Consider the following 72,089-nt stretch of genomic DNA (forward strand, 5'->3'; position numbering starts at 1 on the left):
ATCAAAAATTATTATATAACCATGTTTATTTTTTGACATTAACCACTAGTAAGGGCGTTCAATAGTAACAGCCCTAATGAAAGAACAGGGGCTAAACTGCCCCCCACTAGAAACACTTCCATACTTCAAACCCCAAGAAAAAGTTACATATTTTGACTTATTATAAATCCTCAAGATCATAATATTGATGAGATAGGGATTATAGCACAAAAAACTGTTTGTTATACATAAGAAAGGAAGAGGGGTATATGTGCCATAAGACCTATTTGATGTGAAGAGGTATCAGAATAATTGAGTATATGTATATACGGGGGGAGGACGACCACGCCAAAACCAAGCCGACACCCTGACCTATATATCCCACAAAGGGCCATTATCGTAACCCGAGTATACTACTCGAGGTCAATTAGGTCTGTTGGCATTAGGTAAGCAAGGAAACCTTCACAGAAAGGGTTTGTACGACTGTGTTTCGTTTAACCCAGGTCTATAAGTGGCATTGAGACGTTCTATCCAGAGAGTTTCTCTCTGGAGAATTTTTTTGTCCCAGTTGCCACCCCGAGGATCTTGAGGAATAACCTCAAGCACATAAAATCTTGCCTTTTTGGGATTGAACCTGTGGTATAGGTCAAGGTGTCTGCTCACGGGCGTGATCATCCTTCCCCCTGCTGATACGTACACATGGTCATTTATCCTTTGGCGGAGCTCTCTTATAGTTTTACCTATATAGAACATGCCGCAGGTACAGTGCATCATGTATACCACTCCACGTGTGCTACAGTCGGCTCGAAATTTTGGAGCGAATGTCTCCCCATTAGGTAAAGTGTATTCAGTATTCTCCTCTATCCAAGGACATAAAGCGCATTTGCGACATTTATAAGTACCTCTACCTGTTGTTACTTTATTTCTAATGGGTTGATAGTGGCTTGTTGTTAGTTGATCTCTTAAAGATCTTGTTCTCCTGAAAACAATTTGGGGATGTTTGCCCACGTATTTGTTTATAACCGGATCATCACGAAGAAGATGCCAGTTCCGTTCAAGAATATCTCTCAATACTTTTTCATGAGCGGAGTATTTGGTTATTAGTTTAACTGTCGATTGTGTGTTTGGAGGTTTGGCTCTAAAGATGAGGCTGTTTCTATTTTGAGAAAACGCTTTGTTGAAAGCTGTTCTCAACAAACGCTTACTGTATCCACGAGCCATTAGGCGTTCTCGTAAAAGGTTAGCCTGTATTTTGAAATCGTTATCAGATGTGCAATTACACCGTAGGCGTATGTATTGGGCGTATGGAATACTACGTATAAGCGCCCCTGGGTGGGCGCTAGACGCATGTAATATTACATTCCCTGACGTCTCCTTTCTGTATAGGTTAGTCGTCAGGTGTCCATCCACATGTTTGAGTACCGTTAGGTCAAGGAAATTAACACTCGAGTCACTGATGGTAGATGTTAACTTCAAGTTGAAGTCGTTTATATTTAGTTGGGCAATGAACTCATCTAGCATTGATTTTGAACCTGTCCAGACAGCAAAAATGTCGTCTATATAACGAAACCAGATTGCAACAGATGAAAAAATGGAGTGACTACCCTCACTACTATGTCACTAGTTTTGTGTTGAATAAAAGAAATCTTTTTAACAAAACTCTTGTGCCCGAAATCTCTGTTTCCCAATCCTTCCAAATGTAATTGATCAATTGAGGATAGGGGCACACCCTAAATTGGATACGTCATGGCCAAGATGGCTGCTATCTGTGGACACATGACTTGTAAAATAATTCTGATATAAAGGTGGAAGCACCAGCCATCCTGGGAAGTGGCAAGCAGCAAAGTATATAGGTTTAAGTATTACTTACTACCTTTTATACATATTATATTTGAACAGTATCATATGGAAGGATCGTGAAACATCTTTTATGCAAAAAAACCCCGTAAAAAGTTGCTTATAATTTTCTAGTGCCAATTTCTGGCCTGCATCTGGCCTTTGAAGATAATTTTGTAGTTGTTTATTTAGTCAAGCCATAATTTATACACATTTCTTCAAAAAATAGAAACCTATATAGAAGAGACCATAAATCATTCCAACAACAACTGATAGAACTCATAGGACAACCATGGATTTCGTTGGAAATGCATGGACGGGTCTTATGACTGAAATTGAATCTACCTGTAACATCCCGGCCAAGGATGATATAAGCCTAAACCAATATATTAATACAGTAAAGAGACTTATTAAAAAAAAGTCAAATCTATATTGGCATATAGAATTTTTCTTGAAGTATATACAGGCAAATGTATGCCCTATGGGTTTGAGGATTCATCTATTCCCCTCCTTCGATAATGCTTCGAGCGAGTTTAGGACTCTGTGGGAACGTATTCTAACCAAATGCAGTACCGACTTGTGCCAGCTGTTGGTGTCCCAATACAAATTGGACCTAGCTACTTTGGATACTGAGTTATCATCTTTATATACTAAGAACGAGAATCTAAAAAAACATATACATTACGAGGCAAGATGGAAGGAGGTGAAGGAGTATGGAATCAAACTTAATAGGGATATCATTGGTAAAAAACAAACTAAATTTTTAAAAGATAAGATGGCCTTCACGGAAGGCTATGCTTACCGATGGCCGGGACCCAATAGTTCAAGGCGACCCCGCTATTCGCGAGGCCCCCGTGAACAGATGTTGAATACAGGTCCAAGGGAAACTGACTGGGAATCAGACTCGTCTTCGATCTCCGCACAATCTAATAGATCCAAAACATCGATTAGATCTAATCAAGATACTAGACCAAAAACAGACATGGCGACACGTAAACGAGGACAACAGGAAGGAGCCAATTACACACCACGCTCCAAAAAGCGACCCGATGAAACTTCCAAATTTCAACCATTAGGAACTGGGGGGACTCAAATTGGACAGACTGTTCGATCTGTCGAAGCACTCACACAAGATGGTTTGGAAGCACAGGACCCTTATTTGGGACCCCTGGCTCTCCAAGCGATACAAATGTTGCAACCTTTATCCACTAACACTAATCCAAGTAATCCATCCACACAGGATCTCACATCTAATTCTCAAACACATTCACTAGGTGCTGCGGCACCTGTTTTTTCTAACACACTACCTTTAAATATACCCAACACTACCTCTCTTAGACAAACCACTATTGATGGTCACTTCGCAGCTTCACAGGCCCAGGCCTCAAATTTTCCCCTGAGCACATCACTAAGCCTTCCCACCTAAAATTATCAATCATTAACTTAACCCCTTATCACTTCTCCCCCCAAGAACAAGAGGTCCTTGAACTTGGCCTCACGTTCTGCCCATCTACTCCTATGGATAGATATGAGACCATAAAGGACGTCTATATGTTCATAAGGAACTTGACGTATAAACACATCTACGACCCAGAAAGACAACGTAATACACAAGATAAAGAAATTTCAGAAAAAATAAAACATTATACAATGCAAGAATTCCGTGTTCTACGGGATTTAATCTTACTATTGGAGGAAGGCAGTCTTCCGGATTCCCAGTCCCCCGATCAACCTATACAAACAAAGACAGTAAATCCAAGACAGGTCCCCTTCAAACCAAAATCCAATAATTTCCCTGACTTGACTACAAATCCTAACCTTTTGGCTTTTCTGACTACAGTGGTAGGTGAGATTAAAAATTGTGAGCTAAAATCAACACAAAATAATCTTTCTAAACAACAACTACAGATGCTTAACAAATTAAGAAACCATACAGACTTGGTTATCAAACCCTCAGATAAGGGTGGTAACCTAGTATTGATGACTCGAGAGGGATACGAAAAAATGTGCCTTAATATCCTCTCAAATCGTACATGGTACAAAAAGATATCCCCATCGGTTACTACAGAATTTAAAGCAGAGTATTTGGATATAATCGGACGTGCATATCAATTGGCTCTTATAGACAAAGACTGTTCAAAAAATATATATAACAAAACACAGGACAAACAAAGACAAAACAGACAAAAAGACAAAGACAGTTGGGACTTTAAATGAGGCGGTGCCTGCCCAGGGCTAGCCGCCTCCATCCCTGTTCATTGTATAAGGGGGGAAGGGGAATATGAAGGATAAAATGGGGGATAAAAAGGATATTGCAGGGGATCGGCACGTTGGTAGAATGTATATAATGTGGTATAAATTATATATAAAATAAAAGTACATGACATAGCATCAATGTAAGATAGTTTATAGAAAGGCCGATGCCCTATATAGGTATTAATGAGGTAAAACGGGAAAGGGGGGGACAAAAGCGGGACTTTAAATGAGGTGTGCGGAGTCGGTGGTCACAATAAAGAATGCAATTTTATAAAATTGCATTCTTTATTGTGACCACCGACTCCGCACACCTCATTTAAAGTCCCGCTTTTGTCCCCCCCTTTCCCGTTTTACCTCATTAATACCTATATAGGGCATCGGCCTTTCTATAAACTATCTTACATTGATGCTATGTCATGTACTTTTATTTTATATATAATTTATACCACATTATATACATTCTACCAACGTGCCGATCCCCTGCAATATCCTTTTTATCCCCCATTTTATCCTTCATATTCCCCTTCCCCCCTTATACATAAGACAAAGACTGTTATAATTTTCTTAACAACAAATTTCCGAGACAGGCGACATTCTATTCACTCCCAAAAACCCATAAAAATGTAACTTCCCCACCCGGGAGGCCTATTGTATCGGGCATTGGAAGTTTAACTGAAAATGCGAGTCGTTTGATCGATTATTATTTACTACCACACGTAGTGCGGTTACCGTCATACGTCAAGGACACACTCGAGTTTTTAAAAATGATTGAAGATATGGTGGTTCCTCCCGACGCCCTGCTCGTGACTTTGGATGTGGAGGCATTATACTCCAGTATCCCTCACGAGCAGGGCGTCGGGATGATACGCACGTTCTTATATGAGCAAGATCATCACACTTGGCCATTTTGCGATTTTATTTTGGAACTCCTATTGTTTATTTTGAAACACAACTGGTTTACTTTTAACGGGTCCCACTACCTCCAGGTGCAGGGCGTGGCCATGGGCACTTGTTGTGCCCCGGCCTACGCCAACCTGTACCTGGGGGGGTGGGAGCGACAAATCACATCAGATGAAAATTTATCCCATTTTTTTTCATCTGTTGCAATCTGGTTTCGTTATATAGACGACATTTTTGCTGTCTGGACAGGTTCAAAATCAATGCTAGATGAGTTCATTGCCCAACTAAATATAAACGACTTCAACTTGAAGTTAACATCTACCATCAGTGACTCGAGTGTTAATTTCCTTGACCTAACGGTACTCAAACATGTGGATGGACACCTGACGACTAACCTATACAGAAAGGAGACGTCAGGGAATGTAATATTACATGCGTCTAGCGCCCACCCAGGGGCGCTTATACGTAGTATTCCATACGCCCAATACATACGCCTACGGTGTAATTGCACATCTGATAACGATTTCAAAATACAGGCTAACCTTTTACGAGAACGCCTAATGGCTCGTGGATACAGTAAGCGTTTGTTGAGAACAGCTTTCAACAAAGCGTTTTCTCAAAATAGAAACAGCCTCATCTTTAGAGCCAAACCTCCAAACACACAATCGACAGTTAAACTAATAACCAAATACTCCGCTCATGAAAAAGTATTGAGAGATATTCTTGAACGGAACTGGCATCTTCTTCGTGATGATCCGGTTATAAACAAATACGTGGGCAAACATCCCCAAATTGTTTTCAGGAGAACAAGATCTTTAAGAGATCAACTAACAACAAGCCACTATCAACCCATTAGAAATAAAGTAACAACAGGTAGAGGTACTTATAAATGTCGCAAATGCGCTTTATGTCCTTGGATAGAGGAGAATACTGAATACACTTTACCTAATGGGGAGACATTCGCTCCAAAATTTCGAGCCGACTGTAGCACACGTGGAGTGGTATACATGATGCACTGTACCTGCGGCATGTTCTATATAGGTAAAACTATAAGAGAGCTCCGCCAAAGGATAAATGACCATGTGTACGTATCAGCAGGGGGAAGGATGATCACGCCCGTGAGCAGACACCTTGACCTATACCACAGGTTCAATCCCAAAAAGGCAAGATTTTATGTGCTTGAGGTTATTCCTCAAGATCCTCGGGGTGGCAACTGGGACAAAAAAATTCTCCAGAGAGAAACTCTCTGGATAGAACGTCTCAATGCCACTTATAGACCTGGGTTAAACGAAACACAGTCGTACAAACCCTTTCTGTGAAGGTTTCCTTGCTTACCTAATGCCAACAGACCTAATTGACCTCGAGTAGTATACTCGGGTTACGATAATGGCCCTTTGTGGGATATATAGGTCAGGGTGTCGGCTTGGTTTTGGCGTGGTCGTCCTCCCCCCGTATATACATATACTCAATTATTCTGATACCTCTTCACATCAAATAGGTCTTATGGCACATATACCCCTCTTCCTTTCTTATGTATAACAAACAGTTTTTTGTGCTATAATCCCTATCTCATCAATATTATGATCTTGAGGATTTATAATAAGTCAAAATATGTAACTTTTTCTTGGGGTTTGAAGTATGGAAGTGTTTCTAGTGGGGGGCAGTTTAGCCCCTGTTCTTTCATTAGGGCTGTTACTATTGAACGCCCTTACTAGTGGTTAATGTCAAAAAATAAACATGGTTATATAATAATTTTTGATAAACAAATATGTTACCGATATATATCTCCTGGTTTCACCAGGAACATCTTTGTACCTTAGTGAAATATGCTTTTATATCTGTATTTTTTTAAATATATAATTTCTGTCTTTGTTGTGTTGTTTTTTCATTTCAGGCAATTAGAATTCTCATGTAATTGCGGACCGATCCTGTGGGGGCAGTGTGGGTAAGCATGGAGGTCGGCCTCATCAGTGAGATATGTGCGGCCAGATAGGCCGCAGGTCAGTCCCGCCCCTTCCGGGCGGAACTTCCTGTGGCACCTGAGCGGACTACGGAGGCACTTCCTGCCCCTGTATGGTCTGCATACACCCGTGACTAAGCCGAGAGCCTCGCCGGGGTGTCCCCGCGCTGGCTCTCGAGCGATGTCCGGTGGGAGTGGCCGGGGCGGTGACGTCCGTTTGACGAACCGCCCGGGATCCATGCTACTTAAGGGCGCCATTTACAAGCCCTGGTATGGTGGAGGTTCCCCATCCGGTGAGGACTGTGCGGAAGCTGGGAACAGCGTGGCAAGGGGGAAGCTTTATATGGCCAGTACTAATACTGTAACATTACACTTTTGTGATATCCGGGAATTCACCTTAATCTTACTGTGCTTAACAGCCGACATACAAGCAGAGGAGACACGCTCCCTACATTTAAGCTCTGGTCCTTCCTAAGTTTGGTGAGCATTGCTAAGGTGTCTGTGTATGTTTGGAACTTTTGTACTGCATAGGGATCTATCATTTTGGGTGGCACTCTATATATTTACCACTATGTTTATTACCTATGTTTATTCTAAGTACGTTTTGCATGTACTCATCTTGGACCCCATGTAGCAACTGCTTATCTATATATAACCCTGGTCACCCCCTACTATTATAGAGGAGGGTGGGCCGGATACTAAATTGATTACACACACATATTCACATATGTGTGTGAAAGCAAATCAATATATATGATACATATTTTACTATAGGGCTAGCCCATATACGAATGGGTAAACTCTGTATGTTGGTGTATAATCGTTTATAAACGCATGGCACCTGTCTACTCTTACGGTCCAGAATGACTATGTGTCTTTTCTGTTGCCCCCCCCCCCTTTTAGGGCAGATGGTCTATGGGCTCTATAAGTACTTACACACTCTTATAACAAGCAGGAGGCACACTGATTTTACCACTTTAAAACACTTGAGCTTATGGTTTAGCATTCCTATGGGCTTTCCCTTAAAGTGATATCATAGAATAAAAACGCTTACTACTCTGAGAAACATTGTTTTTCTGCTCTCATCCACCCAGATATGAGACATGGAGTGACTACCCTCACTACTATGTCACTATACATTGCCTTTTCTGAGCTTCCCAAAACGCACAGTCCTCCTCGTTAAAGAATTCTCTATGGAAATTGAGATATGTGCCTGATTACTATATGTACAGGTATGTATACATTTTTCTGTCCATTTACCAGGTATATAAATAGGATATATATGCTTATACTATAACTACAGCATGGATCCCCACATATACTCACTATTGGCAGCCTCCGTTCTTTCCCCTAAACTCCTCTAGTGTCTGAATGCAACTTAAGACCCAATGTTATATTGTGTTGATATTGCAAAAATAGAAGGACTTATCTGAGATATGTAAGACGATTATATGTAATTAAAAAGGAAAGATAAATGATATGCAATTGTAATTATAACATACTGAAAATAAGGTAACATATATATGTAATCTATCTAAATACTGTTATTTCTCACACAGACAAAAGAAATGATATGCTCCAGATGAAGCTTTTTTGTCTAAGAAAGCGAAACATGTCGAGCAAAGGTCATATATTACATGGTGAATGTTAACTTATATTTTCAGTCGACCCCGCTGACCGGCACCATACTGTTTGGGTGTCCGTGGGCGGTTCTTCTGATATCAAGCAATACGTTTCCAAGGATTATATGACTACTAATGATCTTGTACTTGGAACTGTATGTAAATCGACTTTTATAAGTTCTATGCACTGAGATATTGTACAACATAGACCATTGTTGTGTGGTCTCACTGTGTCCTTAATACACAATTATTTGCCTGTATTTTTCTATGATTTTAAAATATTTAGTTTTGTGTTGAATAAAAGAAATCTTTTTAACAAAACTCTTGTGCCTGAAATCTCTGTTTCCCAATCCTTCCAAATGTATCCAATAATCAATATCAATCAATCAATCAATCAATAATCAAAATCAATAATAATCAATGTACTTCCCCACCCGGGACGTCACAGAGTCAATACCGCTGACAATGGGATGCCCCAGGGGGGGAAGTCAAACTCTTGTGAATTTTTGGTAAACAATAAATAATAGGGGTACGGGGACATTTGGGCACCAAAAAGGACTTCTCCTTCTTATTCAGGACGTTAAGCTGGTAGCCCTTCTCTATAATAGTCTCCAACTCCTGTTTAAACTGACATTTAGGGTCTCTAGGGAGGAGAGTGTATGTCAAAGGATCATTGAGTATACGGTGCATCTCCTGCAAGTAGTCGTTTCTATCTAAAACAACAATAGCACCCCCCTTGTCTGCAGGCCTAACTATTAGTTGCTTGTTGTTACAAAGAGAATCAAGGCCTACCTGCAGATCCTTGTTGAGGCTACTCTTATGAACCTTCATTTGTTCGAGATCTCTAAGGACTACGTCTCTAAAAACTTTAATCGAAGGAGCCAAGGATCCAGGAGGATTGAATAAAGAGGCATTTGAGAGTCCCAAATGTTGAAAGTCTGTGGACACTATGCGATTATCCTTAATAGGGTTACTTGTGATGTAACGCTTGATGTTAACCTTTCTAATAAACTTATGGAAGTCCACATAAGTTTCAAATTTGTTCAAAGTTCTGGGAGGGGCATATTTAAGACCCTTATCTAGAATCCGCTTTTCGGATTCTGTAAGGGTCATTTTACTAAGATTAAATATGCCCACTCCTGCTACATTCTGACTTTTTTTTGTGTTGGATCCTTCTCCCTCCTCTGGTACCTCGCTTGGTTCTGCCAGCCTTTTGACTCCCTGATTTCCCCTGGGAAAACCCCAACCCAGGTTATTCTGATTGGTTAGCTGTGTACCAGAAGAAGAAGCCCCTACTTCAATTTCCCTACGGGATTGCATCGGTTGTGGATCGATGTTTTCAAAGTCATCCGGACATTCATTGTCCCTTAATGGAAAAAAAATATTTTTCACAGGCACATTGTACTGATGGTCAACTTGACGCTGCCTATTCATAAATGGACCTTCCTCATAACTTACATAACCATCAAGGCCATAATCTGCATCAGTCCATGGCTGATGTTGTCTAAAGGGTGGTGGCCCCTGTCTCGATTGAGGGGTCTGGTTATAACCAGATCCTGTTTGTTGATTTAAGGGTGGTCTCCACTGGGGTCCAAAATTGCGGTAAGGGCCCTGTTTATTGTTAGGGCCCATCCGCCATTGTGGTCCTACCCATGGAGCGTCTCGTGATCCCATATCGTTACTATTCCAGTTATTACCAGGGTTATAAGCAAAAGATGGTCCATTCTGCCTATAATTTGACTGGTTAGGTTGGGGTCTTCCTTTATTAGGATTTTGTCCCCTAAAAGGTGACTTATATGATGCTCGTCGTTTATTTTTCGGGGTTTTAGATACCGCAGGGCCTTTAGACTTAGTCTGTTGGCTAAATCAATTAGGGGTAGAGGCAGACATATTCGAATGTGTGACATCCATTGGGACATTATCCTCTTCAGTTGTGGATTCTAACAGCTTTTTTTGCCATTCAAAAACACAACTATTCTGATAATCTACCAGGTCCCTATTGTACTTTTTCCTCTTTTTCATTTTTTGATCTTTCTCCTCTTTTTCAAGGATTTTTAAAAGGTTGGCAGAAGCGGCCTTATAATCCTTGCTATCCATATAAGGGGAAAGCTTAGTTTTTACCAATTTAACTTCCTCATCCAACCTAGATAGTTTGGCTTTCTTCCTAACAATCAGAAATTTGAGAAATGATATCCCAGCTTCATTGAAGTATTTGTACCATTCCTCCAATTCAACTTCCCCTAGCTGGGGACAACCCTCCCAACGGAGGCTCCTGGGAACCATAGTGTTTTTTACATATGTCTCTAAGAATGCAATGTCCCACTGTGTATGGATTTCAGAGACCATTAAATTCTTGAGACGCATGAAAAGGCCACCCAGGTCATCATCCTTGGCTGTAAAAGCCTCAAAAACTCCATCGGTATTGACAACCTTAGCAGATCTATATTCAAAAATGTCTGTGACAGACATTATTGGTGTGCCGGCAGCAGTTAAATTAGTCAGTAAGATATATATTTCAAAAGGTGATAACCGCGCTAGGCTCCTAATTAATAGCAGCAACTCAAAGTGTGACAAACACAAAAACAAAAAGCAGATAAAGTAAGCTGCGCTGAGTTATGACTGTTCCATCCCCGGTACTCAATCAGTAGAAACCATATGAATAACAGCAAACGACAGTAAGTCCCAACACAACTCAATGTGTAGACAAATAATGTCTTAGGTGATAAATTCCTAGTGATATGTGAGAGTCAATACAGTCTTAGTAGAATCCGGGACAATCTACACTTCTTGAATGTAAGGTCAATAGGTGTATGAACTGCTTACCAGATCCTCATAAATTTGAAGCAAGATTCAAAAAAGATCTCCCGATTCCAAACCAAGACGACCATCTTGTTGGTATAGTCCTCAAACGATATAGAGATCGCGGACCAAGTGCATGTAAAAAATAATAATCCTCATAGTGTGATACTGTTTATGCACTCAAAGTATCTATTTCACCTTAAGTGCAATCATAAAGAAATTAAAAATAAACTAGAGGTGCTCGAAGGAAAGAACCTCCACTGGCAGTAAGGCTGCTTACCAGAGCAAAATGTGCAAAGCCAGAAATTGAAGTGAAGACCGTCACCCTAATGCCCAGTCTGCTTACCAGATGATAAAGGTATTGACGCAGAGAAAAAGGGGAAAGGATCCCAAATCCACTTCTAACAGAGGAGAACCGTCACCAATATCACAGCTGCTTGCCAGATGCAATAGGTCTAATGGCCAAACATCATATGATATGAATGGATTCCAAATGGGGATGCACTCCAAACGAAATCACCAACAGGCAGTCGATCACCACATTATATGGAAAAAATAAATTGCCCCATAGTGTAAAACCATCACAATTTATTGAAAATAAAAGAATGCAACTTACAAACAATGGACGAACAAAGGCAAAGATCAAGTGAGCCGCCGGCCGGTCGGCTCTTCTGCCCATCCTCAACCCTCGTAGTAGGTGACGTCAGCACGCCGCAACCGGCGTACGTTTCGTCAAATATGACGTTATCAAGGTACGGACGGCGTGCTGACGACACCGCTTAAATACACTGGACAGCAAGATGCCGCCCCATGTGACCTCCGGAAGCAGGCAAGCGGCCATATTTGAAAAGGTATCAGTGAAGTTTTCTTCAAAAAAAGGCATGGCTAAATAAACCATGCAGTAGGCAACGCTTTATAATACTTCCGGGGGCAAACAAGTGGCCATCTTTGAAAAGGTATCCACACAAAAATTCCCAAAGATCGAGTCACCATCTTAATGTTAGCATGCTACAAACTGCGCTACATCAAAATTGGGGCTACGTAATCTATGAAATTACCACCAATAAGATCATCAGACTGATAGTCAGACTTCAACAAACTATATGTCAGTCTCGGAATCAAAACCAAATATTGACAGATAGGCATACCTAAAAAGGGGCTTGTCAGCTAGTTTTACCTACAATCTACTGACACAATCCTTGAATACTATAGGATATTCTCTTAGATCAGTTTAGTATATTCATCTGGTATCTGACCGATTTCACAAAACACATAAATGTCAGCCCCAATAAATACATTGTTGATCTGTGAATAAATAAATAAATAAATAGGCCGGATATATACCATGACTATAGGTCTTGGCCACTTATAATAAATATAGCATATAAATATAATTAATCATACATTTTAGGTTGAGTTATTATAACATGATAAAAAGGGAATTTTAAAACAATACTAAAAGAGATTTAAAAGGAGCAAATCTAAAAAAGGGGCTTCATGAGTTGTCAATAAACGCATTGACATCAGTGTCTACATTGAGCCCATGAGGTGTGTAGGTTTTAACCCTGTGGATCCAGGCCATCTCCATTCTCGATAGACCGCGGACCAACGGTTCCCCCCGCCATTTAGGGGAGAATTTATCTATCCCCAAGAACATAACATTTTTAGGGTCCTTATTGTGTGCCAACAAAAAGTGTTTAGAGACCGAATGATTTTTAAACCCTTTTCTAATATTGGCAATATGTTCGTTCAAACGAACGAACATAGGTCGTTTAGTTCTTCCGATATATTGAAACCCGCACGAGCACTGGAGAAGATATACCACCCCAGTGCTCGTGCAGGAAATAAAAGGGTTAATTTTGAACGTTCTACCATTACTGGTAGAGACAAAGCTCTTGGTATTCTTTTGTTTAATGCAATTTAAACGACAAACCTGACACCTATTGCATCTGTAGAACCCTTTTAGCTGTTCAAGAAAAGTTGGTGGTTTTAAAGGGGGTTCAATTACATTTGGAGCTATTAAATCTCTCAAATTTGGAGTACTCTTAAAGATAACTCGAGGTTTATCTGTCAAAACCTTATTCAATACCACATCGTTATTTAAAATGTGCCAATGGCGTTGGATAATTTTCTTAATTCCCATATGTTGACTAGAGAAAGTAGTGATAAATGAGGGACAGGAGGTATGTTCCACTCCATTAGTCCAAGAACGAGGTGCCAGCAAGCTAGACCTGTCCATCCCCACCACCTGTTCCATCTGGTAAGCAGCCTTACTGCCGGTGGAGGTTCTTTCCTTTGAGCACCTCTAGTTTATTTTTAATTTCTTTATGATTGCACTTAAGGTGAAATAGATACTTTGAGTGCATAAACAGTATCACACTATGAGGATTATTATTTTTTACATGCACTTGGTCCGCGATCTCTATATCGTTTGAGGACTATACCAACAAGATGGTCGTCTTGGTTTGGAATCGGGAGATCTTTTTTGAATCTTCCTTCAAATTTATGAGGATCTGGTAAGCAGTTCATACACCTATTGACCTTACATTCAAGAAGTGGAGATTGTCCCGGATTCTACTAAGACTGTATTGACTCTCACATATCACTATTTATCACCTAAGACATTATTTGTCTACACATTGAGTTGTGTTAGGACTTACTGTCGTTTGCTGTTATTCATATGGTTTCTACTGATTGAGTAGCAGGGATGGAACAGTCATAACTCAGCGCAGCTTACTTTATCTGCTTTAGTGTTCAGGCACTACCAACAACAAGGCCCAATTTTTCTGCACCTGTATGACAAATACATGCGATTTGAATTTTGTATCAAATTTTTAACAGCAGGGCTCGTTCCTGGTTTTTTTTCATTTTTTTTATCTGTATTACTGGGAGCCAACAATATATTACAGCCACAAGCAAGTTTGAATTACATTTTTTACTTTCGAAATGTCAGCGTTGCTGCAGCAGGCTACATACATTGTACAAATGCGCCACTTTACAGGCACATTTAGGGGTCCCCCAAGCATGATACTGAAAGGAATTTTTTATTTCTATTGTTTCACTTTAGGCATTATTAAAATCACTTCTCCTGTAAAAAGGATAGTTTTAAAAAAAAATGTTTTGCATTGTTACATGTCCCCCAGGGCAGTTCCCGGACCCCCATATACTTTTTTTGGGCAATAACTTACATTTAGGCCTTTAAAATGAGGATTTTTTATTTTTCAGGTTCGAGTCCCATAGACTTCAATGGAGTTTGAATGTTGGAACAAAGTTTTCCCCCGTTCGCAGTGTTCTGGTGCGAACTGAACATGGGGGTGTTCAGCCCATCCCTAATGTTTAGGGTCATTGTCCTCTTGGAAGGTGAACCTCTGCCTGAGTATCCAGTCTTTTGTAGACTCTAACAGGTTTCCTTCTAAGATTGCCCTGTATTTTGCTCCATCTATGTTCCCATCAACTCTGACCCGCTTCCCTGTCCCTGCTGAAGAAAAGCATCCCCACAACATGATGCTGCTACCACCATATTTCACGGTGGGGGTGGTGTGTTCAGGCTGATGTACAGTGTTAGTTTCCTGCCACACATAGCATTTTGCTTTTAGGCTAAAAAGTTAAATTTTGGTCTCATTTGACCAGAGCACCTTCCACATGTTTGCTGTGTCCCCCACATAGCTTCTAGCAAACTGCAAACAGGATTTCTTATGGCTTACTTTTAACAATGGCTTTCTTCCTGCAACCCTTCCATAAAGGCCAGATTTGTGAAGTGCATGACTAATAGTTGTCCTGTGGACAAATTCTCCCACCTGAGCTGTGGATCTCTGCAGCTCCTCTACAGGCACCATGGCTGGTTCTCTAATTAATGCTCTCCTTGCCCGGCCTGTCAGTTTAGGTGGACAGCCATGTCTTGGTAGGTTTGCAGTTGTGCCATACTCTTTTCATTTTTGGATGATGGATTGAACAGTGCTCCGTGAGAAGTTCAAAGCTTGGGATATTTTTTTTATACCCTAACCCTGCTTTAAACTTCTCTGCAACTTTATCCCTGATCTGTCTGTTGTTGTTTCTTGACCTTTATGATGCTGTTTGTTTACCGAGGTTCTCTAACAAGCCTCTAAGGGCTTTACAGAACAGCTGTATTTATACTGTAATTAAATAACACAGGTGGACTCTATTTACTAATTAGGTGACTTCTCAAGGCAATTGGTTCCACTAGATTTTAGTCAGGGGTATCATTTATTATAAATAAATATCTGAAAAGTGGGACATACAAATGCACAGTGGATTTTCTCTGATTACCAGTTACTCTAATCAGCATTTTTCTATCAGAAATGTACTCAGGAAACATTGGGGTATTCTCAGGAATTACAAAGTACTTGGCCCTGTTCTTCCTGATCACCCTATTGTAGTATATAAGGGTACTCCAGCTTTGCGACATAGGATTGCGCCCAATGTCATTGATCCTCCAAAGATGTTTTTTTCCATGTAGAAAGTGTAACATCTGCCAAATTAACTTTTTGGGGAGAAGGTGCACATCCTTTCAGTCAATACAAACACAAAAAAAATTATGACATCAATACCTTTATTAGGTATACGTCAAAATTTGTTGTTTACATGATCCAATGTCTGTGTTCTAAACAGTACATTGGATGCACTAAACGGACGTTGCATGTAAGTTTATCTGAACATGTTGGTAATATCAATCAAGGTTTTAAGGGACACAATCTATCCAGACATTATGGGAGACATCATGATAGGATCCTAGTTAGGGATGATCGAACGGTTCGGGTCCACTATTGGTTTGACCCGAACATTGGGTGTTCGAGGTTCGGCCGAATTTAGAACTTTTTGCCCAAAAAATTCGGAATTCGGCAACCAGAACCGCCCAAAATGCAATGCTTCAGGAAATGGGCTTTAAAAGCCCGTGATTGGACCAGAACCATTCATTAGCAAAAGCCAATTGAGGGGGCAGGAGAATGCTAGGAATGTGATTGGAGTGACTAGGGGGTCCCTAGACCAATCATTAGTGAATACGCCCCCCCAGTATATAAGATCGCCCCCGCCATATTCCTAGCATTGTTATACTGGACATGGAAGAGAATGGAAGCAGTTCTGTTAATTTTACTTTAAAAGTGTAATTTAGCTATTTTTAGTGTGAGGAAAGGGATATCTAGTGTAGTTAGAGTGCTTCTTTACACTTAAGTTAGCTTCAAAAATTGAGTTTCTGTAGGGAAAGTGTTAAGTGTAAGGGGACCGTAGTGTAGTGTAGGGTTAACTGGCAGTGACTGCTATGGCAGGGTGACAAAACCCTTCCATAGCAGGGTGACTGCTATAGAGAAATGATCATTTCTCTGAATAGCTTCGTAACTGGAATATGGCTTCTCAACAGCCAAGCATTTTTTATGCTGCAGGGGCTGCCACTGCCAGTGCTTTTTTGAGGACATGTTTGATGTCAGACATGACATCTGAACATGTGTATAGGGGGTATATATACACATATATGTCTGAATATATACCCCTAGACATATATAGGTGTGATAGTAGCAGAAATAAATGCTTGCGCTAATGAAATCATTTACAGGAATATATTTCTGCTACTATCACACCTATATATGTCTAGGGGTATATATTCAGACATATATGTCTATATATACCCCCTATACATATGTTCAGATGTTTTGCCTGCCTCAAAAGAACCCAAAAAAATGCCAAAAAAACGCTAGCATCAAAAAAAAATGCCCAGGTGTGTTTTTGCTGGCATTTTTTGGGGGGTTTTGGAGGCAGGCAAAACATCAGAACTTGTGCACAGTACCACTATACACATGTTCAGATGTTTTTCCTGACTGCAAAGAACCCCAAAAAATGCCTGCTATTAAACCGGGAGAGAAGCTAACTACCTGTGTTTAAAGTGTTCTAATACAAACAATCCTTTTTTTTCTGGTTCTGGACATGCTACAGAGCTGAAACTTCACAGGTACACCTTTTAGACCCCCAGACACCAAATCACACAAAAAAAGTTCTTAAAAATTGTCATTTTTGATAAAAAAAAGCCAATTATTGAAAAAATTTAAAAAAAAAAGAGATTTTTTGATTTTTACTTTGGATTTAGTATCTGGGGGGTCTAAAAGGTGTACATGTGAAGTTTCAGCTCTGTAGCATGTCCAGAACCAGAAAAAAAAAAGATTGTTTGTATTAGAACACTTTCTTTCAGGACAGGTAGTTAGTTTCTCTCCCGGTTTAATAGCAGCCATTTTTTTGGGTTCTTTGCAGTCAGGAAAAACATCTCAACTTGTGTATAGTGGTACTGTGCACAAGTTCTGATGTTTTGCCTGCCTCCAAAAACCCCCAAAAAATGGCAGCAAAAACACACCTGGGCATTTTTTTTTTGGACGCTAGCGTTTTTTTGGCATTTTTTTGGGTTTTCACTTTGGATTTTTTGTGTGATTTGGTGTCTTGGGGGTCTAAAAGGTGTACCTGTGAAGTTTCAGCTCTGTAGCATGTCCAGAACCAGAAAAAAAGATCATATAGGTGTTAAAGTTAAAGGAGGGTCCCGACCCACATCCCTGTTCTACTGAAAAATTATCTTTTTTTTTCATGGTTCTGGACATGCTACAGAGCTGAAACTTCACATGCACACCTTTTAGACCCCCCAGATACTAAATCCAAAGTAAAAATAAAAAAATCTCTTTTTTTTTTTAATTTTTTCAATAATTGGCTTTTTTATCAAAAATTACAATTTTTAAGAACTTTTTTTTGTGTGATTAATAGTTAATGGGGCATGACCCAGAACCCTGGGCACTTTTTAGGGGCGTTTATTGGGTTTTAGGGCTTAAAAATTGTGTTTTTTGATTACCGAAGTTCGGGTTCCATTGATTTCAATGGGGTTCTGAAATCCGGGCCGAACTTTCGGGAAGTTCGGATGTTCTGGCCGAACCGAACTTTTCAAAAGTTCGATCATCCTTAATCCTAGTGGGCACTTCCTTTTTTGCTTTGGATAAGGTTGTGCCCCATTGGAGAGGTACCAATATGATTAGATCTATTTCTAAGTTGGAGACATTACATTTTATGTCTCTTTCGGCTTGAATGTCGATTAGGACACAAATAGTTTTATTAATATTGCTTGATTTTTTTCTTTTACTTTTAATATTCTTCATTCATTTATTTTTATGTGTTTTTATTTTTCTTTATTGATTTGAGACTTGAGACTGTACTGCGATGTTCTTGTGTTTTTTCGGTTTCCCTCTAGGTTTTTAAACTTATATTTATATACAGTGCCTTGCGAAAGTATTCGGCCCCCTTGAACTTTGCGACCTTTTGCCACATTTCAGGCTTCAAACATAAAGATATAAAATTGTAATTTTTTTGTGAAGAATCAACAAGTGGGACACAATCATGAAGTGGAACGAAATTTATTGGATATTTCAAACTTTGTCAACAAATAAAAAACGGAAAAATTGGACGTGCAAAATTATTCAGCCCCCTTAAGTTAATACTTTGTAGCGCCACCTTTTGCTGCGATTACAGCTGTAAGTCGCTTGGGGTATGTCTCTATCAGTTTTGCACATCGAGAGACTGAAATTTTTGCCCATTTCTCCTTGCAAAACAGCTCGAGCTCAGTGAGGTTGGATGGAGAGCGTTTGTGAACAGCAGTTTTCAGTTCTTTCCACAGATTCTTGATTGGATTCAGGTCTGGACTTTGACTTGGCCATTCTAACACCTGGATATGTTTATTTGTGAACCATTCCATTGAATATTTTGCTTTATGTTTTGGATCATTGTCATGATGTTGGAAGACAAATCTCCGTCCCAGTCTCAGGTCTTTTGCAGACTCCATCAGGTTTTCTTCCAGAATGGTCCTGTATTTGGCTCCATCCATCTTCCCATCAATTTTAACCATCTTTCCTGCCCCTGTTGAAGAAAAGCAGGCCCAAACCATGATGCTGCCACCACCATGTTTGACAGTGGGGATGGTGTGTTCAGGGTGATGAGCTGTGTTTTACGCCAAACATAACGTTTTGCATTGTTGCCAAAAAGTTTGATTTTGGTTTCATCTGACCAGAGCACCTTCTTCCACATGTTTGGTGTGTCTCCCAGGTGGCTTGTGGCAAACTTTAAACTACACTTTTTATGGATATCTTTAAGAAATGGCTTTCTTCTTGCCACTCTTCTTGCCACTCTTCCATTGTTGTCCTATGGACAGAGTCTCCTACCTCAGCTGTAGATCTCTGCAGTTCATCCAAAGTGATCATGGGCCTCTTGGCTGCATCTCTGATCAGTCTTCTCCTTGTATGAGCTGAAAGTTTAGAGGGACGACCAGGTCTTCGTAGATTTGCAGTGGTCTGATACTCCTTCCATTTCAATATTATCACTTGCACAGTGCTCCTTGGGATGTTTAAAGCTTGGTAAATCTTTTTGTATCCAAATCCAGCTTTAAACTTCACCACAACAGTATCTCGGACCTGCCTGGTGTGTTCCTTGTTCTTCATGATGCTCTCTGCGCTTTAAACGGACCTCTGAGACTATCACAGTGCAGGAGCATTTATACGGAGACTTGATTACACACAGGTGGATTCTATTTATCATCATTAGTCATTTAGGTCAACATTGGATCATTCAGAGATCCTCACTAAAATTCTGGAGAGAGTTTGCTGCACTGAAAGTAAAGGGGCTGAATAATTTTGCACGCCCAATTTTTCAGTTTTTTATTTGTTAACAAAGTTTGAGATATCCAATAAATTTCGTTCCACTTCATGATTGTGTCCCACTTGTTGTTGATTCTTCACAAAAAATTACAAATTTATATCTTTATGTTTGAAGCCTGAAATGTGGCAAAAGGTCGCAAAGTTCAAGGGGGCCGAATACTTTTGCAAGGCACTGTATTTTCTTTGTATATTACCATTGCATGTGTTTTTATGTTATTCCACTAGATGGTGTTCCTTTGTTCCTATGCAGGCCTTTGAAAGTTTCTCTACTAATGTTATGTATTTTGGGCAGACAGCAGCAAGTAGTTAAGATGGCACCGCTGTCTTATAAATAGTCGACATACGTGATGACACATCACCTCGGCCTATCCCCAGACGATGTTCTTTGTGATGAAACGCATAGGTTGGGGCCTACGATGGTGAGGTCATCACAGGATTTAATTCTGATTGGTCGATGTTTGAGTGAGCCCAGAGGGAAGCACGTAGGAATGCTGCAAATCTCTGCCATATGTTTGGATTGTGTTTTTATGCTGATTTAAACCTCAGAATCTTTAACCCCCTTAGCGGTAACCCCGAGCGTGACTCGGGGTGGTTTTTTCATGCTAGGATCGGTATCCACGAGTCACGCTTGGGGTAGATCATGTGCAGAGCATGCAGCGGGGTTCCTTACGTTCTCCTGGCGATCCAGCGATGATCTCCCATTGCTGTGATCGCCGCCGAGATCCCTGCTTGTCCGTCGCTCTGATGACTTCCTGGTACAGTTCCCTGCAGCAGCAATGGTGCATGGGAGTGGAACTGGGAGGGAAATTCAAAAGTTGCACAAAACACAAACACATAAAAAGGAGGTGATACAGTGTAATCTGAGAGGATTACACTGTATCACCTTAGTATCAGACACAGTGCCCTTTCAGTGCCCCTTGCCATTGTCATTTGTGACAAATAAAACCCTTTGAAAATGGCATCAAAAAAGCGCTGTCCTACAAATGCGCTTTTGGATCAGCTGAGCGACTGCAACAGCGACAGCGGCAGCGACCCGGAGCTGCTCGCAGAACAGAGCGACAGTGAGTCGTGGGGAGATTTGTCATCTGACTCTGACACCGACACTGATCCAGAAAGTGACAACGCAGATGATCACGCACCTGACCTAAGCGATGTGTGCACTTGGTGCCCTCTAAACAGCGTTGCGGACCAGGCAGCGCCCCCGAGATTCCGATTCACTGGATCTCCTGGGATGAAGGTTGATGTGGAGAGTGACAACCCTCTGGCGTACCTGAAATTATTTCTTACTGAGGAGGTAATTTTAAAAATCGTCACAGAAACCAACCGCTACCATGAGCAGCAATCCGCTACGCTGCGTGCCAGATTTTCCAGATCCAGAAAATGGGAATCGGTCACTAAAGAGGACATCTGGCAGTTTCTGGGACTCATCATCCTTCAGGGGGTGGTGGCGAAACCGCTCCAGAAATGGTATTGGACCACCAATAAGATGCTGGCCACTCCATTTTTTGGCACAGTGATGTCCGAATATCGTTTTTCACTCATCATGAAGAATTTACGCTTCGCCAACCACGAAGAGTTTGATGAGGCCATGCATCCTGCGCCCAAACTCAAAAAAATCTGGGAGGTGTGCCAAATGATTGTCGCCAACTTCCAGCGGACCTATGTGCCAGAAAGGGATGTCAGTGTGGACAAAAGTCTGATGGCCTACAAGGGACGCCTGAGCTGGATACAGTTTATTGCATCCAAAAGAGCGCGGTTTGGCATCAAATTTTATATGCTCTGTGAATCGTCCACCGGATATATCTGGAATGCTATCATTTACATCGGGAAAGGTACCAAGTTCAATCCCAGGTACAGCGGCTATGGGATGGCCACATCCTCTGTCCTTTCACTGCTGTTGAACCAGGGATATTGCGTGACAATGGACAATTTTTACACATCTCTTTATGAGGTTTTGCTCCTAAACAAAACTGATGGGTATGGTACTGTTAGGCCAAACCGGCGTGACATGCCATCAATGTTTAGCAGGAAAAAAATAAAAAAAGGAGAGATGGTTGCCTTTCAAAAGGGTAAAATGATGGCAATGCGGTGGCGAGACAAAAAGGACGTGTGTCTCATGAGCACCGTGCACAGCACCTCCACTGCCATGGTTCGCACAAAACACGGAACAGATGTGCTGAAGCTGCAAGTCGTGAACGACTATAATCACACAATGGGAGGTGTCGACCAAGCCGATCAGGCAGTGACCTTTTACCCGGCGATGCGGAAGCAACAGAAAAAGTATTACAAAAAGATTTTCAGGCATCTCCTTGAACAATGCCTTTGGAACGCCTATATCCTTTATAAAGCAAACACTAACATACCTCTTGTTCATTCTGACTTTATCTGGAAGGTAGCTGAGCAGATTTTTGTCAACCACCCGACACCATCAGTATCTGCTAACAGACCCGGACGACGCGCTGTTGATGTTGGCAATCCAGAACGCCTGACAGGTCATCATTTTGTAGACTTCGTACCGCCAACCGCAAGAAAGTTAGCGCCTACCAGGATGTGCGTCGTTTGCTGTTCCAAGAGAGATGGCAATGGAAAAAAAAGTCAGAAAAGAAACAAGGTACTATTGTCCGGATTGCAACATCGGACTTTGTCTAGTTCCATGCTTCAAACTGTTTTACACTCAGGATGTGTATTGAATTTCTTTGTTTGACAAATTTCATTATTTTTCATTGCATTATTGAATAAAATTATATTATTGATTAGATTATAATTCATGTGTTTGTGTTTCAAATTTATCACATCTGGGATATCTACTAGAGTCTTGTTTTGGTCAGGTTTAAGTAAGTATTTACTAAGAATTGTAGGCCTTCAATACATAGCGCCAAATTTCCATGCAAAAAATTGTACCGCTTTTGGTACATAAATCCTGACATAATCATACCACCAGGGAGGTTAAAGTGCAAATTTTTATTCCTACCAATAAATTGGTTGTTGATACTGCACTATGGAAGCGCTTTCTTGCTTTTTTTGAGTATCATTGGAGTACTTTGAGTGGATGAAGTCTCTTATGGTTTGAGGGGGACCTTATTTCACTGTGTCCTGTCTGACAGGTGACCACGTATAATTCAGTGGTCATTCACCTCTGGTAAGCAGTTTGTGTTAAGCCCCGTACACACGTGCAGATTGTCGGCCGAACGATCGGCCGTCTTTTGTCCCCGAGCTGTCGTGTCCCCTGAAAAGTGCAAAAGACTGCACACGAATTTTGTCCGCCAACAACAGCCGACTGCAGAAGTGATGTCATGTGATGGTTAACTTTCCCTGTGTTTTTTCTTTTCTGAGCATGCCCAGTCTTGAAAATCTGCTGTCTGTCGGCCGAAATCTGTACTGACTGGCGAACAATCGGCCGTTCTGGTGTCGGCATACAAAAATTTTCATGCTTGCACGACAGATTCTGTTCGGCCGAAAGTGCGCTGTCGGCTGTCGGAAGCATCATACTAACAAGCCTACAATCGGCAGATCGGTCGTCGGCCGAAGCTTTCGGCCGACAATCTGCACGTGTGTAGGGGCCTTTACTCACATTGGGCATGGAGCAGGATCATTTTGGGTCACCTCTCTGGTTTACTCCCCCTTCACCTGTGATGTTTTCTTACATAGAGCTAGGAGAAAGACTTTTTTCTGTGCATCTGCTCCTATGGACATGTTTCTTTTATCCAATGTTTTTCTATACTTACGATTTTATGACTGTATTTCATTTTTTGTTCAACAGTTAATTGTTTGTATGCATTTATATTTAATATTTTTGTTTATATATCAATTATCATTTTTTGGATTTTTTATAGTGCTGCACTGCTTTTCTATTATCTATTTGGAGTGTGTATCTTGACTCAGAGTGCTGGCAGCTTTCTCTTTCAGTGCCGGTTCACACTGATGCGCTTGTACTGCGAATGCGTTGCGTTCTAAAAAGTCTCCAATCGCATGCACTTAAAAAATACATTGCATTCGTGACGGTCGTTCACATCTATGCGTTGCGATCTAGATGCGAATGTGATGCGATGAAAAAAAGGGTCTTGTGCGAGTTTACAGTGCTGCGTTGCGAATTTAGTCTCCATAGACATCAATGTAAATCGCTCTGAACTCGCATGTACAGTTCAGATATGTGCGAATATGTGTATAGTTTGTCCCGACAGCTACACCCCCCTATTTCCTGTCCCGAGCCTGCATGTGACATCCACAAACATCTTCATCAACAAACATGGCACCCAAACGTGTTGGGATCGACAATGAGGAGCTGATCAGGCTTGTCCGTTCCAGGCCATATATATGGGACAGCCGTACTGCAGAGTACAAAAACAACGCTATGAAGAAAAGAGGGTGGGAAGAAATTTGTGCAAGCCTGTATGAGGACTGGAGTGGATTCACAACTCAAGAGCGCAAAAAGAAAGGTATGTGTATATATTCTCCTATGGGGGGGGCATGTTTTAAGGGGATCTATGTGAGGGGGCCAAGTTTTAAATGGGGATCTATGTGGGGGGGCCATGTTTTAAGGGGATCTATGGGGGGGGGCCAAGTTTTAAGGGGATCTATGTGGGGGGGCCAAGTTTTAAATGGGGATCTATGTGGGGGGGCCATGTTTTAAGGGGATCTATGTGGGGGGGCCAAGTTTTAAATGGGGATCTATGTGGGGGGGCCATGTTTTAAGGGGATCTATGGGGGGGGCAAGTTTTAAGGGGATCTTTGGGGGGGGGGCAAGTTTTAAATGGGGATCTATGTGGGGGGGCCAAGTTTTAAATGGGGATCTATGTGGGGGGGGCAAGTTTTAAATGGGGATCTATGTGGGGGGGCCATGTTTTAAGGGGATCTATGGGGGGGGCCAAGTTTTAAGGGGATCTTTGGGGGGGGGCCAGTTTTAAATGGGGATCTATGTGGGGGGGCCAAGTTTTAAATGGGGATCTATGTGGGGGGCCAAGTTTTAAATGGGGATCTATGGGGGGGCCAAGTTTTAAATGGGGATCTATGGGGGGCCCTGTGGAAGACAATGCATGCTCAGTATGTAACCACAGACGAAAAGAAATGCATTACGCAATGTTGAACATTTGAACAATAGTTTATTTATTGAAACAAAGTACAGTAAAAATTAATTAATACTCTTTATTGTATGGAATCAAGCTGCCATGGCACTTGACCAGCAGGACTCATAAAGTAGTCAGTGAAATTCTCCCTGATGTTGGCCCCTCTGTAGTTTCCCCTGGTGTGGATCCACTCTGCGCCTTCCATATCATCCATCAGGGAGTCCTCGAAGAGGTATCCATCTCGCGATCTTACAAAGTTGTGGAGTACACAGGCAGCTTTGACGGCAATTATGGCGTTATCCGTGGTTAGAGTCAGTGGCGTGTGTAGAAAGCGCCACTTATTTGCCAGAATACCAAAACTGCACTCCACAACTCTGCGCGCTCTTGTGAGCCTGTAGTTAAACACTCTCTTTTCAACAGTCAGTGAGCGATTAGCATACGGGCGAAGCAGGTGTTCCGAAAGTGCAAAAGCCTCATCACCAACAAAAACAAATGGGAGGCTTTGCTGAGATGTTCCAGGCAGTGGTCTTTCATGTGGGAGGTCCAGGCTTTTTTCACGCAGCATTTTTCCAAAACTGGAGTGGGAAAAAATACTGGAGTCGGAACTGCTCCCATATGAACCAACATCTATGTAGATGAATGAGTAGTTTGCATCCGCCACTGCCAGCAAAACCAAAGAAAAATATTTTTTGTAATTGAAATATTTGGTGCCGCTACCAACTGGTCTCACAATCCTAATGTGCTTGCCATCTATAGCACCGACACAATTAGGGAAGTTGCAGCGTTGCCAAAAAAGATCAGCTACAGAGATCCACTCCTCTTTGGTTGGTTTTCTCATCACCACATCTCTTAGGACCTCCCAGATGGCAATACAGGTATCACGAACAATTGTGCTCACAGTAGATTTCCCCAATTTGAACTCGTAATGCAGGCTTGCAAAAGAATTACCAGTTCCAAGGTACCTGAAATAAAAAACAGAAAGTTATTATTAGTCATGTTTTTCTCTTACAGAATTACTAATACGAACAAGATGGCGTAGCCTCAAGGATACCCTGCAAAGGTACAAGAGACTAGAACGTGAGGCGAGAAGTGGATCCGGTGCCCCCCCTAAGCGTCCCTATGCCTTTGCCAGATGTCTGGATTTTCTGCTACCGGTTCTAGAAATGCGGAAGTAAGTTTATTGTCAAATTCTCTTTCACTATTAACCCATCCTTCCTTCCCCCTCCCTCTTCACCCCACCCCCAACCCCCTCACCTTCCAATCCCCACCTATCATTCAAATTATATATTGGAGCGGATGATGAAAAGTTGTTTCATGTTTGTCATTGCAGCACACAAGCAAGTTGGGAGGAGGTGGAGAATGTGCAGGAGGAAGGGGAGGAGGAGGAGCATGCAGCTCAAGTTGATGAGGAAGAAGGCGTCGCATTTGCATGTTCGAATAGTAGTTCAAATATTCCTAACGAGTCACAGAGTTTGGATGAGTCAGGATCCGCTCAAGAACCAGAACAGGAGTTTGAGGAAACTGACGTTTCCACGCCTTCCACCAGGCCTCAAAGTCGAGGCTCTACATCCCACAGGAGGAGAGTCAGCAGGGCAACTGCTGAGGCGGAAGACGAGCAGACAAAGCACTTAGTGGACATTATGTCAGGCATCAGCCAGCAACTAGATGCACATAAATGTCCTCACACACTATTTGCTCATAACTTGGTGCCTCTTCTCAAAGAGGTCCCGTCTGAAAGGTATTTCGACATGAGAATGGCGGTACAAAACTGCATACATTCGTTCTCTGTACCACGACAGTTACCGCAAGACACTCCATGGTCCCCTCATTTCACACCCAGTCATTCTGCCATTCCAACAAACCCTTATCCGTCAAGTTTTGACCAATATCGGAGCATCCATGAGACCCCTAGATCCCAAATCCCATATCCTATTCCTTCCCCAATTCCCTCTGTAATCCCCCCCCACACTAGAACACCGGATGTCTCCACTTCTTCCCATTTCCCCCCCTCCAGCAGACCACCACCACCACCATCACAATCTAGTGCATTTTCCCCAAAAATACCTCCACCCTATCCACAATATAGGCCCCCAAGTGGACCGTCACATAGAACTCCATCCCCGCTTGTGCCATGGCTATATCCCAACACCGTGGATCATACACCCTCAGGCTCTTCAACACCACTTGATCTGGAGAGTTCACCAAATTTTTTGGATCTATAGTACACTTGCCACTGTATTGCCACGTTGACCTAAGTTGTCTTTTTTGACCTAATTTTTCTGTATTTTGTTCCTTTGTTCTTGTTACATGCAACAAAATAAAAAAAAAATAAAAACTTTTTTTGAAGTCAACTTTGCCATCATATCTGTCTGCATTCACTGTATTGCTAACTATGGAGAAAAGAAATACATGACTTTTCACAAAATATATCACACTTACCGTAATGTAACAAGCAATCTTTCAGCAGGCACAACACTGTTCCGGAAGGTGGTGTTCTGACGCTCCAAACGTGAAAAGAGCAGCCCAAGTAATTCGTCAAAACTAAAAAAAAACACAACACACGTAAGTGGCAAGCAAAAGGGGGGCGTGGGGAGCTTCAGGAATGATTCGGGGGTAGATATAGGTGAAAACAGAGAGAGAGGAAAAAGAGAGATGGGGAAAAAAGAGATATAGAGGGAAGCAGCAAAAAGAGAGAAGAAGAAGGAGAGACTCCCTCTCACATACTAACCTATTAACAGACATCCGAGTATAGTTGAAAAACTTCTCTTCATGTTGCCGGAGATCATGATAGAGGACATTGAACTGACCTCTCTCTTCCCTGTTTGAAATTATGGGATGAACCCAATACCTTCGTCTTCTCATCATCATCATCCTCATCCTTCTCCTCCTCCTGTCCTTATTGATCAAGACTGCAGCAGTGGCAGTAGCAACTGCTGCCATGACCAAAGGCAAATGAAACATAGTGGCAATACACCAAAACACAGCACACTCTCCACAACGTAATCTCCAAACAAAACCACAGCTCACACTCCACGGTGTACTCTCCTCATAAAGACCAGGAAGTCCACCGGAAGTTAACACCCATTTCATTTGGATTGGCTGGAGCAAAAATCGCACCTGAGCTAATTAACATGATTATACGCAATGCGATTCGCATTGCAATCGCGCTGTACTATGGAAAAACGCAAGGTAAACTCGCACCGCAAATTCGCATTACAATCGCAAGCGCATCAGTGTGAACCGGCACTCACTCTAGCGCAGTGTTTTTTTCTTCTTTGAATGTACATTTAACTTAGTAGTGTTTTCCATTATAAAACAATTATGTAACACTAGAATAATAACATTAATAATGCATTACAAATAAGAAGGTTATGAGTTCACAGTGTATACAGTATAATCCTCCAGATAATATAAGCATTAATAATCTGTCTTTGTTACTATTCATAATCTGTTCTTTCTGCAAAAGTGGAAGAGTCATAATGAATCCAAGGTTCGGTTTTCTGAACTGGCCACATACGGCAGACACTGCAGGTCAAATACAAATATTCATATATGTAGCATTCTGCTCTTATACCAAGCTCTCTTCCTCATTACTAGCAAGCATTTGAGTTTGTATTAATAATGAGGAGTCTGAATATACAGCAAAATGCCAATTTGCAATAGACTTTTTTCAACTAAAGCACAAACTGTCACAGTTAATCCTGAAGCCAAATGCATTATTTAGATAGTGAACATTTCTTCACTGCATGGAAAAGCTGAGACTGCTGCTCATTAGTATTAAAATGGCTAAAGGGTAACATTGACATATTTTAAAGTTGTCACTCCCAAGTGTCTCTAAATTTCATAATCAGCTGCAGCTTTTGGAGATTGGCACCTAATGGCAGACAAATATATCTGCAGGCCTTGATGCAAATATAACTTTTAGACCCCTCATAAAATTGTCTGTGTTTTTAAAACAACCCTAGGAAATAAATTACAGCTAAGGAAAAAAGAGCTAAATAAAGGAAGAATGATAATAAATGAGTGTGACTATGCTGCAGACATTGAATTATAAGCTTCACTGGTGGAGAAACTGATGTTCAGAGTTTGGTGTTCTTTGTACTGTGAAATATGTCAGATCTATAAAGATTAACAATAAAAGATCTATATACAGTAAATGTATAATATTTTAATACTGATTGTGCTGATGACATTGGTGTGTTATTAGCTCATCTGTGGGAGAGACTGTTTTTTTTTTTTTTTTTTTTTTTGTTTCCTTTACTTATACACTGCTCAAAAGAATTAAAGGAACACTTTTTAATCAGAGTATAGCATCAAGTCAATTAAACTCCTAGGATGTTGATCTGGTCGGTTAAGGAGCAGAGGGTATTGTTAATCAGTTTCAGCTGCTTTGGTGTTAATGAAATTAACAACAGATGCACTAAATGGGCAACAATGAGACAACCTCCAAAACAGCAATGGCTTTACAGCTTGAGGCCACTGAATTTTTTTTCCCTACTCCTCTTTTCTGACTGTTTTTCACAATTTGTGCATTTTGCTAGGATCAGTGTCACTACTGGTAGCATGAGGCAATACTTGGACCCTATAGAGGTTGCACAGGCAGTCCAGCTCCTCCAGAATGGTACATCAATAAGTGCCATTGCCAGAAGGTTTGCTGTGTCTCTCAGCACAGTCTAAGGACCATAGAGGAGATTCCAGGAGACAGGCAGTTACTCTAAGAGAGCTAGACAGGGCCGTAAAAGGTCCTTAAACCATTATCAGGGCTGGTATCTGCTCCTTTGGACAAGGAGGAACAGGATGAGCACCGCAAGAACCCTACAAAATGACCTCCAGCAGACCACAGGTGTGAATATTCATCAGAAACAGTCTCCATGAGGGTGGCCTGAGAGTCCAATATCCTCTAGTGGGCCATGTGCTCACTGCTGGGCACCATGGAGCTCTATTGGAATTTGCCATTGAACACCAGAATTGGCCAGTCTACCACTGGCACCCTGTGCATTTCACAGATGAGAGCAGGTTCACCCTGAGCACATTTGGCAGACGTGAAAGGGTCTGGAGAAGCTGTGGAAAACATTATGCTACCTGTAACATCGTTCAGCATGACCGGTTCGGTGGTGGGTCAGTGATGGTCTGGGGAGGTATATCAATGGAGGGACGCACAGACCTATACAGGCTAGACAATGACACCCTGGCTACCATTAGGTATCTTGATGAAATCCTTGGACCCATTGTCAGACCATACGCTGGTGCAGTGGGTCCTGGGTTTCTCCTGGTGCACGACAATGCCCAGCTTAATGTGGCGAGTGTATACAGTCACTTCCTGGATGATGAAGGAATTGATACCATTGAATAGCCCCCACACTCGCCTGATCTAATTTCAATAGAACACCTCTGGGACATCCAAAACTGCCAGGTTGCATCTCAGTCTGTTCAGGAGCTCAGTGATGTCCTGGTCCAGATCTGGGAAGAAATACCCCAGGACACCATCCGTTGTCTCATTAAGTGCATGCCCTGATGATGTCAGGCGTGCATAGAAGCACGTGGGGGCCATTGAAACTACTGAGTACCAGTTTGAGTTGCTGAAATGAAATTTCAGCAAAATGGACAAGCCTGCTGCATCATTTTTCACTTTGATTTTCGGTGTGTCTTTGAATTCAGCTCTCTGTAGATTGATCATTTTCATTTCCATCAAATGATGTGTCATCTTTTCTTTCCTAACACATTACCCAGTCCATATCAGTATAGATATCCAGCATAATATTTTTCCATATTGAGATCTGATGTGTTTTCAAAGTGGTCCTTTAATTTTTTTGAGCAGTATATAATGCTACACAGACAGGAGTAGAGACTGATTTGATTACATAAAATCTATTTGTAGCTGGCTATGTAACCCATATGTTATGATTTATGGCTCTGTGTCCCGTGATGTACTTCAAGAAATGGATTTTACAAGTAAATCTGTATTAAAAAATCAATTAATTTGTTTCTTTTTTAGTATATTTTTTATTGTTATATTTCTAATTTTTACTTTTTAATGTGGTGTATTTGATAAATTTTACCTTCTCCATTGTATATACAGTATAATTGTTATTTATGTTCATTCAGTGCGCCCGCCTTCATTTTCTAAGCTGCGGTTGGAAATTATATCATATCTGATAATGTTGGGATTATGCTTACTGGAATTAATAACAATTATTTTTCCGGGGACTCTCGTTCACCATCCCCGCCCTCATAAGTTGGTGGCACAGAACGATAATATTGCATTGAGAACGAGGCTTGATGTCCCTGTATTAGGAGAGTGAGACTTGAGTGTTTTGCTAAAACGCATAGCTTAGAAAGTGAGGACAAGGCTTGGTCAGGGATAATAGTTATATATTGCGATGACAGGATGTGACACTCATGCCCCCGGAAGAAGTCCTCTTGTGACGAAACCGGTAGGGCATAGTTACACGTCCACGTTATCGTGATTATCCGGAAGAGATCGCAACCTTATGCACTGGATTTGTTTCATGCCACATTAAATTTGGAACCATGGAAGTGCAATAATTTATAATAAAAGCAGCTTAAGGTTTTACACTATTAGCGTTTATCTTTATTGGGGGTACATACCACCCGATATGATGGCTTGAGGCTAGCGAAGTGTTACCACATCCGTGGATGGTTCTGAACTGCCCATATGGTTCTCTATGATGAAATAGGAGTGGATGAGACACAGTAGCCTGCTGTGACCTCCTTTTTTTTTTAATTTATATAACAACTCTTTTGGAGTTTTTCACTTGTGTATGAGTATGACACTTGGACTTACTGTTTATTACTTTAGATTTTTTTATTTAATGCAACACTATTTTGGTAACAATCTTTTATTGTGAAAAATATTGCATGTGAGTAGTGCAGCTTTTAATTGTTGCAATATACCACAAGCGCAGTAATCATTTGTTGTCAAAGGTATTGTAATTAGTTGATATCTGTGTAGCACATATCACTAAACATTGACAATTAGGTGCCTGGTACTTTACAGTCACCTGTACCCTTTGCCAGTAACATATACACCCACCAGCTGTTAGGGCTGTATGTATAGAGTGCACTAAGCCTTATTTTTGCAAACGTTAATGGCCAAAGGTGAGGGTAATCTGCCTGTCAGTTAATCTAACATATTCGTTTTCCTGTTTATTTGTTCTATGCATTGCATTTGCTCACTCTTCATGTAATACACTCACTTATTACTATCTAAATTGCTTGTGGTCCATTTTCTTGGTGCTATAATAGAGTGATAGCATATTACAAATTAACAATTAAAGCCCAACTCCACTTTTGTTTTTCTGGGTGATCTATGTACATTGCTTATCAGACTGGAACGGATTACATGGAGTCCAGGAGAAATGGGACTACTTAAAAGGTGCATTATTGAAGGCAACAGAAAATTGCATTAGACTTGTCAGTAAAAGCAAAAAAAGGAAGAGACCACTGTGGTACTCAGCAGAAGTGGCCCAAATCATTAAAAATAAAAAGCTAGAATTTTGTAATTATAAAAAAAACCCAGAGCAATGAAGATAAGGAAATCTACAAGATTAGGCAGAAAGAGGCCAAGCAAGTTATAAGAACTTCTAAAGCGCAGGCAGAAGAAAAACTTGCTCAGTCTATGAAAAAGGGGGATAAGACATTCTTCAGATATATAAATGAAAAAAGGAAATTAAAACAAAGAATAACTAAATTAAAAACAAAGGACGGAAGGTATGTAGAAGAGAATAAAGGGCTAGCCGACTGCCTTAATGAATACTTCTGTTCAGTTTTTACAGAAGAAAAAGAAGGAGAAGGACCTCCACTTGAAAGGATGACTAATGAATTGTTTGATGCATGTGTCTTTACAGAGGAAGACGTTCTAAGATTGCTGTCTAAAGTGAAGACAAATAAGTCACAGGGTCCTGATGAGATACACCCAAAATTATTAAAAGAGCTTAGTGGTGAGCTGGCAAAACCATTAACAGATTTATTTAACCAATCATTAGTAACAGGAGTCGTCCCAGAAGATTGGAAATTGGCAAATGTCGTGCCCATTCACAAGAAAGGTAGTAGGGAGGAATCGAGCAACTATAGACCAGTGAGTTTGACATCAATAGTAGGCAAATTAATGGAAACCCTATTAAAGGATAGGATTGTGGAACATCTTAAATCCCATGGATTGCAAGATGAAAAACAACATGGGTTTACTTCAGGGAGATCATGTCAAACAAATCTTATAGATTTTTTTGACTGGGTGACTAAAATAATAGACGGTGGAGGTGCAGTAGACATTGCATATCTAGATTTTAGTAAGGCTTTTGACACTGTCCCACATAGAAGACTTATCAATAAACTGCAGTCATTGAGCATGGACTCCCATATTGTTGAGTGGATTAAGCAGTGGCTGAGTGACAGACAACAGAGGGTTGTAGTCAATGGAGAACATTCAGAACAAGGTCATGTTACCAGTGGGGTACCTCAGGGATCTGTACTGGGACCAATTTTGTGATATTGCAAAAGGCCTCGATGGTAAGGTTTGTCTTTTTGCTGATGACACAAAGATATGTAACAGGGTTGATGTTCCTGGAGGGAAACGCCAAATGGAAAAGGATTTAGGAAAACTAGAAGAATGGTCAGAACTCTGGCAACTGAAATTTAATGTGGATAAGTGCAAGATAATGCACCTGGGGCGTAAAAACCCAAGGGCAGAATATAGAATATTTGACACAGTCCTGACCTCAGTATCTGAGGAAAGGGATTTAGGAGTAATTATTTCAGAAGACTTAAAGGTGGGAAGACAATGTAATAGAGCAGCACGAAATGCCAGCAGAATGCTTGGATGTATAGGGAGAGGTATAAGCAGTAGAAAGAGAGAAGTGCTTATGCCGCTGTACAGAACACTGGTGAGACCTCACTTGGAGTATTGTGCGCAGTACTGGAGGCCATATCTCCAGAAGGATATAGATACTCTAGAGAGAGTTCAGAGAAGAGCTACTAAACTAGTACATGGATTGCAGGAAAAAACTTACCAGGAAAGGTTAAAGGACCTTAACATGTATAGCTTGGAAGAAAGAAGAGACAGAGGGGATATGATAGAAACTTTTAAATACATAAAGGGAATCAACTCGGTAAAGGAGGAGAGCATATTTAAAAGAAGAAAAACTACCACAAGAGGACACAGTTTTAAATTAGAGGGGCAAAGGTTTAAAAGTAATATGAGGAAGTATTACTTTACTGAGAGAGTAGTGGATGCATGGAATAACCTTCCTGCAGAAGTGGTAGCTGCAAATACAGTGAAGGAGGTTAAGCATGCATGGGATAGGCATAAGGCTATCCTTCATATAAGATAGGGCCAGGGACTATTCATAGGATTCAAATATATTGGGCAGACTAGATGGGCCAAATGGTTCTTATCTGCCGACACATTCTATGTTTCTATGTTTCTATTGCAAGGATTTTAACAAACTTTGTTGCAGATTCCTACCTTTTGTTATTCTAAAGAAATTCTTGTTTGTTCCTCTGTGCTCATGTGGTAAAGTGAGTCTAATAATTATCAATCAGCTGTGCAACTGCAGGACACTAATGAAGAAAGCTGCTGGGCCTGCATCCCTTTAGACATGTTCCTATTGGCAGTATCTGACCAAAAATTACACTTTTGTTCCAGGGGATGCCTAAAATCTGACTTGTATCTTAGTTCAGACTCCTGGGAAAACCAGTGAGCCAATCACACAAGCAGTAAATTATGTTTCTGGGGGGCATTCTGTACACATTCTGTGTACAGAATTCCTCCAGGTAGCCATATTGCATTACATTTTCAGAAAATTACAGTGGCTGCAGATTGAAAAGGAAGGGTAATTTTTCAATTAAAATAGGACGTGTATCACAGTATACATTATGTTATGTTTTCTTTATTTGCTATTTTTTCCCCTGGCATTTGGAGTTAGTCTTTAAGCTACATAGCTTTGTCAGTGGGGACTGAGCAGGTAAAGATTCATGGCAGTGAATAGAAGACCCATCATACTAAGCAGCTCCTGTGGGGGTAGAACTACAGAGGGAAATCTATTTAGGATGCTTCTGAGCAGGATAGAGAGAAGGTAGAACAATGCCCTGGTGGGAGGAAGAAATCACATTGGGAAGAAAAGCAATCCTGGAATTCAAAACAACCTTTGTTCTTGTGAAGATGTTTAGGGCCATTATCTCAGGGACCCACCTCCCAGAAGTGATGGCATCAATAAAGGCAACCATGCAAGAAAGGAAAAATAAAGGAAAACCCAGAGGCCGTTTTTAAAGAACCAGCAGGATCAGGTTGAATTCCCATGGAGACACTGGGGAGCTCATATGTAAGGGACACCCTGTACAAATGCCTTCACTGATGAATGAGATGAAGGTGTTCTCTGAAAAAATAACTGCTAAGGTCAAGATATGATCCCTAAAGGCCAAACATTGATTCAGACCAAGTTGAAGAAAAGGCAGGATCCATCCCACATAAAACTGCTTGGGATATACATTCCTTGCTTCACACTAGGAAAATATACTTTCCAAGTGCAATGTTAAATTTGTGAGAATTCAATTTCCTATCTTTTAAGAAAGTAGGGATGACAGAATCCACTAGGACTCCATCCCGCAGAAACTGGGCTTCAACATCCAGTCTTTTAAAGTCAGTAACTGAGTAAACTAGTCCTTAGGACAAACAATCTGTAGGGGCTCCACAGAGAATCTGCCAAAAGCATGAAGAGGTCTATCACATCCTCCTGAACCAGTTTGGTGTTTTAGAGGAGGAAAGGCTTATATCAAGTTGAACTGATTCCACTGAGTCACCAAAGCAAGTCCTTTTTAAACCTGAATCCGATCTGCTCTTCTGTGAGCCAAAAGACTTCTGGTTCCTCACTGATAGTCGATGTAAGCCACTGCCAGGGTACTGTTTGACTGAGACAGACCAAAGGAAAGGGGAACAAAATTGTCTTCCCTTTGGCCTTTTGGGAGGCTGTCCAAGTCAAGGCCTGTGTGCACTTCACCAATAAGAACCAAAATGGCATCTTTAAGTTCAGAAGATATGTCAGTAGACTGAGACTCCTGGTGTACCAGGACTTCATAAATAGACCAGGCACAATCTCCATCCTCTTCAGTCAAAAGCTAGAAGAAAAGCTGCAGCTAGAAGAAAATCAGAGGCCGACTCCTGAGGGGGAGACTCAGACATAGTAGCAGAACAGAAAACTCCTCTCTTCATAAGGAGGAGATGCCCCCCCCCCAATGGTTAAAGAAACCTCTGAAGAGAGATGCAACTCTGGGAACAGTGGTCTGGGCTTTCTTTTGTCAGGAACCTTGAGGGAAGCAATGCTACTTGAAGCTGTTAGCTGATTGTAAACCGGCAAGGCCCACATAGTCATGATCTTGTGCTTACTATCTGCCATAGTAAGCTTGAAAGTGACAGACACCCAAAAAACGGTACATACAAGATTATCTGCACAGTGTGGCTGACCTTGGCTTGCTTTACGGACTTTGCTAATACTTACCTGACTGCCTTCCTGTGTATGACCCCAGCTCATATTACAGACTTTGCTATTATTACCTGCCTGCTTTTCTGTTGTGACCTCAGGTAAGTTCCTGTTTCTGCTACCTGACTTGTCCCCGGACTGATTACCAGTGTTTGATCCTCAGCCTGTTTTCTACTACTGTTTCGTGTGTGCACAAGTTTGCCAAGTACATCTGGAGCTCCCAAGAGACATCTGTATTGCTGTGTATCCTGTCATCTCCAGCATCCACCAGGTGATCACTGGCCCAGCTCTTCAGGACCCTGTTGGCAACCTGTGCTTCTTTGGGCGCTACACCTCCTGTACCACCTTCAGGGGTGTACGGCACTTAGCCGCAAGGGGAGCCCTCTCAGCACCTTGGCCTCAGATCAGGTACGTGACAGCCCCCCTCCTTGGTCTCAAAACTATATGTCACTTTCTGTAAATAAAATGTGTGCATTTCTAGCCTCGATTGTATGTCTTAGCTCAGAGGAGGAGAGAAAGGCTGACAAAAGTAGACATGTGCAGAATGAAAAAATGTGTTTAGTTTCGGATGGATTTGTTAAGTTAAAAAATGGATTTAGTTACATTTGTTATGTTAGAATGATTTGTTTTCTTAATTTGTTTAGTTGTCATTTTGTTTTTTCTAGTTTTTGATTTGATTAATCCGTCTGTTTCTGTCTGTATTTGAAACAAATTAGCTATCAATTCGAATTGAATACCCAAAAAGTACTTAGGTACTACTTGTTCATAGACTGTTTAAATATTTGTGATCATCATTCTAATTTATAAAAAATTGATGAACTGCAAGAGTATCAACATGTGCTGGACCCCAAACACCTTGATGCTATTCATGAAATACCACTAAATTCTTCTATTGGAAACTTTGTGCATTGTATAAATATGTAATTACAATTACTAACCTGAAACTCACGTGATCAAAGATACTATCTTTTTGTATACCTTAACCGGTTGCCGACCACCGCACGACTATATACTGCGGCGGTCAGCCCCGGCCAGGCAGAGTGACGTATGGATACGTCACTCTCCTGTCACTGACTTGCGAGCCTATTGCGGGGTGGCGCGCGCGCGCCGCGGCGCGCGCCCGCCGCGGCGCGCGCCCGCCGCGGCTCGTTCACAGACAAGTCAGTGCGTGTGTCCGGCGGACTCGATGTCTGCCGGTCACACTACGATCGCTCCTGTGAAGGGAGAAAGGCGGAGCGGCTTATGTAAACAAGCCGCCCGTCATTCTCCCTGGTGTAAAAATGAAGATCTGACGGTTCTACTATGTAGAACCGTTGATCTTCGCTTTTACACCAATAGCCATGTCCCTGCACAGTTAGAAACACGCCCCTAGGACACACTTAACCCCTCCCTGTTCAATAAAGTTAACCCCTTCCCTGCCAGTGTCATTTTTGCAGTAACAGTGCATATATATAGCACTGATTACTGCAGTAATGTCACTGGTACCCCCAAAAGTGTCAAAAATGTCAGTCAAGGGTCCGATCTGTCTGCCGCAATGTCGCAGTACCGCAAAAAAAATCGCAGATCGCCGCCATTACTCGTTAAAAAAAAACCACCAAAAATGACAAAAATCTTTCCCTTTGTTAGTAAACGCGATAACTTTTGCACAAAACAATCAAAATACGCTTTTTGCGATTTTTTTTACCAAACATATGTAGCGTAAAACAATTTGGCCGAAAATGTTAAAAAATTTTGATTTTTACATTTTTTTGGGGGAATTTCATATAAAAAAATGTGAAAAATATTGTTATTTTTGCAAAAATTACGCTCTTTTTTTGTTTATAGCGCATGATCAAAAAATCGCACAGGTGATCAAATAGCACCAAAAGAAAGCTCTGTTTGTGGGAAAAAAAGGACTTGAAATTCGTTTAGGTACAGCGTCGCACGACCACGCAATTGTCCGTCAAAGTCACGCAGTAAAAAATCGCAAAAAAACCCCTGGTCTTTTAGCAGCCAAATCCTCCGGGGCTTAAGTGGTTAAGAGACACATGCAAAGACCCTAATTCACTAAAAGGAAGCATTTGAAATGCTCGCTCCCCATTTAACTACTCCCACGTAGAGTAATTAAGACCTCAATTATGTAAGCCTGCAAACATAGAATTACGACTAGATACAATAGTGAATTCCGATTAGAGTTTACCATTCGTGATCGCGTTTCCATAACCAGAAATTTCTATATTCTGAATAAATATTACAGAGTAATGTCAGCTATTATGGTTACATTTATTTTTTATATATAGTTATGTATCTGTTATTATGTTTTTAAACCTTTAATAACCATTTCCTTTTAGAAGACTACACAGCTCTCTAATTATCAACATTTATTCTTTATTCATCCTAAACTTTCAGGCACCTCTAATTGTACTCAGCACATTGGTGTAGTGGTCTATGCTCATGGACAAAGACTGCTAAGTCATGAGTTCTAGTCCCAACCATGCTAACACCCTTTGTGTTTACTGGTACGATACTGGTGTGATTATTATTTAGCCCCATAGTAATACCTTGGCTAAATAATTTATAGTTGCATGCACATGAGATAAACATTCATGTAGATGTGGCAGTGGAAATTAGGCATTCACACATTTTTAGCATTCTCAGCTGACTAAAATGCAAGTGGGTAATGCCTGGGATTTGAACCCATAGTTGCAGTGCTAATAGATTGGAGCGCTAACCACTAAACCATTGAGCTGAGCACAATTATGCTTAGAAAATTAACCACTTACCAACCGCCCCACGCAGATTTATTGCGGCAGGGCAGCTCGGCTGTGAATAATCACGTAGATCTACGTGATTATGTCCATGTGGTCTCGGTTGCGAGTGTGCCGCCGGAGCCGTGCTCCCACTGTGATGATGCACAGTGAAAGCCAGTCTGCGGTAGGAGCAGGCATGATCGCCGCCGGCCTCCCGCGATCTTCGGGGGAAACTGACAGAAGAGTCGCCTGCTTATGTAAACAAAGCAGGCGGCTTTTCTGTCAGACAGGCACAAGCTGAAACACTGATCTCTGTGTGTCTTTCAACAGAGCCCCCCCCCCCCACAGTTATCAAGCACTTTAGGCATGGATTTAACTCCTTGATCACCCCCCAGTAATTAACCCCTTCCCTGTCATTTATACAGTAACAGTGCATATTATTTAGCACTGATTACTGTATTAATGTCACTGGTCCCCAAAAAGTGTCAAAAATGTCAGTTAGGGGTCCGATCTGTCCACGGCAATGTCGCAGTTCCGCTAAAAATTGCTGCTTGCCGTCATTACTAATAAAAAAAAAATAATAAAAAGTCCAAACATCTATCCTGTAGTTTGTGAACGCTATAACTTTTGCGCAAACCAATAGGCTTTTTGGGATTTTTTTACCAGAAATATGTAGCTGAATACAAATTGGCCTAAGCTGATAAAAAAATTAGATTTTTAAATTTTTTTACTGGTAATGTTTTAGAAAGTATAAAATATTGTGTTTTTTTTTTTTCAAAATTGTCGCTCTTTTTTTTGTTTATAGCCCCAAATCTAAAAACCGCAGAAGTGATCAAATACAAATAAAAGAAAGCTCTATTTGTGGGAAAAAAAGGACATCAATTGGATTTGGGTACAGTGTCACACGACCGGGCAATTGTCAGTTAAAGTAACGCAGTGCCGAATAGCAATAAATGGCCTGGTCATTAAGGGGGTAAAACTTCCGGAGCTGAAGTGGTTAAGTATTCCCATGTTTAATAATTGACATAAATCCCGTAAATATATATTGTGCTCACATGCATGATCAGTGTAAAATTAACACCAATTTGTTGCCGTGACTTGTTTTGCTGATTTTTATATGTTTCTTATTAATGTACCAGTTATATCTCTATTAGATATATGACAGACTTTGGGAATGTCTAATTTCTATTTTTGCAAAATGTTAGGTTTTATCTGTTCATTCTGTAATCCTGGTACTTCTTCTATTATAGGTCTAATTGTATTCAGCACATTGACAATCTTCAGCACTCACTGTTAGCAGCACTTAGGTCATAAGTTCACATCCCAACCATGCTACCAGCCACCTAAATGTAGCTCTGGCGAATCTATAAGCGCAGGAGCGATTGCACAGATGCAAATAAACACACTGCACAGTGAAACATGTTCAATACTGTCTGATTCAATTTTACAGATTGATGATATTCTTGTCACCTGAAATTGATGTGGCGGAGGTAAGTAGGTGTTTGTCTTTTTAAATATATACTTCATTTTCAAATTTAGCCTAATGGAGTTGATGCCATGTTTGGCATTTGAACCCACGGTGAGAGCACATAGGTAGGAGTGCTAACCATTAAGCAATTAGGATCAGCACAATTACTCACAACTAGAGTTGAGCGGACACCTGGATGTCCGTGTTCGGCGGGTCCGGCCGAACTTGAAAAAAAAGTCCGGGTCAGTCCCGGACTTTTTCCGAACTTTACCCGGACACCGAACCCCATTGAAGTCAATGGGGACCCAAACTTTCATGCACTAAAATGGCTCTAAAAAAATGGAAAGGGCTAGAGTGCTGCAAATGGCAGCAAAACGTAGTTAAGAGCATGGCAAATGCTCTTAAAATAAAAATTCCCCTTTAACTTAATTTTTTAATGGCAGATTAGAACAGCAATCTGTAGTAAAATATAGCTGAACACTGCACACACCAGACTGATAAAAAATATATTTTTTTCTCCCTCCTCCTCAGTGGGCTCAAGTGAGGGCAAAAAGATTGTTTACTGTACCACCCCCCACACAGCAAAATCGATGTAGACTGTCCCTGCCTAATCACTCCAGCCTGTCCCTAAAATGCTCAAAAAGATCGTTCACTGCACCACCCCCCACACAGCAAAATCGATGTAGACCGTCCCTGCCTAATCTCTCCAGCCTGTCCCTAAAATGCTCAAAAACTTTCCCTGCCTACACTCCGACCTGTCCCTGCATTATTTTCGGACACAATTTTTCACTGTCTGTCCCTAATCAGCAGCCAGCACGTATGATGTGTGCTCTCTCCCTATACTACAGCAGAATGACGCACCGCGCTGTGACTCTCGAACTTATAAAGACATGGGTCACATGCTTCAGATGGCCAATCACAGCAACTAATACAGTAATAGGCATGGCTGGGATGGCGCACACCAGTTAAACGCTTGTTGATTGACTGTTGAAAGCCCGCCATTAAAAGCGCGCCATTACATACAAAACAGGAAATAAAATGACCGAACACGGATTTTAAACCCCGAACATACAGTAAAGTTTTCGGGTCCGTGTTGGGGTAACAAAAATCCAATTATTCGGTACGAACCCGAATAATACAGTCCGTGTTCGCTCAACACTACTCACAACCCACACAACCCACGAGTAGTGGTGGTTTGAGGCCCGTGACAATGTTGCCAGACTGGGCGACCAGCTGAGGAGGTGCTGAATCAACACTTATCCACTCCCAACACTGCCCAGCCCCCTCCCAATGTTGACCCACCAAACCAGGAAGACTCCTTCCCCACCTTCTCCCTACACCCCCAACACACACTTGTCCTTTCCTCCAATTCCACACTCCCCCTTCCAAACACCCTCAAACTCTCCACACCCGCTGATCCCATCCCCACCACACTCCAAATTCCCCCGCCCCCAACTTCTGACACTCCTTCCCACACATGTGCACCCAAGCACGACCCTCTACAAGCATCCTCACACCACACCTCCTTCCAAAACCAGTTTGCCCAGCTCCACCCTCCCCAGCCGTCCTTCCAAACCCAGTTTGCCCAGCTCCACTCTCCCAGGCCCTCCTTCCAAACCCACCTTGCCTAGGCCCCCTTTCGCCACCCCTCTTCCTTCCAAACCCCCCTTGCCCAGGCCCCCTCTCACCACTGCTTCCAAGCCCCTCCATATGCCCTCCCAACACAAGCCCTTCAAACCCAGCCCCTCATCACAGTCCATCACCCCACCTTGTCAGCCCCCACAACACAACCCTTTCTGGTCCCTACACTATCTTCTATCTCCTCACACCTTCACCACCAGCAGCCCCCACATTCCAATTGATGTGTTTTTTTTTTTTTTGGTTTTCTCCTTACTGTTTGTACTTTGTAATTTTTGTTTGTAAGATGTTTTTTTAAAAATTAAAATAACATGTGCTTTTTGTCTTGTTCAAAAATACTGGGGAAGAAATGTCTCTGGCTTGGTAATGTAGGCCTTTCTACACAGGTGCTTTTCTAATTGCAAACGTGTTTCCATTTCTACTTGCTAATCCCAATCCTCACATAATGAAATCATAAAAGGTGACCCTTCTAATTGTCAAAAAAAGTCATTTCTCGTAGATCAGACAACTGATTCAGAGTGGTGGGGGCTGAAATTGCTTCTTTGTTGGATTTGGTTTCTATTTTCTACTGGTGGTCTGCCCTGCAAATAGTTTCTAACTTGGTGTTTCTAACCTCAACAGAACAAGCTTCAAGAGAATCGCGGATCGGGTGGACATATTATTGGGTGGGGCTGGGGAAGACCCAGCTGTCATGGTACACGTGAGTACCAATGACATAGGCAGAGGAAGATGGAGAGTCCTAAATGATTCCAGGGACTTTGGCGCTAAGTTGAGCAGTAGGACCTCCAAGGTAGTATTTTCCAAAATAGTACCTGTACCTCGAGCCACACCAGAGAGGCAGCGGGAGACTAGGGAAGTTAACAAGTGGCTGAGGAGCTGGTGTAGTAAGGAGGGTTTCGGGTTCCTGGAGAACTGGGCCGACTTCTCAGTCGGCCACCAGCTCTATGGTAGGGACGGATTGCACCTAAATGGGGAGGGTGCAGCTGTACTGTGTGAGAAGATGGCCGAAAAGTGGGCTTTTAAACTAGATGACGGGGGGGGGGAGGGTACAGATGTAGAATTAGCCAGTGGAAAGCAAGTTTCAGAGGGCAGAAATGGGGGCATTAGCGGTAGGGTGTTCGGAGCTCCTATACCCAGGGTGGGTATGGGCAAAAATCAAGAGAGCAGCCTAAAAACATCAAATGAGGATATATGTAACCGGTCAAAATTCAGAGGTTTGTTTACCAATGCCAGAAGCCTGGCCAACAAGATGGGAGAGCTGGAGCTACTGATGTTTGAGGAGGACTTAGATTTTGTGGGGATAACAGAGACTTGGTTTGACAGCTCTCATGACTGGTTGGCGACCATTCAGGGGTATTCCCTTTATCGCAGTGATAGAGAAGGTAAAAAAGGGGGAGGGGTATGTCTGTATATTAAGAGCAGTATACAGATAAATATGAGGGATGATATTAATAATGGAGATATGGATGAGGCAGAATCCCTATGGGTAGAGCTTCAAAGGGAAGGCACGGTGGGGAAGGTAATATTGGGCGTATGCTATAGGCCCCCCAACAAGAGGGAGGAGGGGGAGGCGGACCTCATTTTACAGATAGGATTGGCAGCAAGGATGGGAAATGTCATTATAATGGGGGAATTTAATTATCCTGATATAGACTGGGCAGAAGGAACTGCACACTCAGCCAAGGCTAGGCAGTTCCTAAATGTTTTGCAGGACAATTTCATGGGTCAGATGGTGAATGCACCGACAAGAAACAATGCGGTACTTGACCTACTGATTACCAACAATACAGACCTGCTCACGGATATAGAAATACGGGGCAACTTAGGAAACAGTGACCATAGGTCAATAAGTTTCAGTATTAATTATAGTAATAGGAAGCAGAGGGGTAATATAAGGACGCTGAATTTCAAAAGAGCCAATTTCCCAAAACTGCGCTCACTGCTAGAAAATATCAATTGGGATAGAACCCTTGGAACAAAGAACACGGAGGAAAAATGGGAGTGCTTCAAGAGCATACTTAACAAGGGGATTGACCAGTACATTCCAAAGGGAAATACATTTAAAAGAGCAAAACTAAACCCTGGGTGGCTAAACTCCAACATAAAAATGCATATTAGTGCTAAAGAAAAGGCCTTCAAAAAATACAAGACTGAGGGGTCATTGGCAGCATTTAAGCATTACAAAGAGTGTAAAAAGAAATGTAAAAACGAAATCAGGGCGGCTAAAATAGAACACGAGAGACATATAGCGAGGAGAGTAAAAAGAACCCCAAGAAGTTCTTTAAGTATATAAACAGTAAGAAAGCGAGGCCAGAACACATTGGCCCCATAAAAGATGACAAAGGAAATATGGCCACTGAGGACAGAGAAAAGGCGGAAGTGTTAAATAATTTCTTCTCTTCAGTCTTCACAAGAGAATCGGGGGGCTACACGAACCTAGCTTGTAAGGCCGAACTAAACAACACACCTCAGGAAATACAGCCATGGCTAACAGAAGATAGACTTAAAACTAAACGAGAGAAACTTAACATAATTAATCACCGGGACCGGATGGCTTGCACCCGAGGGTTCTTAACCACCTCCCACCCGGGCCATTGTAAATATACAGCCAGGTGGGAGCTTCCTCCTTCTGATCGGACGTTCCGGAACGTCCTTCAGAAGGAGAGAGATTGCGCCGCCGCGGGCACGCGCAGCGGCGCGATCTCGATGTGCCTGTGTCCCTAGGACACAGAGCAACAAGCCTCGGCAGGAGGGCCCTGTGATTGGCCCTCCTGATCACATGACGGCTGTGTCCAATCACAGCCGTCATGTAATGTCAATACAGCCGTTGTAACGGCTTCGATCTCTTCTCCTCCTGACAGATCCTGTCAGTGAGGAGAAGAAGAAAGGATCGATTCTGCAGCAGGGGTGATCAGTGAGTATTTCTAATTACTCACTGATCACAGGGGGGGTCTGTGCTGGTAATCAGATGATTGATTACCAGTGCAGCCCTGGGGGGAGGGGGTGCCACTAGAGCCACCAGGGATGCCCACCCATGACCACCAGGGATGCCCACCATGGCCACCAGGGATGGCAAACAGGGCTCAGAGAGCCTGCCAGTGGTGCCCCCCTATTAGTGCTGCCCACCAATGCCATCTATCAGTGCTGCCCACCAGTGCCCGTTATTGCCATCTATCAGTGCCGCCCACCAGTGCCCATTATTGCCCACCAGTGCTGCCTATCAGTGCCCATCAGTGCCCCCCCATCAGTGCCGATCAGTGCCGCCCATCAGTGCCACCTATAAGTGCCCATCACTGCCGCCTATCAGTGCCCATCAGTGCCGCCGATCAGTGCCCATCAGTGCTACCTATCAGTGCCCATCAGCGCTGCCTATCAGTGCCCACCAATGCTGCATATCAGTGCTATCTATCAGTGCCACATATCAGTGCCCATCAGTGCTGCATATCAGTGCTACCTATCAGTGCCCATCAGTGCTGCATATCAGTGCCACCCCATCAGTGCCACCCCATCAGTGCCACTCCATCAGTGTCTCCTCATCAGTGCCTGTCAGAAAAAACATATCTATTTACAAAATTTTATAACCTAAACAAAAAAACTTTTTTTTTTTCCAAACTTTTCGGTCTTTTTTTATTTGTGCACCAAAAAAGAAAAAACCTGGTGGTGATCAAATACCACCAAAAGAAAGCTCTATTTGTGGGGAAAAAATGACACAAATTTGGCATAGGTACAGTGTTGCATGACCGCGCAATTGTCATTCAAAATGCAACAGCGCTAAAAGCTGAAAATTGGTCTGGGAAGGAAGGGGGTTTAAGTGCCCAGTATTGAGGTGGTTAAAGAGCTCTGCCAGGTGATTGCCAGACCATTATTCTTGATATTTAAGGATTGTTTACAGACGGGTATGGTGCCAGCTGATTGGAAAAAATCCAATGTGGTACCAATATTTTAAAAGGGGCCGAGATATATCCCGGGTAACTATAGGCCGGTCAGCCTAACACCTGTAGTCTGCAAGATTTTGGAGGGGATGTTAAGGGACCACATACAAGACTTTAGTAATGAAAACTGTATTATTGGTAGTAATCAGCATGGATTCATGAAAAATCGTTCTTGCCAAACCAATCTATTAACCTTCTATGATGAAGTGAGCTGCCACCTAGATAAAGGAAAGCCTGTGGATGTGGTGTGTCTGGACTTTGCAAAGGCCTTTGACACCGTTCCCCACAAACGCTTACTGTACAAACTAAGGAAGGTAGGTATGGACCATAAGGTGAGTACCTGGATAGAGAAATGGCTCCAGGGGAGAGTCCAGAGGGTGATGATTAATGGGGAGTACTCGGATTGGGCGGGTGTGGAAAGTGGGGTCCCCCAGGGTTCTGTCCTGGGACCAATCCTGTTTAATTTATTCATAAATGGTCTAGAGGAGGGGATACCTAGTACAATCTCAGTATTTGCGGATGATACTAAACTAAGCTTGCCAATATCTTCTATGCAGGATGTGGAAACCTTACAAGCGGACCTGAACAAAATAATGGGGTGGGCAACTACATGGCAGATGAGGTTTAATGTTGAAAAATGTAAAGTAATGCACTTGGGGGCCAGAAACCAGAAAGCAAGCTACTCACTAGGGGGGGAACCTCTGGATGAGTCTAGGATGGAAAAAGACTTGGGGGTACTGGTAGACAACAGGCTTGGCAGTGGCATGCAATGCCAAGCCGCTGCAAGCAAAGCCAACAGAATACTGGGATGTATAAAAAAGGGGATTCACTCCAGAAATAAAGATATTATTCTCCCACTCTACAAGACTCTGGTCCGGCCACATCTGGAGTATGCTGTCCAGTTCTGGGCACCGGTCCTCAGGAAGGATATGCTGGAATTGGAAAGAGTCCAGAGAAGGGCAACAAAAATAATTAGGGGAATGGAGGACATCAGCTACGAGGAAAGACTACAAGCACTGAACTTATTCTCTCTGGAGAAGAGACGCTTGAGAGGGGATATGATATCAATGTACAAATTCTGTACTGGCGACCCTAGCATAAGGAACAAACTATTCAGAGAAAGGAGATACAATAACACACGTGGCCACTCACTAAAACTAGAGGAAAGGCGGTTTAACCTTAAAATGCGTAAGGAGTTCTTCACTGTAAGAGCGGTAAGGATGTGGAATTCTCTTCCATAAGCAGTCGTATCAGCAGGGAGCATTGATAGTTTCAAAAACTATTAGATGGGCACCTTAGAGACCACAACATAGAGGGGTATACAATGTACGGTTAAAAGCAAACACACACACACATTATAGGTTGAACTGGATGGACTGATGTCTTTTTTCAACCTCACTAACTATGTAACTATGTAAGAATTCAACCCCTAGAAAAAGCAAGTCAACAGCTGCAAATCCTGCAGCTGTGGCAAGGCAATCTTGTTCAACTATCAAAAACACACAAACTGGTAACTTTTTTTCCAGAAAAAAATGTATTTAGAAAAAATAAAAATTAATTTAAAAGAAAAGTAAAAATATAAAAACAGTCTTTAAAGAAATTATATAGCAAGGGCTGGTCAGCAGCAGGAGAAACCCAGTGTTTTTTACTCAATGCGGCGGACAGTCCACCGCGGCAGCTTGACCACTGGCGCCGTGGAGAGGTCTGTCAGCACTAGGGAGAAAAAGAGACAAGATAATTACCTGGAGGCGAAATGGAGAAACAAAGGATTCACAAAACCACTACATCAAAAACTAGGCACTGCAGCATATTTGCCCTGTTTTACATACACTCTTGCTCAAACATGATAGATTGCTGGCCTACATAGTCAGACTCATATGCTTAATCCCAAAAAATGTTTAGGGCACGTGTAGGGTGAATTCCTTGGCCAACAAGATGATATTTTTAAGTTTAATCTCCATGGATATATCTATGTTGGGAATGCTGTCCAATTTGATACACACAGGATCAGAGTTTCCAATTGACCTAATAGTTTGATTAATCAGGTGTGGTGGAAGGGAGGAGGCCCAGCTCCTAGGAAGCTGAGGTGTGGTATTTTATCTCTTAGCATTGAAGCCTGAAGATGGTAGAGATCACAGTGGAGGAAGCACTTTGTTTGGCCTAACAGGTAAATACTCACTAGATTCTCCAGTTTTTTTCCAGTTTTCTCCAGTACTTTTCTCCCTAATGTGGATCAACTTTAAGGGGCCATAAGCATAGACAAAAAGCTGTCAGGGGAAAGTATTCTAAAGGTTCAACAAAATGACTTCTGACTTTATTAGCTGTTCCCAAAAAACAATGTAAAAGGCTTGCCATGTAAACCTCAACAGGTTAAGAGAAACAAACATTTGGAACGATGGTATGTGTTGTATACAATTGCTAGCTAGGTTACATGTACACATATCTATCTCTATCAAAAACTAGATGTAGATTGAGATCTCTCGCTAGCAGGGCCGGTGCTACCACTAGGCGAACTAGGCAGCCGCCTAGGGCACACTGCCACCTAGGGGGCGCAGCTATGGCCAGTGCCACATTCCTCTCCTGTCACCTCCTTGTCCCCGGTGGATGTCACCTCTAGAAAGGGGTGCAGTGTGTGCAGGAAGGGGGTGTAGCGTTAAAGGGGTTCAGTGTGCAGGAAGGGGGGGGCAGCGTGTACAGGAATGGAGGTGTAGGGTTTAACGAAGGCAGTGTGTACAGGAAGGGGATGTAACGTTAAAGGGGGCAGTGTGCAGGAAAGGGGGGCAGTGTGTACAGGAAGGGGGTGTAGGGTTAAAGGGGGGGCAATATGTACAGTTTTTTTGGGGGTGGGGGTGCAAGTAACTGGTCTTGCCTAGGGCGCAAAATAGTCTAGCACCAGCCCTGAGGCTAGCTATATATTTAAAGAGACACATTGTAGAGACTCTCTACTCTGAACCTGCTGCTGGGCCTGTGGAGGGGGTTGGTCCTGCTGCTGAGCAGCCTTTGATGCCTCTGGAGAAACTGTGTGAAAAGATAATAAAAAAGAAGAAAAATAAGTTTAGACATGAAATTCAAACAACAAATGGAGGATAGGCAGTCAGGGAAACATCAACCCCCCTCTCCCCCTCCCCCATTCTCTCATTTTTATCCACACCATATCCACCCTCCCACTTTTTTCTCTTTCTCTAAATGTTCACCCATTAAACCCCCCTACTCTTTTACACCTTTCTCTCTCTCTAATTCTCTTCTCTCCCACCTATGTCTCTCTTTCTCCTTACACCCTCCCCTGAAAGGGTGCTTTTCACATCTTTTCGGTGCTGAAGTTGGTTTCTACACTGCAAGCTTCCTGCTTCAGGGAGAAGCGTGAAGCCTTAAAGATATGTACTCCATGCTTCTGTGCTGAAGGGGGTTCTCTGAAAAGGTATGACTGAGGCACAAACAACCTCAAACTGTTTTGAACATTTCAATTTTTGATGCTTAAAAAAAACAATCATGTAATACTTACTGTACCCGCTGCCACCTGTGCAGTGGTTTTGCACAGAGCAGGCCTGATCCTCCTCTTCACAGGGCCCTCTCCATCACTCTGAAACATTGCTGGAGTGAGATGGGCTCAGGTAAGTAAAAGGGGGGCTGAGGGGGGCTGCTGCACACAGAAGCCTTTGAATCCTAATGCATATAATGCATTAAGAGAAAAAACATGCTGCCTTTACAACCACATTAGGTTTGCTCTGCCCCACACACATTGACTTTCTACACTAACACATATTGCACATTAGAGCAAAAACACAGTTTACTTACCTTAAAAAACATAGCCATGTGCCTGTGGGGCTGAAATGGATGGCCTTTTGTCAGAACCTTGAAAAAAAACATTTAAAAAAATGTGAACTCAAATTTGCTTGATTCCAGAGGTTAGGCATTTAGGAGCTTAAGAAGAACACACACAATGTTGAAGCCAAGCCACCCCCATTTTTAATGGTTTAAACACCAGGACAAGATGAGGTTAACACGGCCAAAAATAAACTAGAGTTACAAAATACTCCATGTACACTTCAGGGAACCCAACCCAAAATTAGAAGAGGATGGCCTCAGGAAACCGACTAAAGCCTAAAATGTCCAGCAATGCTCCCCACAGCCCCACTACCAGATTCCAATAGAACAAAGTTAGCAACTACCCTCTCCACACACTGTGTTGAAAAAATAATCTTGCAATTTGTGGTCATTGGTGGGACATATGGTACAGACAGCCTTATATTGCCCCCGACGGTATATTCTCTGCCCTTGAACTTCCCAATCCTCCACATCCAACACTTCAACCTTCCTGTCACATCTAGCTAAAATACACTGGATCTTCACCAAATTTACATTTGCACATATACACATCCCCCTAGCTCACACATTAAATGTGTGAATCCCATTGAAGGTACTTACAGTGGGCCTGAGGGAAGGCTGCCTCCTCAGGGGCATTGTCATTTCCCTTTTCCTCCTCCCTCGTGGCAATATTTGTTGATACTACAAACCCACAGAAAATAAGAAAAAAACAGTTAATTCCAGCAATTTGGAAAGGGGACATATAAAGTATGCAAACCCATTGAAGGTACTTACAGTGGTCTCCAGCCAGAGGGGCGTCCTCTGGGGAGGGCTGGCCTGCCTCTGCTGCCTCCGCCTCCTCCTCCCTCCTGTCCACCATGGCTGATGATACATGAACAACAAAATATAAGAAAACACCAAAAATTTGCAGTCCTCCAAGTTTGAACAAGGACACAGAACACAGACATTCACAGTCAAAGTACTTACAGTGGGCCCGAGGGGAAGTGGCCTCCTGCTGCTCCTCCTCATCATCACTGGTTTCTACAGAAAAGAAAAGCACACATTACACACAATTTTAGGACACAAATATCCAGCTACTTACAATATACTCAATGCCCCAACAATTTGGGTTCTAAAGCTATTAACACATTATGGAATGTCCATTGGACATTTCCTTGGGGCAGGCAGTACAGTACATACAGGAACAATTACATCAATGCGATTTATTGGGAATGTTTTGAACCAGGAGGCCACTGTACATTCACTATGGTGCGCCCCCCAATCCCAATCCCCCACAATGAAGTAGCTAGTGGCTCACACCTTCAGGTCACTTGAAATAGCCTGAAGATCATGTTCCCTGTGCAGTCACATTAGTCCAAGCTCCACAAAGCTGTTCTGAAAGCAGGTTATTCAGAACAGATTTTTTAACATTTCCCAGTGAGCTGTGTTTTGCGTCCAGCTAGCAAATTCTACCTGGCCAAATCACACCACTTTTTACCATGCGAATAAGTGAAAGCAAACCCAGATCACTGTCAAACACAGTTGTCAGGAATGTAGCCCATTCCGAGTAGTTTAAAACAATGCTGGCCCAATTAAAGAGCAATCCTATTTTTTATTACGGAAATAATATCAGTTGCGGTGGCGGAATATCTGCCACAGCTGACGCTCTGCAGTATGGTCTGCTTGGTAAAGTTAGTGATGGGGCTATCGTATTGGCGGAGGCGGAGGATCTGTGAAAACAACAATTTATGTTTTACTTACATTCTAAAAACATACATAACAAACCTTTAAAGATTTGTCACAAAGGAAATACATCTTTACAGTGTCTGATGATACACATACGCCTATGTGCAGTTTCTCACAAAAGTAAGTACACCCCTCACATTTTTTTTAATATTTTATTATATCTTTCATGTGACAACACTGAAGAAATGACACTTTGCTACAATTTAATGTAGTGAGTGAGTTATACAGCCTGTATAACAGTAAACATTTTGCTGTCCTCTCAAAATAACTCAACACACAGCCATTAATGTCTAAACTGCTGGCAACAAAAGCCCAAGTAGCCATTTTTCCTCCCCGGTGTCATGTGACTCGTTAGTGTTACAAGGTCTCAGGTGTGAATGGGGAGCAGGTGTGTTACAAATGCTGTTATCGCTCTCACTCTCTCATACTTTTCACTGGAAGTTCAACATGGCACCTCATGGCAAAGAACTCTCTAAGGATCTGAAAAAAAAAAATGTGGCTCTACATAAAGATGACCTGCCAAGACCCTGAAACTGAGCTGTAGCACAGTGGCCAAGACCATACAGTGGTTTAACAGGACAGGTTCCACTCAGAAAAGCCTTGCCATGGTCGACCAAAGAAGTTGAGTGCACATGCTCAGCGCCATATCCAGAGGTTGTCTTTGGGAAGTAGATGTATGCGTGCTGCCAGCATTGTTGAGGAGGTTGAAGGGGTGGGGGGTCAGCCTGTCAGTGCTAACACCATACACGGCACACTGCATAAAATTGGTTGGCATGGCTGTGATCCCAGAAGGAAGCCTCTTCTAAAGATGACGTACAAGAAAGCCTGCAAACATCTTGCTGAAGATAAGCAGACTAAGGACGTGGATTATTGGAAACATGTCCTATCATCTGATGAGACCAAGATAAACGTATTTGGTTCAGATGGTGTCAAGCGTGTGTGGCGGCAACCAGGTGAGGAGTACAAAGACAAGTATGTCTTTCCTACAGTCAATCATGATGGGGGGAGTGTCATGGTCTGGGGCTGCATGAGTGCTACTGGCACTGGGGAGCTACAGTTCATTGAGGGAACCATGAATGCCAACATGTGCTGTAAAATACTGAAGCAGAGCATAATCCCCTCCCTTTAGAGACTGTGCCGCAGGGCAGTATTCTAACATGATACCGACCCCAAACACACCTCCAAGACGACCACTATCTTGCTGAAGAAGCTGAGGGTAAAGGTGATGGACTGGCCAAGCATGTCTCCAGACCTAAACCCTATTGAGCATCTGCTGGGCATCCTCAAACAGAAGGTGGAGGAGCGCAAGGTCTCTACATCCACCAGCCCTGTGATGTCATCATGGAGGAATGGAAGAGGACTCCAGTGACAATCTATGAGGCTCTGGTGAACACCATGCTCAAGAGAAAATAATGGTGGCCACACAAAATATCGACACGTTGAGTCCAACTTGGACATTTTCACTTAGGGGTGTACTCACTTTTGTTGCCAGTGGTTTAACCATTAATGGCTGTGTGTTGAGTTATTTTAAAGGGGGCAGCAAATTTACACTGTTTTACAAGCTGTACATTCACTACTTTACATTGTAGCAAAGTGTCATTTCTTAAATATATACTATATATATATACTATATTTCCTGGAACATGTACACATGCAGGAACCCTAATGTGCCTAGAAATTGGAAGTGACATGTGTGTGCACAATCAGGAAGTGAATGTGTGGTGAGGATCAATAAAATACATCCCCACCCCCCCAACCCCAGGGAACAAGACCCCTCCCACACTTACTTTGCATATCAACAGCAGCTGTTCGCGTGAAAACAGGGAGCGAGCCATTGTTCTAATCTGAGCAGAAGTACACTTCCGGGAGCCTGTGCCCCCAATTTCGTCGAATTTCCAGTTCTCACACAGTGAAGGCATATGCACCATTTCTCGAGTACGCCATTTTTTTTTAAGCTTTTCATTTTTAAATGGTGTTCAAAGACATATAAGATTTAGTTGACATCTTTCAAGTTTTACCTAGGCCAGCGATGTTTGGCACTACATTTCCCATGTTGCTCATGCACTCTGCAGTGTAGTTGAGCATCATGGAAAATGTAGTTCCAAAACATCTGTGTTGCCAAGGTTCATCATCACTGACCTAGGCCAACTAAAAAGGTGAGTGAGCAGCCAGGATGTGAGAGCGGGCAGACGCACGGCACAGAAGCTCTGATCCGACAATTTTTCAGCCTGTATTCCTAGCTGCATTACCGGACCACGAACTGCAGCCAGAGGTACAGGAACTCCCCTGCCACTTCCTCCTGCCTTTTACGTCTCAGATGGCCGAGGCTAAGCCCAGAGTCTCTCGCTCCCTCTCTGCAGGTGCCATCTTGCCCTCATGCTCTCGGGCCCCCACTATATCAGCAGGCACACAGACCACCTCTGGGGGGGAGGCCTCCCCATCCAGTGCCGACATCCTAGCGGCAATCACGGCCAGCACAGTGACTTTAAGAGCCAAAATTGACTTTTTGGCCACGGACATCGTTCTCATACAGAACGATTTGGATAGGTTCAGGGTCAGGGAGGTGGAGGATCGCATAGCAGTGGTGGAGGAAACCATCCATTCTGACTCCAGGTACCTGCGTGCCCTCCAGCTGCAGTTCAAAGCCCTACAGGAGAGAGCCATTGATACTGAAAACCGTCCCTGCAGAAACAACATCGGGATCCTGGGGCTGTCTAAGAGCTCTGAGGGTAATAAACCTGCTGAATTTGCTGAACAGCTCCTCACCGCTCTATTTAAGCTTTGCAATGTGCCCCCTTCTTTTGTGGTCGAGCAGGCACACAGGGTTCCTCCTATACCCCCTGTTCCGAGTGTCCCTCCGCGACCTTTCCTTCTACATTTTTTAAACTACAGGGACAGAGACCGCATTCTTGCAGCAGCTCGGGCAACTCCAGAAGTCATGTATGAAAACACAAAACTCCTATTATTCCCCGGCTATTCCCAGGAGGTTCAGCAGTGCCGGAGATCCTACAAGGACATCCAAAGAAGGCTAAGGGAGAAAGGCATCAGATTCAGCCTGCTATATCCCAGCAGACTGCGGATCATGGATGGAGAACGTACTCGCTTTTTTGACACACCTAAAGCAGCCTCTACGTGGCTGGATATGCGCTGACAACATGACCATCAGCTCATCTTACCTATGGCCCTACCACCGTTATGATGCCTTTTCACCAGCTAAGTGACAGTCCTGGGCATCTCCCTACTCTCCCTCCTTCCAAATTCCTCTCTTTGCATACTGGTTTTTCATTTGCTCAGCCTCCTTCCCCTGCCTTGGTTATGATTTTCTATTTTTGTTCCTGTTACTGGACCTTAGCCATCTTTCCCTCCATCCCCTTCTTACTTACTTTTGCACTGTGGTCCTCTATCATATTATTACCCCATGCTTACTGTGATCCATGCGGCAAGGCTCCAGCCGCTCCAAGCTTATACCTCTTCACCTGGTACTGACAGAGACTTGGCAGAAGTACGCAGTCAAGGCCTCCCTTTTCTTTGTTTTTTTGTAGTTTATTTTGGCTGAAACTTTAGGCCCCCCAAGACACACTGACCTAGCCAGTGCTCTCTGGGGTATAGTCTTTTTTCACTATCCCCAGGTGTGTTTCTTCTTGTTATGGGTATTAGGCCCTGGGTTTTGCCTTCCTAATTTTTTTTTGGATGGCTGGGCTCAAGGGCATGGTATGCACTTCGATGTTTAACGGGTTTTTATTGTTCTTGTTTTTTGTTCTGATGCATGTCTCTATTTGTCAATGTTATATCTTACAAGGTTTGACCCCACCAAGATGCTACCTAACCACCTCAATTATCCACCTATGCTTTCCCTCATTGGTCACCAAATACGGTTACACATGATGCTCCCCCCTTACAATCCTCTCTAATCCCAGGGGTCATCACTAGTGCGGGTGAGACCTTTTCCTCCCCCCCCAGAGGTCTTGGAGGCCTTCAGGTGTTTCTTTGAATCCCTTTACTCCTCTGCATTGCCCTCGGGCTTTGACCCAGATGCCCTACATGCTCTGCTTAATTCCTTGGCTCTTGGTTGGTTGTCAGATACGGAAAGGAAGGCCCTGGTGCGCACTTTCATCACCACAGAAAAATCTTAGGTGTAATAAATTCCTTTGCTTCGGGGAAACCGCCAGGTCACGACAGTCTCCCTATAGACTTTTATAAAGCTCATGGTGAGCTATTGGCCCCACTGCTATCCTCTTTGTTCACCCAATGTCTAACGGATGGAGTGCTACCCGCTTCCATGCGACATGCTCATTTAACCTTGATATACAAGCCCCCTAAAGATCATAAATCTTGTGCCTCCTACAGACCCATATCCCTGCTAAATAACGATCTTAAAATTCTGACAAAACTCCTGGCTCGTTGACTCCACCCCATGCTTCCATGCATCATAACCCCTGACCAAACAAGTTTCATGCCCCATCGATCCACGGATGTTAATCTCCGCAGATTGCACACGAACATACACGCTTCACATGTCAATGTTGGTTCCCGTGTGGTGGCCTCTTTTGGTATACTGTAGAGAATGCCTTTGACACTGTCGATTGGCCTTTTCTGTAGGAGACGCTTCATAGGAAGGGGTTTCCTCTGGTTTTCATAAATTGGCTTAAGGTGCTGTACCGGAGTCCTACCTCCTCGGTTAGACTGGGAGGGGGGCTGTCTCCCCCTTTTGAGTTACACAGGGGTACTAGGCAGGGCTGCCCTCTTTCCCCGGTGCTCTTTACCATTGCTGTGGAACCGGTGGCTGAGGCTCTATGGACTTCACCTGATATCAAGGGGCTGCGCATCGGTCTGCTGGAGGAGAGGGTTGCCCTGTACGCTGATGACATGCTTGTCTTCCTGAATGATGCCCGGCCATCCCTACAGGGGGCCCTATGGGTTTTGAGTGATTTTTCCAGGGTCACAGGGCTCAGAGTCAATTGGTCAAAGTCTTTACTGTTCCCAATAGATACAAATTAAGTATCCTGCGAACGTACTCTCAGGGGGGCCTGGCCGATTGTTATAACTATTTCCTGTCTTCCCAGCTGATTACGGTTGCATGGTGGTTCAACCCAGACCTTTCGAACCCCTTCACACTATTGGAAGCGACAATAGTTGCCTTTGCTGGAAGCTCTCAAGCTTCTTGTCTTCAGAGGCCTTCAGGCTCCTTATGAACTTGTTCCTTCCATGCTCACCACTATCTGAGCTTGGAAATTCGGCTTGACATATGAAAATTACCAAAAATCAGCAGTTTCCCCTAACACCCTGTTGTGGTTAAATCCCTCCTTATCACACTTTTACACACTCCCAGAACCATGCGCATAGACCAGATATGGCATTAAAACCATTTCCCAGGTAGCTCCGCAACAATCCTTACTCCGGCTGGCACAACTCTCTTCCACATATAATGTTCCATCACATTACCTCTTCCATTATCTTCAGCTCCACACGCCTTTACTCAATTTCCACAATCCTCTTGCAAAATGATACAGTCGACCCTAGAGGATGGAAACAGGACATTCCAGAACTGGACAATGACTATTGGGATGACGTGTGGGATTTTCCATTTCTGACTCTGGTCTCCTTACGTGATTGCCTTGTATAATTCAAGATAGTTCACAGAGCTTACTTTACTCCCTATAGGGTCAACTCCACAAGCCCCCCGGAATGCTGGCAATGTGTCCACTCCCCAGGTAATTTCACCCACATCTTCTGGTCCTGCCCTAAAATAGGTTTTGTGTCTCATCAATTTAGTTACGTCACTTTCTATTCTAATAACTCCGTGAAATGTTGTCGCTTATGCCTGTATTGTAGCCACTTTTATAGAATGTTCCGATTGTTCTCCATATGTAGCCTTAAGATCTCCATGTGATTTTTATTCTACTACCTAAATGGCTTCTCCCAAGTATGAACAAGGATCTGAGACATCCCTTGGACTCATTTATGGACGGTATCGCCTTACCCAGAGTCTTTATGCACGAGCCATGCAGTTTGTGTTTTCTATTTCTTTTTTTTTTTTTTGTGTGTGTTTCTTGTCTGTATTGTTTAATTGTTGTGTGCAAATCTCAATAAACAGATTTATTTAAAAAAAAAAAAAAAACGTGAGTGAGCCATGCATGAATACAGCACTGTAGCAGTGTATTTTTTTTATAAATGTTTTTGAAAATCTTTGCAATTATTCCCCCCCCCCCCCATATTACATTGTGGCTACTTGATAACAATTACTTGCACATGTGCCAAAGAAAATGAGTACATAGTTACATAGTTAGTGAGGTTGAAAAAAGACACCAGTCCATCCAGTTCAACCTATGATGTGTGTGTGTGTTTGCTGTTAACCATACATTGTATACCCCTCTATGTTGTGGTCTTTAAGGTGCCCATCTAATAGTTTTTGAAACTATCGATGCTCCCTGCTGATACCACTGTTTGCGTAAAAGAATTCCACATCCTTACTGCTCTCACAGTGAAGAACCCCCTGCGTATTTTAAGGTTAAACCGCCTTTCCTCTAGTTTTATTGAGTGGCCACGTGTCTTATTGTATTCCCTTTCTGTGAATAGGTTTTTCCATATGCTAGGGTTGCCAGTACAATATTTGTACATTGATATCATATCCCCTCTCAATCGTCTCTTCTCCAGAGAGAATAGGTTCAGTGCTTGTAGCCTTTCCTCATAGCTGATGTCCTCCATTCCCCTAATTATTTTTGTTGCCCTTCTCTGGACTTTCTCCAGTTCCAGCACATCCTTCCTGAGGACCGGTGCCCAGATATGGCTCCAGAGAGGCTCGCAAACAAACACATGTTCAGATTTGGCAAAGACACACAGCAAACAGATCAAACCACAGCCTTAGTGGGGTGTGGGTCAGTCATTATGCAAGCTATCTCTATTCCCCCCCCCCCCCCCCAAATAAAAACCCAATTCATAACATATGGAAGCAAAAATTATGGCCTCTTCACAGGCAAAGCAAACCAGACTAGTGCAGGTCTTTATATAACAAAGGTTAGATTGATAGCACACCTACACCCGCACAGTAAAGGCAACTTCCACCACACCAGTGTAATTATTTCTGTCTCTTCATGCCTTTAGTACCTGTGAGTATCATGTCTTACCTGCCCTGTCTTACCAGAGGAGTGTTAGATCATTCCCCACTGCTATTTAAACTGACTGTAAGTTTAGGGGAAAGACGACCAGGATGGAAGATACACCCCTATTGGTTATTACAAATAGGGATTAATGACCATATACCAGACCAGCTGAGAATTTTCCTGGAAGCCCATGGAGATTTACCAAAGGGGAGCTTTGAGAACTACAATAGCATATATTAAGAAAACTAATAGGCAATAGGAGTCAAGTGTCATCACTGAATGCCGAATTGTGTGAAGGGGATGTTTGGTAATATTATTTCCAGCTATAATTTGCTGATTTGTATGGTGCAAGGGGCAGCTGAGACTGTTATTACAAAATTATAAATGCAACACTTGTTTTTGCCCCCATTTTTCATGAGCTGAACTCAAAGATCTAAGAAAACCGGGATTCATCCGTGAAGAGAACACCTCTCCAAAGTACCAGACGCCATTGAATGTGAGCATTTGCCCACTCAAGTTGGTTACGACGATGAACTGCAGTCAGGTCAAGACCCCGAGGAGGATGATGAGCATGCAGATGAGCGTCTCTGAGACGGTTTATGACAGTTTGTGCAGAACTTTTTTGGCTATGCAAACCGATTATTGTAGCAGCTGTCTGAGTGGCTGGTCTCAGATGATCTTGGAGGTGAAGATGCTGGATGTGGAGGTCCTGGGCTGGTGTGGTTACACATGGTCTGTGGTTATGAGGCCGGTTGAATGTACTGCTAAATTCTCTGAAATGCCTTGGGAGACAGCTTATGGTAGAGAAATGAACATTCAATTCACAGGCAACAGCTCTGGTGGACATTCCTGCAGTCAGCATGCCAATTGCACGCTCCCTCAAAATTGTGACATCTGTGACATTGTGCTGTGTGATAAAACTGCACATTTTAGAGTGGCCTTTTATTGTGGCCAGCCTAAGGCACACCTGTGCAATAATCATGCTGTCTAATCAGCATCTTGATATGCCACGCCTGTGAGGTGGATGGATTATCTCAGCAAAGGAGAAGTGCTCACTAACACAGATTTACACAGGTTTGTGAACAATATTTGAGAGAAATAGGCCTTTTCTGTACATAGAAAAAGTCTTAGATCTTTGAGTTCAGCTCATGAAAAATGGGGGGCCAAAACAAAAGTGTTGCGTTTATAATTTTGTTCAGTGTATGAATGAAATAGAATATCCTAAGTTGATGGAAAAACAAGTTAGTATGATGGATAAGGAGATTACAGAAGAGGAAGTGTGGCAAGCTGTGAGGTTATTAGCATCAGGGAAATCAGCTGGCCCTGATGGAATTCCGCTGGAGGCATATAGTCAATACATAGATATTCTAGCGCCAGTTCTAACTAGAATGTATACGGAAGCTTTCACGTGGGAATCTTTGCCAGAATCTATGTATGAGGCTCTGGTGGTGCTCATTCCAAAACCAGATAAAGATCTAAGTGAATGTGTCTTATATACGCCAATCTCACTGCTTAACAGTGATTATAAAATATTGGCGATGATCTTAGCGGGAAGGCTTAACAACATAATTTTATCAATTATTCATAGCGATCAAACTGGCTTTATGCCAGGAAAATCAATGTCAATTATTATAAGAACACAACTGATGGCACAAATGAAGGAATACATACCAGAGACGGGTGCCCTGACATCTTTGGATACTGCCAGAACATTTGACTCTATTGAATGGCTGTGTTTACAGTTTGGTTTCAGGGAAAGGTTTAGAAAATGGATAACCATAATCTATAGTCAATCTCATCCAACTCCTTTTGATGAATGGATTAATGTCATCTACAAAAGGTTTAGAGATAGGGACAAGACAGGGATGTCCACTATCGCCCCATCTATTTGCTATAGAAATATAGACGCTTGCTTTGAGGTTTAGGAAATCAGAGGAGTATAAAAAAATAGTAATGGGAAATAGGAAGGAGGTCATTGGTCTCTATGCGGATGATATAATACTGTACATGGGAGACACACAAAACTCCTTAACGGAAGCACTAAAAGTAATAAAAACATTTGGGAAATATTTAGGATTGAAAATCGATTGCCAGAAATCTGTTTTAATGCCAGTTAGACATGATATACAGAGGAATGAGGAACAATTTCCCTTGTTGAAGATAGTGAGTTAATTTAAATATTTGGGTATTCAAATTACGTTGGATCCAGAGGAAGCATTGGCAATGAATGTAAATCCCTTATTAGAAAAATTAAATGCATGGATAAGACAGGAAAGAGCACGAGGAGTGGAAAAATACCTATTGAAAATACTCCAGGTAAAGCATTCAGTGGTAGGATTGCATGCAAAGTCAGCGAGATTACCGAAATATAAGATTCCCATGTTTACAATGGCACGAGTGGTGTAGAAAGAAGCTAAGAGAATAGTAGGGTTCAGAGATGTCCCCCAGGAAGTTCCCATCTGGAATAACCCAGCATTTGAACAGCTGGGAGGAAATCCAGATGGAAACTTCTGGAAACAGAAAGGTGTGATTGCACTAGAGCAGTTGTATGAACATGGAACAATGCGAACATTTGAATACCTGAATAAACAACATGATATAGCACATAAACACTTTTATAAATATTTAAAATAAGACATGCCTTGCAGGCACAATTTGGCAAGCAAAATCTTAAAATATCCAAATACCCCCTTATAGGAATTCTGAAGTCACAGGGGCCGAAGGGACTGATATCAATATTGTACTCTTTCCTAATACAAGCTAAAATAGGCAGAGAACCGTTGAAAGTAAGAGATAAATGGCAAGTATTGAGCCCATTAATGACAGATAAGAAATGGGAGGAGATATGCTCCTCGCATTTGGTTGTATCGCCAATGGATATTAATAAGATGACACAATTGTATATAATGCACCAGATATATCTTACCCCTATTAGACTACATAAAATGGGTAGAAGGTCAACATCAGAATGCTTGCGATGTCATCAAGATGGAGCAGATTTCCGACACTTGATTTGGTCATGTAGGGAGTTAATGGGATAATGGAGTCAAGTAATAAAAGACTATCTAAAATTATTATAAGGACCCCTGAACCCCTGAAGTATGTTTGCTGGGGGTGTTGAATGATAAAAAATGGTCAGGACATGTAAAGATCTTTTTGCAAAAACACTTTTTCAGACTCGAAAAAAAAAATGCTAAGAGATGGATGCAAGTTGTAACTCCTTCTATCAGAGAATGGATGAATGCAGTTAATCATATCATAGCATATGAAAAAGTTATGTATGGAAGTAGGGGAAACCTACAGAAATATCAGAAAATTTTGAGTAAATGGTGTAGTATGGAAGGGACTAGTGAGAGAGAGAGAGTAGATGAACAGAATGAAAATGTAGAAAACAGTAAATATAGTTACATAGTTACATAGTTACATAGTAGGTGAGGTTGAATAAAGACAATAGTCCATCCAGTTCAACCTATGTGGGTGTGTGTGGCTGTAATCATCTCACATAGCCCTTAATGTCCTGATCCTTGAGATGTAAGTCTAAGAGTCTTTTGAAAGCCACCATACTACCCGCAGAAACCACCTCTTGTGGTAGAGAATTCTACAATCTTGTAGCCCTAACAGTAAAGAACCCCCCTCGTTGCCTGAGGTTAAAACGCTTCTCCTCTAATCGCATTGTATGCCCTCTTGTCCTCATGCAATCCCTTCGAATGAACAGCTTTTTTTCTAAGCTGAGATCCCCATTGAGATATTTATACATTGCTATCATGTCCCCCCTCAGGCGTCTCTTCTCCAGGGAGAATAAATCGAGCGATTGCAGCCGCTCTTCATAGTTAAGGTCCTCCAATCCCCTAATCAGTTTAGTTGCCCTTCTCTGGACTCTCTCCAGCTCCAACACATCCCTCCTGAGGACTGGCGACCAGAACTGGACAGAATACTCCAGATGTGGTCGGACCAGAGTTTTATAAAGTGGAAGGATTATAGTCTTATCTCTGGAATACATCCCTTTCTTTATGCATGCTAATATTCTGCTGGCTTTGGCAGCTGCCGCTTGACATTGCATGCTGTTGCCTAATACAAATATAATTTGTATTATTATGTATGTTCTTGATTAAAGAGTTTTTGCAATAAAGAGTATAGAAAAAAAATCCACTGTTTCCACCTTAATTCTGGGTCGGCTAGTGAACGGGGGAAGTACGGGCACTGCAGAAGTGGTGGGCTCCCAATCAGGAATTGCAAACGCATCAGGAAGGACACTATGGGCTCTACGGGTCCATCTTTGAATTCTTTCTGTCTGTGGGACACTACTTGTGCTAGCCACTGCACCAGCTTGAACTGCACTTATGGGACTTGCCAACATCACCAAAAGTTACTGCAGTGCTGGTTTGTCTACAACCAGGATGTACTAGGGCGCTGGTGCTCGCCCGTTCACCAGAAGGTTGAGCTGTACTAGTACTGACACTCTGCTGCATAAGAGCACCATGCAATAGTTGCACCTGAGCAACCTGGGAACGGGGTCGGCTGCGCCTGATCTTAGCAGGGACCACTACTCAGCCGTCAGAGCTATCTGTCAGGGGGACGCTGCTCTCTACAGGTTCAAGTATTGAGCCTGATTCTGACAGTGAGGCTTCCTTATTGCTCTCATCTGTCATGCTCAGCATCGTGAAGACCTCTTTACTAGTTTACCTCTGTTTGGACATTTTGCTTATTAAATTTATAGGTACCTAGTGAGAATCATAGGCAAAGCAGCATTTAACTGCTTACGCTAGCAGACATCAGGCCTGACTCTGCTAATGCTATGGTTTTGTGATCTGTGTATCGAAAGTGATAGTGATCTATTGATACTGAACTTCTTGGGGGCTGGGCAGGTGGGCTAAGCACAAGTGCTGGCAGGTGTTGGGGCTGATCCTGCTAGTGCTGCATTTTGGGAACACTATACTATACTATTTGGGACGCTAATATAGTTCTGATCTGATCAAAGATATTAATCCATTCAGACACTATACTAGTAATGGAGGTGTTTAGTGTTAGTGTGTGTTACTGACAATCAAAGTATTAAAATGTATTACTGAATATGTGGTGGGCAATCTGACGCTATCCTGGATTGATGCTAACTAATGCTGATGCTAACTGGTGTCACCTGTGACTGTGACACTAATACAATGATCAGAAAAATGATCTGAACTAATGACACTGTGACAGGACAGTGAAGGGGTTAACTGGGGGTGATCAGGGGGTTAAAACTTTATTAGGGAATATATGGCGGGTACCCTAAACCTATCTGGGACTGACGCTAACTGCTTATGACACGGGGGGCCTAATTCACTATAAGTTTGGAGTAGAGCTGCTCACTTCTCCAGAAATAACTCCAGCCTAAACTCATTAGCATCCTAATTAGGTAAGTGGCTAGCGTAAAACCTTCAACTAGGTGCTTTAGTGAATTCGGCGTTGGAGTTAACTAAGACTGAATTCGGGTTTGGAGTTAACCAAAATCCCTTTGTGTTTTTCATAAAAGGAAATTTGTCTATTCTGAATCACTATTACACAGCAATGTCATCTATTATGGTTTATTTTAATTTTAAGGTATAGTTATGTATCTTATGTGTTTTAACCTTTAGATTTACTAATAGCAGACTACACAGCTGTCTAATTAGCAATCTTCATTCTTTATTCATCTGAAACTTTCAGGCATGTCTGATTGTATTCAGCACTTTTGTGTAGTGGTCTATGCTCATAGACAAAGATTGCTAGGTCATGAGTTCAAGGCCCAACAATGATAACACCCTGTGTGCTCACAGTTGTGTGTCATTATTTTTTTTGGCCACATAGTAATACATTGGCTACATCACCTAAAATTGCATGTCAATGGCCATATATATTCAAGAAACAGACATGCATATGTGCAGGGTGCAATTATGCATTTGCCAAGTTTCAGTATTTATTTACAGTTGTCTAAAATTTAAGGAGGTGATGGCACACTTGGGATTTGAACTCATGCTCGCAGTGTTTATAGACAGGAACACTAATCACTAAACCATTGAGCTGAGCATTATTACCCATGGAATATTTATTACCATGTTTCAATAGTTAACCACTTCCTTACAGGGCAGTTACACCCCTTCCTGCCCAGGCCAATTTTCAGCTTTTTATACTGTTGCATTTTGAATGACAATTGTATGACATTATTTTCACACAAATATTGCTTTCTTTTGGTGGTATTTGATCACGGCAAGGTTTTTTTTAATTGGCAAAAAGAAGACCTAAATGTTTGACCCCTAGAAAAATGTGTTTTTGTTTATGTAATAAAATTTGGTAAATCAATATGTTTTTTGTTGCACCGACGAGCATTGATGAGGCTGCGCTGGCAGGCACTGATGAGACACTAATATGCAGCACTAATGGACACTGATAGGCGGCACTGATATGCAGCATTGATGGGCATTGATAGGTGGCACTGATGGGCAATGATTGGCACTGGTGGGCAGCACTGATAGATGGTAATTATGGGCAGCACTGATGAGGAGGGCACTAACAGGTTCCCTGAGCACTGATTGGCATCAATGGTGGCATGGGTGGGCATCCCTGGTGGCCATGGGTCAGCAATCCCTGGTGTCTCTAGTGGCATCCCCCAAGGGTCTGCACTGATAATCAATGCTCTGATTACAAGCACAGACCCCAACCCCCCCCCCCCCCACACACACACACACACACACTTACTTTGCATATGAATGCCATTTCTTCACAGCTGAAAGTGGCCCTCACCATGATTAGTCAGTGGATTGTGACCACTTGCTGGAATGTGTGCAAGGCAATTTGGTGTCATTTCTGGTCCAGGGCGAACGCCAATGTGCCATTTGCAATTTATTGTAAAGTGATTTTGCTTTATTTTAAAAATGGTGCACACAGACAACTAAAATGTATTGGAAATGTTTTACCTAGGCCAATGATGGTAATCCTTAACCCCCCCCCCCCCTAGATGTTTTTGCCCTACATTTCCCATAATGCTCATGTACTCTGCCGTGTAGGTGAGCATCATGGGAAATGTTACAAAACACCTGTGTTGCCAAGGTTCATCATCACTGACCTAGGCCAACGAAAAAGGCAAATGCGCGATGTAGCAATCTTTTATTTAGTAATCATTTTTAGTGATTTTTTTATTAAATGTTTTGGTTACATTCCTCCACAGAGGCTGAATGGAAATTTTGTATTATTCTTTAATTTATATATATTTTTAGCTAAATATATACATACACACTTTAATTATTTCTTACAATTTAGCCCCCCCTACACACTCCCCCTCCCCCCCCCCACACCCACACACACTCCCCTCCCACACACACTCCTCCCCCCTACACACACACACACTCCCCCCCCACACACACTCCCCCCCCACACACACACACTCCCCCCCCCACACACACTCCCCCCCACACCCACACACACTCCCCCCACACACACACACACTCCTACCCCCCCCCCACACACACACACTCCTCCCCCACACACACACACACACACTCCTCCCCCCCACACACACACACACTCCTCCCCCCCACACACACACACTCCTCCCCCCACACACACACACTCCTCCCCCCCCCCACACACACACACACACACACCCCCCACACACACACACACTCCTCTCCCCCCCCCCCACACACACACACACACCCCATTCCCCCCGCCATACACACCCACATAGGTATGTGCATTTTCTCTCATTAGCGACGGAATAGTGCCGTTTTATCGTGATTTTGCGGCGGTATTTGCCGTAAATTCACGATAACTCCCACTAACGTTTTCAAAAACGGTATTTTTAGCCTAATTTTTGGTATGGAGCATGCGCACATGGGCTATCTGCCAGAAATTGACTCTGGAGCTATTTTTGCATTTTACACTTTTATTAATATCTTTTTTTCTACTTAACTTTTTCACACAGTTTAAAAGCAGTTTAGCTCAAAATCATAGAACACATCTTTCCCACACATTTTTTATTTTTTTTTCCTGCCATATTTTGTGATTTTGAAAAAATTAGTCCACCTTTTAGCTGGACTGTTTTTAAGTCCAGTCCTGACGTTATTTGATCTTAGTGAATTTGACACTGCTCATAACTTTTCTGATGGTGTTATAGTGAATTGCATTTGCACCTAAAAATAGTCAAAATTGAGGTAAAATAGAGCAAAATCAGCGTTGGAGGTACAGTGAATTTTGCCCTAACTGACATCACCAGTGACACAAATACAGTGTTCAGTAAAAATCTGTACACTGTACTTAGTGACACTGTGACTGGGAGTGAAAGAGTTAACTGGGAGGGCGATCTGTTGTCAGTGTAGTGCTTTTACTTATTGTCTGATGCGATCTCCTCTCACGCTGGAACCGAAAAGGACTCCAGGAGAGTTTACATTACACAGGCACAGGACATTCTGGGATTCCTCAGAGCGGATTCAAGCAATAAATCATTTTCCTGGACCTGTAGATTGATCGGTTCTGAAACAAATCTGATCACCGACGAGTCGGCAAGCGTGCGGGCATAAGCGACGTACAGGTACTTCAATTTGCGCAGCTTTGCCACCTTCCTGCCACCTTCCTGCAGTAAATCTGTGGTGGCTGGTCCCCAACTGGTTAATAAATATACAAGGTGCTGCAGGTTGGACTTTTTCTGTTTTTTCTATATACTGAAGTCTGGGTGATCTCCACTGCCTGCTCTGCACCGAAGGATTGAGTTACATGCTGGGTGTGTGCAGTCCTGACCCGTCTGTGTGTGTGTATATATATATATATATATATATATATATATATATATATATATATATATAGTGCTGTGTATAAATGAGTACACCCCAACAGATTTGTCGGGAAACATTTTCTGTGGGACACTATACTACAGAATACTTCTATAAATGTGGGCCATGAATTGCAACCAAGATTTATAAATTTGCACACACAAAAAGGATTTTTCCAAACAAATTAATTCAAGACCATGTTGAAAAAATGAATATACCCCAATGAAAGTCCTAGGAACAAAGTTACATTTTAGACAACAAACTCCTAATTAACAAGAATTCAACTACAAGTGGGTCTATTCATTAAACAGGTGTCCAGCAGACAGTTGATTATAAAAGGATTTTACTTAAATCGGAGTTCCGGCCACATACACATTTTTTAGCTAAAATCCTAAGCTAACCCCAATTACACTAACACTAACCCCACATTACAGTAGTGTACAGTAAATATATATAGATAAAATCTTAGCTTTAAAATTGATTGAAGAGCGGGGCCATCTCCGGTGTGGGCATCTGAAGCCGCTGTGTCCCCCGCTGTGTCCTTCTTCCTAGTTTCAGCTACCCAGAATGCCGATCGGAATCTCGTTCATGCGATGTAGATTGCGATCAGCAATCAGAGTAGTGGCCGGCCATTCCCATTGCATCCTGGGATTGATGACGCTCAGGACACAATGCAAAGGAGGAAGTGACGTCGGGGGCTGCTGCCGCATAAGGAGGAAGAGGAAGGAAGATAAGTGAAAAAAAATAAATATTAACTATCCAATTCTTTTTCAGGTTTTTTTACTCTACCTGATGCTGCAAAGTTTTTTTTTTAGGATGGAACTCTGCTTTAAAGAAAACCCCTTCCCATTTTATGCTGTCAGCAGTGGCACCACATGGAAGAGAAATGTCACAAGGCCTGAGAAAAAAAAAAAAATTCTTTACACAAAAAAGGTGAAGGCTACAAGAAGATCAGCAAAGCTTTACTTATCAGTCAGAATTCTGTAGCAAAAGTGATACAAAAATTTAACAAAGATGGAACTGCAACCATCCCACAGAGACGTCCAAGCCATCAAAAGAAGGGTTGAAGACATTTGCAATGCAAGTTCACTGCAGTTAGCTAAAGAAGTAGAAATCCAAACTGGGGGTGATTGTTTCCCGTAACACAATACGTGACATACACTGCAGAGGATCTGCATGCATGGGTGTCGTCCACGGAGGAAGCCTCTCCTTAAGCCCATGCACAACAAAGCCCACCTAGAATTTGCCAGGGCCCATGCTGAAAAAGAAGAAGACTACTGGGACTCTGTACTCTGGAGTGATGAGACCAAGATAAATGTTTTTTGGAACTGATGGCTTCAAAACTGTATGGCATTGCAAAGGTGAGGAGTACATAGAAAAATGCATGGTGCCTACAGTGAAACATGGTGGTGGCAGTGTCCTTCTGCGGGGCTGCATGAGTGCTTCTGGTGTTGGGGAGCTGCATTTCATTGATGGTAGCATGAATTCAAAGATGTACTGCTCTATATTAAAGAGAAGGTGCTACCATCACTCGTGCCCTTGGTCATTTTTCCAACATGAGAATGATCCAAAACACACATCTAAGGCCACTGTTGCATTTTTGAAGAAGAACAGGGTGAAAGTAAATTCAGTGGCCAAGTATGCCTCCTGATCTAAACCCCATCAAACATCTATGGGGAATTCTGAAGAGACAAGTTGAGCATTACTCTCTATCCAGCATCCAGGCTCTAAAAGAGGTTGTTCTTGAAGAATGGAAAAGATAGATTTTGCAATATGTTACCAACTTTTTCATTCAATGCCTAGAAGACTTGGTGCTGTCCTTACCATTAATGGAGAATACTAGAAGTAGTCGTTTTTTTTTTTTTTTGTGTGGGGTGTATTCATTTGCGTAAAACTGAAGATTTGGTAATCTAAGTTATATTATTTTTTTGTTTAATATCTGTTTATTCAAGGAAAATTATGATATACAGAAGATGTACAAAAACAGTTATACAATTTCCAAAGTATAAAAGGTAACAAATAAGTGTAATTTACTCATAGACCAACAGGGGTACAAAAACTCATAAAAGGAGGTATTTTTAAGTTTTTAAATTCAAACCAGTTGGCCCATATTTTAGCATGCCTATCCTTTTGATATGTGAGTAAGTTCTTCTAAGAGACATACTTCATCTTTTTTTTTAAGCCATTGCTTTTACGTAGGGATCTCGAGACGACCCCACATAGTCGGAATAAGAGCCTTTGCTGTATTTGGTAGGTGTGGTGTGAGGGATCGCTTATATTGGCCAACTGGTTCTTGAGTACAATGCAATAGTACTGTCCAAGGATTAAGAGGAAGGGAGAACTTAGTTATCTGGTGTATAAGGCTAGTAACGTGAGACCAGTAGGGGGCGAATTAGTGGGCAATCCCACCATAGGGGGAAATAGAAAGAAGAAATCCCACCATAGAAAGGGAAAGAAGAAGTTGTGTTTCAAGATAGGTGTTTCAAGACAGGCATCAGTGACGAGTCATAGGACCAAGAACATTTTCTACAAAATGAGTCCCAAATATTCAAGGAGGTAGTTAAAGGCAAGGTTGACGAAGAAAGAGTCCTTACTGAGCATGGTATCCATGGTACAGTAGCAAGGTCTACACCACTTAGGCTTGATTCTAGTTGAACCCATAATTTGGTTTCTCAAGTGTACTTTCAGTCTAACAAGCGAATTAAAACAATAGCAGGATCATTTGTCTTAATGTCTGGGAGTGCGAGTCCCCCAGATCTTTTGGATCAGAATAGGGTTGATCTTGATATTCAGGGATGTTTGTCTCACCAAATATAGCTCGAGACCATGGTCTGCAGTATGGAATAGAAGCCTATAGGCACACCCAATGGTATCATCTGGAAGACAAATAGAATCTGCTGGAGAATATTCATCTTTATGATGTTTATTTTACCTAGCCATGAGTGATATAGAGAGGACCATTTTCGGTCTTAATGTTATTGAACAAGGGGATGTAGTTGTGTTTGAAAAGAGTGTGTAGATGGGGGGGTGAGAAAGATGCCTAAATATTTAACTTTTTAGATCTCAAATGAAAGGGGAAGAGGGGTTTTAACAGTTTGGCTTCCGAAGGGGGTATATTCGTGTTTAGAATTTCAGATTTTGTAAGATTTATTTTAAAATTGGAGAGTAATTGGAAAGTGCAGAAAGCTGTCAATATATTTGGCAGAGAGATACGTAGTCGCTGAATGAAGAACAAGATATGGTCCGCGTATGTGGCGTATTTGTGGGTTTTGGGGCCTATGGTTACACCTTGTATGTCCTTGTTATTTCTAACAGAGGCAAGAAAAGGTTCAAGTGAGATGGCGAACAATAAAGGGGAAAGAGGGCAACCTTGTCTGGTACCATTATGTAGTGAAAAGGAATCACTTAGAATGCCATTAATACGTATTTGTGCAGTGGGAGTGGAGTAAAGGGAAGAAATCCGGTTGTACATCTTCGGTCCTACACCAAAGTATCGGAGGGTTGTCATGAGATAGTCCCAATCCACTCTATCAAAAGCCTTTTCAGCATCTGTGTATAGTAGAAGGGTGGGTTGGGAGTGGCTGCGGACATAATGGATTATTGAGAGAGAGCTTAGGGAGTTGTCTCTGGCTTCTCTACCGGGTATAAAGCCTGTTTGATCAGCAGAGATCCATTTTGGGATAAGGGGTAATATAGTCTAGTGGCCAAGACATTAGAGTAAAGTTTTACATCCACATTTAACAGAGGGAGATAGCCTGTTTAGGGAAGGTAAGTATGTAATTACGTTTATCTTCAGGGGATATATGTGTGGGGTTTCCCTGAATGTTATATAAGTTGGTGTAAAATTCCCTGAAAGACGAAGCAATTTGTGTTGAGGAGTGTGCTATCTCCCCCTCGAAGGGAGCTTAATTTTTGATATGAAGGTAGCTGATTATTTTGCCTTTAAAGAGCGGACAAGCTGCTTACTGGGTTTATTGCCCCATTTGTTTTTTTGTTTTTTTAAACCAGATGAAACTGTCTCTTAATGTCTACATTAAGGAGGTCTTTGAGATCCACTCTCTTTCGCGTTAGGGCCTCAAGATGCAACTTATGTAATGTCAGTTTGTGGGCCTATTCCAGGTCAGTGACCTGCTGCAGGGTTTCTTTGAGGAGTTGGCCATGTGCTCTCTTTTTCCTTGCACCAAGTTCAATTAGTTTACCTCTCCTTGTGGCCTTGTGGGCCTCCCATAAAAGGGATGTAGAGACTTCTGCAGAAGAGTTTTCCTCAAAGTATTGCCGCAAGGAAACGG

At 42.3% G+C, this 72,089-nt stretch overlaps 1 protein-coding gene across 1 annotated transcript; it reads right to left on the reverse strand.

The window, feature by feature from the left end:
- Window positions 1–11,268: 11,268 nt before the first annotated feature.
- On the reverse strand, window positions 11,269–53,969 carry LOC309568931 (uncharacterized protein; the record flags this gene model as incomplete). Its single annotated transcript, XM_082274700.1, has 7 exons — window positions 11,269–11,283; window positions 25,359–25,961; window positions 49,321–49,385; window positions 50,793–50,873; window positions 50,967–51,053; window positions 51,159–51,212; window positions 53,936–53,969. 7 exons carry the CDS (start codon window positions 53,967–53,969, stop codon window positions 11,269–11,271), a joined length of 939 nt encoding a protein of 312 aa, XP_082130826.1.
- Window positions 53,970–72,089: the final 18,120 nt, after the last annotated feature.

The sequence above is a fragment of the Pelophylax lessonae genome (genome assembly GCF_965119305.1).
Source record: "Pelophylax lessonae genome assembly, chromosome: 12".
Lineage (NCBI taxonomy): Eukaryota > Metazoa > Chordata > Amphibia > Anura > Ranidae > Pelophylax > Pelophylax lessonae.